Source organism: Staurois parvus, unplaced genomic scaffold (assembly GCF_062004578.1).
Source record: "Staurois parvus isolate SC_StPar_1 unplaced genomic scaffold, SC_StPar_1.0 ptg000068l, whole genome shotgun sequence".
In the NCBI taxonomy this organism is placed as follows: Eukaryota; Metazoa; Chordata; class Amphibia; order Anura; family Ranidae; genus Staurois; species Staurois parvus.
In genome coordinates, this window is record NW_028317864.1 from 354,101 (window position 1) to 426,189 (window position 72,089).

The 72,089-nt window shown below is 42.0% G+C and overlaps 1 protein-coding gene across 6 annotated transcripts; it reads left to right on the forward strand.

Moving 5' to 3' along the window:
* Positions 1 to 14,675: 14,675 nt before the first annotated feature.
* On the forward strand, positions 14,676 to 50,254 carry URM1 (ubiquitin related modifier 1). 6 transcript variants are annotated; one of them, XM_089668990.1, is made up of 5 exons: positions 14,676 to 14,819; positions 26,652 to 26,722; positions 44,697 to 44,778; positions 45,132 to 45,177; positions 46,691 to 49,115. In XM_089668990.1, the coding sequence occupies exons 1-5, from the start codon at positions 14,785 to 14,787 to the stop codon at positions 46,745 to 46,747; spliced, it is 291 nt and encodes a 96-aa protein (XP_089525116.1). In that variant the 5' UTR covers positions 14,676 to 14,784; the 3' UTR covers positions 46,748 to 49,115. The 6 variants fall into 6 exon arrangements, with proteins under 6 accessions (XP_089525116.1, XP_089525115.1, XP_089525118.1 ...); XM_089668989.1 differs by having other exon boundaries at positions 14,678 to 14,819; positions 45,129 to 45,177; XM_089668992.1 differs by lacking the exon at positions 46,691 to 49,115 and adding an exon at positions 49,123 to 49,197 and having other exon boundaries at positions 14,679 to 14,819; positions 45,129 to 45,177.
* Positions 50,255 to 72,089: the final 21,835 nt, after the last annotated feature.

The window sequence follows — 72,089 nt, forward strand, 5'->3', positions numbered from 1 at the left end:
AGTTAATGGTGAAATGACTGTAATGCTGTATCTTTAAAAACCACCCTATAGCAGAAGTACTGGGGCAGGGCTGCGCAAAATCACATATATATATATATATATATATATATATATATATATACATGATTTGCGTTTCCGGGTAGGGGGTGCGCACGCCGCCTTACCCGCGCTGTTATTGGCTGATCCGGATGTCAATCACCAGGTCCCGGCTGGCGATTCCTGGCCTGGTCTCCGTGATCATCGGCAGGGCCAAGGGGGAAAGATCTGTGTGTAAACATAGATCTCTCTCCTGTCAGCATCGACATGCTGCTTTGTATCTCTCTGCACAGCAAAGAGATACAAAGCAGCAGAAGGAAACAAATCAAATAAATGATTGCGCTAATATCAAAACTAAGAACACAATAATTCAAAGAGTGGGGATACAGAAAAAATAACCCCAAAACAGAGGTGATAAGTATAAAGGCCTGAATCCAGAACTATTTAGGTGCAATATAAACTGTGACAAGATATCGTATGTATTCTCCAGCGCCTCAGGAAATGCACAGCCAAAGGGAAGCCAAGGGAACCAGGACAGCGACAACCAAAGGATATACTTCAGGGGTGCAGCCCTCCTCAGATGGGGAGATCAGCCACTAGATAAAGAATAAACAGGTGGCACACACACTTAGTGTATTATCCAAGGTTTATTCAAAGGTGTAAAGGATAAAAACATACTCACAGATGAAGCATGTATCTAAAAATCATGTGCATTATGGAGATGGCCACAACAAGCAAGGTGTTCCAACTGTCATATACATATATATATATATATATATATATATTTATATGAATTACCAAATATTGCACTTTAAATAACCCCCTATAACTCCTCGCCCTTTAACAAGTAGAGGAGATGGAGGCATTCAGTCATGGTTATTTACCGCTTGATCTTCATACAGGCCGGTCAGGAGCTCTGAGGAAAGGGACTCGTCCCCGAAACGCGTCAGTACACACTGACAGTTGGAACATCTTGCTTGCCGTTGTAGCCATCTTCATAATGCAAATGCTTGTTAGATACGTGCTTCGTCTGTGAGTTTTTATCCTTTATACCTTTGAATAAACCTTGGATAATGCACTAGGTGTGTGTGCCACCTGTTTATTCTTTATGAACTGTGACAAAGACAACATGAGTAATAATCAGCAAGTGAACATAAATAATACATAAAAATGTAAAGGCCTGAACCCAGACCAAACTAAGTAAAATACAGATTGTGATGAAATACGTCAACAATAGTCACCAAGTGAACATAAATAATGTATTCAACATAATAGGACTAACACGTCCTAAATAAAAGTGCACAAAAAACAACTTGCAAAGAAAACTGCCAAAATCAAATGGCAAAAAATATGTGCAAAACTAATCATACAAGGTGCATGAATCTATAAATGCATGAAACTATAAATGCATCATAATAATACATAAAAATGTAAAGGCGTGAAACAAAGCAGCATGTCTCCCTAGTAAAACACAACACGGCACACAATGTGAAAAAGCAGGAAATAAAATCTAGCACATTACCTGGTGAAAACAACACACCCAGTACACAAATCACATAGATAGACACACAGTTAACCCTATGATCACCCCAGATGTTAACCCCTTCCTGCCCAGTGTCATTAGTACAGTGTCAGGGCTTTTTATTAGCACTGATCACTGTATTAGTGTCACTGGGGATGTCAGTGGCCGTTAGTTTCCACTCAGTTTCAGAATGCCCACCGCAGTCCTGCTATAGGTCGCTGATTATCGCCATTACTAATAAATTCCAGTATCTATACCGCCATTTGTAGACGCTATAACTTTCATGTAAACCAATTAATTTACATGTATTGGGATTTTTTTTAGCAAAGATCTGTAGCAGAATACATTTTGGCCTAAATTTTATGAAGAAATTTGTTTTTTAAAATTTTTTTATTGGATATGTTTTATAGCAAAAAGTCAAAAATATTGTTTATTTTCAAAATTGTCAGTCTTTTTTTGTTTATAGCGCAAAAAAATAAAAATTCAGAGGTGATCAAATACCACCGTAAGAAAGCTCTATTTGTGGGGAAACAAATTTCATTTATGTCCAGTGTTGCATGACCATGGAATTGTCCGTTAAGGTCACACAGCGCCGTATCGCAAAAAGTGGCCTGGTCAAGAAGGGGGGTAAATCCTCTGGAGGGCAAGTGGTTAATTTTCTGAGTGCATTGTCATGCGGGTGGGGCTTAAAGGTTAAGTCCACCGTCATCAGATTTTTCAATTTCATAGTCTGCTAAATCACAGAATAGCTTTTGTTATCCCTTTTGAAGGTACCCTGTTAAATTGATAGACAGTTTAAAACCCCCTATTGTACCCAAAAGCAATGACCATTACAAAGTCAAAGGATGGTGTCATACTTCCCCGATAAATAGCCATAATGTAAAATTACGGGATAATCCAGCATAGTGACACCTTCATTATTCCTCTGTTCATTTAAAAGTTTATAGTGCAGGCAGATATGTACAGCACTCACCTAAATATACCTCTGTGTTGGTGTACTGGCACATGCAGTACTTTGTAGATTTCCTCTGGAGCCCTGAAGACTGTCACTTTCTAGTATGTAAATATGCAAATAGCAACTTCAGTGTGACTTCAGTTCCATTGTAAACCCTTACCTATACCCAGTAAAGTGAGCGGCTTCAGGTGATACACGGAGATGAAACAAATCCTCCTACATAAGTTGTACCTATCAGGGGCGGACTGACACCTCATGGGGCCCCCGGGCAATAGGGGATCATGGAGCCCCTGTGTCCTTGCCCAAACTCAAAAAAGCCTATGAAAAAGGTACCAGGGGCATCTCATGGGGCCCCCTACTGACCCCAGGTCCTCAGGCAGTGCCCGAGTTTCCAAATGGTCAGTCCACCCCTGGTACCTATCTATCTGCACTCTTCTCTGCGTCCGTTCAAGGTGCTGAATTCATAAAGCTTGTCTGAGAGTTCAGAAACAAATGGGACAGAGAGCTGAAATTACACACTGCAGAGCTCAGTGAGAAGAGCTCTGAGAGCCTAAGAGGTTAATCCTCCAAATTGTGTAAAAAGGATGTCTGATCCTGTCTTCTCTGATCTTCCACTTCTTCTACTGTCCCCAATCCACTTGCTGATAGAACAGAGCCTTGGGTACAAGCTGCACATGCTCAGTTTGGTGTGTATGGCTAGAGAGTTTTGTTTTCTTGGGAGGGTGCATGGTGCATGTGATCAGCACAGGACCAATCAGCGCTGTCCAAACAGAGGGTCAGGGGTCCTGCAGCCTTATAGGACAATTGGGAGAATAAAAACTCCTCCTACAAGCTTTAACCAGTGCTCAGCTGGACACTGCTAGACAAGACTGCTATAAACTGTTGATGAGAAAATGTATTTTGCAGTTTATATTTACTAGAATAATTGCATTTCTATGTTCTGTGTACTGTGGGAGACCAGATCTAGTGAATGCAGGGTCCTGGGTTTAGTAACACTTTAAATAGATATGGGAACCTTACGTTTAAGGGACTCTATCATTGGACAAATGTGGGAGCAGTCATTGCTCCTTCTGAAAATGCTGTTTGCCTGGAAGCCATGCTGACCAATGGCTTTAACACTATCTTGAGTAAGTATGCCACTCAGAAAAGTCAGAAATCCTGATCCTCATACTTGTTTTGGGTAAGTGACTCAGAAATGATTGAAGGTGTTGGATCAGAATTGTAGCCAAGCAGCCAACATTTAAAGCACAACTCTCCACTTTCTATTTCTGCCCCTAGTTCCCTCCCCTCTTCTCCGCATAAATGTATTTTTTTAACTTCTGTTCTATATTATAGTAAAATGTATTTTGTAATTTAGGATAGAGCGGGGAATGGTTAGACCCTCTGCCAACATTGCTGTCTCTGTCCTCACGGGGAAGATCCATCCCTCTACTTGTCCTGGTGACCATTGTTACTAAAGCAGAAAGTAGGGGAAAAAAACCTACATTTTAGAGCTGTCATGTAAACAAGAGATAAGGGGAATCTTAAAGAGAAGCGACAGTCTCCCCTCCGAAAAAATTAAAAGTCAGCCGCTATAAATACTGTAGCGGCTGACATTTCATATAAGAACACCAATCTGTCCAGGGATCTAGCGTGGTCCTCACCTGAGCCAATTCTTCAGTCGGCTTCGGGTGCCGGCATCTAAGGTAAGGGAAACCGGCAGGGAAGCCTTCCGACTTTTCCACTGCACGTGCGTGAGCAGGGCTGCGCTTTGTCAATGGTCCCACGGTCTTCTGGGACCTGTGATGTGTCCCAGAATGCTGTGGGGGTGGAACGTGACCGGAAGTGGAAACGGGTACATGTCAAAACCAGGTATCCACTCCCCCCAAAAAAGTGCCATAGGTGGCAGTGGAGGGGGGGGTTACACTTTAAGTTCAGATTAAATTAGCTGGTTCTAAAGGCTCAACCTTCTCTGTGCAGCATCCCAGCGCCCCTAATACTTACCTAAGCCCCCTCTCGATCTAGCAATGTGCACTGGAGTCTCGGCTATCTAGGGACGCCCTCTTCTGATTGGCTGAGACAGAAGCGGGAGCCATTGGCTCCCCCGCTTTCAATCACAGCCAGTAAGCCAATGAGAAGAGAGAGGGGGTGGGGCTGAGCCATGGCTCCATGGGTGCATGTACACACAAAGCAGCAGGTGTCCCCATAGCATGCTGCTTGCTGTGGGGGTACCTGACAGGAGGGAAGGGCCAGGAGAACCTGTGTGGCCTCCGAGAACAGGAGGATCCAGGCTCCTCTATTCAAAACCACTGCACATAGCAGGTAAGTATAGACATGTTTGTTATTTTTTCTAAAAAAAAAAAAAAGCATTTAGGATCACTTTATGGACAACTGTCTAAAATGGAAATCCTCCTTCTGTAGAGATTTCCTCTCGCTCCCTGTTGTGTCTTCATAAATAAGCTGGGTTTTAACCCTTTTTTATTCTATCCAAAACTAAAAAGAAAGTTTTGGCTATGCATAAACTTTTTCAGAAGTCTTGAAACCAGTCACATGATGCCCACATGGTCCCCTACCTTTCTCCACTACTCAGTAGTCCTTAAAGTGTATGTAAACCCAACAATACATTTTCCAATCCTATTTGCTTCCTTTTGGTCTGTTAATTACAGTATATTGTTGAAAGCATTTTATGATATCTTTTCGACAAGTGTACAAAAAAATATCATCTGTTCATCCATCCAGAAATATTGTGAGATGATCACTTCCTATGCTCCATGCTTCTCAATTGTTATCAGTTAGAATTGTGCCCTGGAAGGTTTTTTTTCTTGCTGGAGCAAATTGGACAATGCTTTGTTTTATTTTTTTGCTTTCCTTTGGATAAACTTTGGGTATAGGATTGTGTATATAGAGGTTTCCTATCTATTTTTTTTTCTATTGCTTGAACTCTGGTTCGACCGCATCTTGAGTATGCTAGCCAGTTCCGGTCACCAGTCCTCAGGAAGGATGTGCTGGAAGTGGAGAGAGTGCAGAGAAGGGCAAAGCTAATAAGGGGGCTGAGCAACTACAAGCATTAAATGGATTCTCCCTGGACAAGAGACACTTGAAAGGAGATATGACAGCGATATAAAAGTATCTTTATGGTGTTCCCAGCATAGGAAAACTATTTGGCTTCAGGGAGCTTAAGAAGACATGTGACCACTCATAGAAATTGAAGGAGAAGAGGTTTAACCTCAGACTGTGTAAGAAGTTCTTTACTGTTAGAATGGTAAGGATGTGGAACTCCCATCCACAATCAATGGTGTCTGCGGGAAGTATAAATAGTTTAAAAAAAACTCTTAGATGGGCATCTTAGTGAGTCCAATATACAGGGATATGGGAAATTATATTGACTTAGACACACACCCACACAGGTTGACCTGAATGGACTGGTGTCTTTATTCAACCTTACCAAGTACACTATACTGCCAAAAGTATTGGGATGCCTGCCTTTACACACACATGAACTTTAATGGCATCCCAGTCTTGGTCCATAAGGTTCAATATTGAGTTGGCCCACCTTTTGCAGCTATAACAGCTTCATCTTGTCTGGGAAGGCTGTTCCCAGTTGCTTCCACTTTGTTATAATACCACTAACAGTTGGAATATTTAGTAGCCAGGTAATATCATGGATGGACGTATTGCACAGCTGGCAACCTATCACGGTACCACGCTTGATTTCACTGAGCTCCAGACAGTGAACCATTCTTTCACAATGTTTGTAGAGGCAGTCTGCATGCCTAGGTGATGATTTTATACACCTGTGGCCATGGAGGTGATTGGAACACCTGAATCCAATAATTTGGAGGGCTGTCCCAATACTTTTGGCAATTTAGTGTGTGTACCTATGTAATTGGATGGACCTGTGTCTTTTTTTCAACCTAGTTAACTATGTAACCATACACTAGACTATGGAACAATGGAAGAAGGTGGCCTAATCTGATGAATTTTAGAATTGTTTTGAGGAACACAACAATGAATTTGAGGTATTAACTTGGCCTCCAGTTTCTCCAGATATCATGCCAATCAAGCATCTGTGGGATGTGTTGGAAAAAAAAGTCTGATCCATGGTGACCCCTCCTCACAACTTACAGGACTTAAAGGTTCTTCTACGAACGGCTTGCTGCCAGATACCACAGCATACCTTTATAGGTCTAGTGGAGTCCATGCCTTGAAGGGTTATGGTGGGGGGTCATATTGTTATGGCTGATCAGTGTATGCAACTATCAATTTTTGTTCTTTGGTTAAGATACGCTTTAATGATGCAGAAACTGTGCTGACATGAAATTGTATACCGGAGCTGGACTCTAAGGACAGCAAGATGGCAGCCTCTATGGGGCTTATTTACTAAAACTACAGAGTGCAAAATCTGGTGCAACTGTACATAGAAGCTTCCAGTTTTTATTGCCAAAGCTTAAAGCGGAGCTCCACCCAAAAGGGGAAGTTTTGCTTTAAGGCCTCGTCCCCTGCTCCCTGTTAAGGATTGGCACCTTTGGGGGGCAGGGGGGAAGTCGGTACCTGATTTTGACAGGCACTCACTCCCACTTCAGCTGCGATCAGAAGCGGAGGTTCTTCTTCAGTATGGGTGCCCACACTTAAGATGCCGGGGACACAGGACGGCTGGTGAACCCGGCTGCTGGGACAGTTGAGTGTCTGGTTTTTAAAAGTCAGCCGCTACAGTTTTTGTAGCGGCTGACTTTTATTTTTTTTCACCAGAAACTGGAGCTCTGCTTTTAGGCTTCATCCACACAGGGCATCTTATGCAGCCACTTTTAGGGGTGTAAGTGGGTTTTTTTTACTGCTTTTCAATGACCCTCCATATTATCCCGTGTGTCCATGCACACATAGACTTTTAGGAGCTTCTACTGGCAGGAGTATTTACAGGCAGGAAAAAGAAAATCCAAGTCCAGTGTGTCCAGGAGCAGCAGCGTTTGAGCAGAAAAAATGCTTGACGCGTGTAAACATGTCTAAATGCAACTAAACGTGTTTTAACGATAAATAATTATTCTGGCCATTGAAATGAATTAACGGTCAAGCGAAGTGCTTGATGGCTGTAAACGCGCCTAAATGCTTGTAAAAGGGTAAGTCATTTTTACAAGTTTCAGGCGTTTTTTCTGAAAAAATTCTGCTGCCAGGAAGAAGACTTCTAGCAGAGTTTTTTTAACGTCCTGTGTGCATGACACCTAATTGAACAAACTGAAGTTAGAAGCTGATTGGCTAACATGCACAGCTGCACCAGATTCTGAATGCGCCAACCTTAAATTGGCCATGCATGGGTCGAATTCTGAAAGAATTTTCTTTCAAAAATCTTTTCTAAGAATTTTTGTTCACATTTTGCACCGTTAATGGGCCACAGCAATGGCCGATTTTCAAGCAGCCATCGAATTTGAGTGATCGGGCATGTTTGAAATTTTTTTAAAAATGAACAAATTTCTAATCAATGATGGGAGAATCGTACAGGAAATGTAATTGAAAAAGAAATGAGCATAATCTGTGACTGGGAAAGAAAAGAAAGTTCTTGGCCAAAAAAATTATTTTCTGTAGCAACATGAGGTGAAATCAAAGGCTTGGTTGGTCAAATTTCAAAATCAATGGTGGCACCATTGGATTACAAAATGCAATAAATTTTCAATTTTCTAAAGAAAATTTGTTCAGAATTTGACCCATTTATGGTCTGCATTAATAAATCCCCTCCATACGTCTGTTGTGACTTTAAAAGTACTGCATGTATGACGAGATCACCCCATTGAGTGTTACTGGGTCATCATAGTGACCCTAATGAACAAATATTGATAACCACTCAAATTATTTCATAAAATGCAATGTTGTACAAATAATTTAGACGCATTTTTAATTCAGTTTCAAAGCTTGAAAATGTAAAACGAAGAGTAGCAGAAAGCATGAAAGTTTCTCTTTAACTCAACAACAGGTGCCAGTGGTCCCAGCTGAAAGATGGGGGTCATTCATCCACACTGCGTGACATCTATTTGTGCGCTAATAATGCCATTGTTTCAAAGTGGGGATCACAAAGTCTATTCTAAGGGAAAACACAAGTCATTTCAAGGCATTCTTCACATTCTTGGCTATAATCACCCCATTGCCAATTATTTCTTGCTTTGTGCTAGTGTTAAATGAGAAAGCATTATCTTTTTATCTTCTCTTTGACTCGGCCTGCTTTTGTCAGAACTTTCCTCTGCATCAGCACCATCCTATTCTCTGTGCAGAAACAATATATGTAAATGATTTGGGGAATATCAGGAATCTTATTGTTCAAATGAATCCCTTTCCTTTCTCATCTCCTTTTAAGATTGTTACGTCTGCAATAAGACCAATATAATTACTTTTATTTTTATCAAGATTCACCACTGACCAGGGCCAAAGTACAGATCGCTGTTATGAGAAATGATGGATTCTGAGAACTTTATGGGGTTAATACCTGTAATGGTAGTATTCAGTATGTGAACTTCTTTTTGTTTCAGATGCTTCTAATTCTTTTTTTTTTTTAATTATTACTAAACCCAGGACCCTGCATTCACTATATCCGGTCTAACACAGTACACGGAACATGGAAATGTAATTATTTTAGTAAATATAAACTGCTAAATACCTTTTCCCATCAGCAGTATATACAGTGAATATAAAAAGTCTACACACCCCTATTAAAATGTCAGGTTTCTGTACCTGTTACAACAGTACTCATAATAAATATACTGTACAGAGTATGCCTGAAAGAAAAAGAGGTCTCTTGGAATTAACCAATCAGATTCTTCCATTCATCTAACCAGTGCAGTATGGGAAAAGAATTGGGATTTATATGCTTGGTTCATATACAGTGGATATAAAAAAGTCTACACATCCCTGTTAAAAAGTCAGGTTTCTGTGGTGTAAAAAAAATGAGAGAAAGATAAATAATTTCAGAACTTTTTCCACCTTTAATGTGACCTATAAACTGTACAACGCAATTCAAAAACAAACTGAAATCTTTTAGGGGGGGAAGTAAACATAAAAAACTAAAATAATGTGGTTGCATAAGTGTGCACACCCTCTTACAACTGGGGATGTAGCTGTGTTCAGAATTCGTGTTACTAAACCCAGGATCATGCAATCACTTTATCGGATGTACTCCTAGATCTAATTACTCTAACATCCCTATCACTATATGCACTTCGATTGGTTGGATGAATCTTTATTACTTACCCGACCACTGTTTACATTAATTTATGTACGTTAAACCTGGTGCATGTCATACCTCTAATGTATTTCCTTCTAATTCTGTTGTACATATGTTAATTCCCCTTACTATACACTCAAGCGCTGCATTTTTTGCTGTATTTTATTTTCCATGAAGAGGTTATACGAGGTTTACCTTTATGCTAGCGGCTTGAATCTGTCAGATCCAGCGCTCGTTTTTATCCTATTTACCACAATCACTTTATCTGGTCTCCCACAGTGCACAGAATATGGAAGTGCAATTATTTTAGTAAATACAAACTGCTAAATACCTTTTCTCATCAGCAGTATATAGTAGTCTTGTGACTTCAGCTGAGCGCTGGTTAAAGCAGGTAAGAGGAGTATTCTTTCTGCTCTAGGAGGATGCAGAACCCCTGACCTCTGTCTGGACACATGCACTCTCCCAAAAAAAAAAACCTCTCTAACAATACACACCAAACTGAGCATGTGCAGAAGGGCGACAGATTCAGTCTGTCTTATCAGCGTGGACATTTGAACAACAGGAGAAGCAGAGAAGACAGGATCAAACAGCCTTTTTACACAATGCAGAGGATTAACTCAGTAGGTTCCACAGTGAATATAACAAGCATGCTTTACTGCATATACAGACTGATTTTACTGTTGTGGGTTTAGTAACACTTTAAGCAATCGCATTCAAAATCATGTTAAATAGGAGTCCGTACACACCTGCCATCATTAAAAGTGCCTCTGATTAAACCCAAATAAAGTTCAGCTGTTCATATAGGTCTTTCCTGACATTTACTTAGTCGCATCCTACAGCAAAAGCCATGGTCCGCAGAGAGCTTCCACTGCATCAGAGGGATCGCATTGTTAAAAGGTATCAGTCAGGAGAAGAGTACAAAAGAATTTCCAAGGCATTAGATATACCATGGAACACAGTGAAGACAGTTATCATCAAGCGGAGAAAATATGGCGCAACAATGACATTACCAAGAACTGGACATCCTTCCAAAATTGATGAAAAGACGAGAAGAAAACTGGTCTGGGAGGATGCAAAGAGGCCTACAACAACATTAACCACTTGCCCCCTGGAGGATTTACCCCCTTCCTGGCCATTTTTTGTGTTATGGTGCTGCGTTACTTTAACTGATAATTGTGCGGTCATGCAACGCTGCACCCAAATGAAATTTACGTCCTTTTTTTCCCCACGAATAGAGCGTTCTTTCGGTGGTATTTAATTGCCTGTGCTGGTTTTATTTTTTGCGCTATAAAAAAAGACCGTCAATTTTGAGAAAAAAAAACAATATTTTTTACTTTTTGCTATTAAACATGTCCAGTAAAAAAATTAAAAATCAAATTTTGTCATAAATTTAGGCCAAAATGTATTCTGCTACATGTCTTTGCTAAAAAAAAAATCCCAATTTTTTTCTAAATTTTTACTAGCAATGGTGGTGATCAGTGACTTATATTGGGACTGCGGTGGGCATTCTGACACTGGGGGGAACTGACTTGGTGTCACTGACATCTCCAGTGACACCAATACAGTGATCAGTGCTAATAAAAAGCACTGACACTATACTAATGGCACTGGGCAGGAAGGGGTTAACATCTGGGGAGCTCAAAGGGTTAACTGTGTGCTGTGTCTCATTTTACATTATGTTCTGTGTGTGCTTCACTGTAAGCACACAGCTTTGTATGCCTGTGCTGCCAGGGAGGAGAACTGTTTTGTTAACTAACAGTTCTCTCCCCCCCCCCCCCATCCCCCCGTTGAAGAACCTTGGCAATCATATATATATATATATAATATACAGTTGTGTTCAAAATAATAGCAGTGTGTTGAAAAAAGTGAATAAAGCTCCAAATCCTTCTAATAGCTTTTCTTTCTATACACACAAATGCATTGGGAACACTACACATTCTATTCCAAATCAAAACATGAAGAAAAATAGATCAAATTTGTGTTCCTCTAAAAAAAATTGAAGAAAAGTGAATATTAGACTGTTCAAAAAAATAGCAGTGTTTGTATTCTTCTTTACAAACTCAAACATTCACTATATAAACTGAAAAATGTTTGAAGATTTTGCTTTCCTTTGAATCACTTAATGAATATTTAGTTGTATAAGCACTGTTTCTGAGAACTGCTGTACATCTGTGTTGCATGGAGTCATCCAACTTCTGGCACCTGTGATCAGGTATTCCAGCCCAGGATGATTGGACTACATTCCACAGTTCTTCTCTATTTCTTGGTTTTGCCTCAGAAACGGCATTTTTGATGTCACCCCACAAGTTTTCTATTGGATTAAGATCCGGGGATTGGGCTGGCCACTCCATAACGTCAATCTTGTTGGTCTGGAACCAAGATGTTGCACGTTTACTGGTGTGTTTGGGGTTGTTGTCTTGTTGGAACACCCATTTCAAGGGCATTTCCTCTTCAACATAATGCAGCATGACCTCTTCAAGTATTCTGATGTATTCAAACTGATCCCTGATATGTGATAAATAGACCCAACACCGTAGTATGAGAAACATCCCCATATCATGATGCTTGCACCACCATGCTTCACTGTCTTCACAGTGTACTGTGGCTTGAATTCAGTGTTTGGGGGGTCGTCTGACAAACTGTCTCCGGCCACTAGACCCAAAAAGAACAATCTTACTTTCATCAGTCCACAATATGTTGCGCCATTTCTCTTTAGGCCAGTCAATGTGCTCTTTGGCAAATTGTAACCTCTTCAGCACATGTCTTTTTTTCAACAGTGGGACTTTGCGGGGGCTTCTTGCAGATAGCTTGGCTTCACATAGGCGTCTTCTAATTGTAACAGTACTCACAGGGAACTTTACACCTTCTTTGATCTTCCTGGCTGATTGTTGGCTGAGTCCTTGCCATTTTGGCTATTCTTCTATCCATTCGAATGGTAGTTTTTCGCTTTCTTCCACATCTTTCAGGTTTTGGTTGCCATTTTAAAGCATTTGCGATCATTTTAGCTGAGCAGCCTATCATTTTCTGCACTTCTTTATATGTTTTCCCCTCTCCAATCAACTTTTTAATCAAGGTACGCTGTTCTTCTGAACAATGTCTGGAACGACCCATTTTCCTCAGAATTTCAGAGAGAAATGCACTGTAACCAGCATGTACAACATTTGCTGCCTTCCTTCCTTAAATAAGGGCAATAATTGCCACCTGTTTTTCAAAGAATGAATGACCTCACTAATAGAACTCCACACTGCTATTATTTTGAACATGCCCCTTTCAATTAGTGATTCAATTACACAGAATCAGCAGCATGCATGTCATGACTGTTGGGTCTGTTGGATTTCTATTACTCTACTACACCTGATAGTAAATTATTTGCCATGTAGAAATATCATTTCTACCAAAAACAGTGATTGATCAGGTTAGTGATCTCTGACTGCTATTATTTTGAACACAACTGTGTGTGTGTATGTATGTATATATATATATATATATATATATATATACACACATGATTTTGCGCACAGCTGCCACCCTGTAGCAGTATTTCTACTATGGGGTGGAGATAAAGCGGTTAAAGGAGCTGCAGGAATATCTGACAAGTACTGGCTGTGTGGTACATGTGACAACAATCTCCCATATTCTTCATGTGTCTGGGCTGTGGGGTACCGTGGCAAGATGGAAGCCTTTTCTTACAAAGTAAAACATCCAAGCCTGGCTAAATTTTGCAAAAACACATCTGAAGTCTCCCAAAATCATGTGGGAAAACATGTTATGGTCTGATGAAACCAAGGTTGAACTTTGTGGCCATAATTTCCAAAAATATGTTTGGCACAAAAACAACACTGCACATCACCAAAAGAACACCATACCCACAGTGAAGCATGGTGGTGGCAGCATCATGCTTTGGGCTGTTTTTCTTCAGCTGGTACTGGGGCCTTTGTCAAGGTAGAGGGAATTATGAACAGTTCCAAATACCACTCAATATTGGCACAAAACCTTCAGGCTTCTGCTAGAAATCTGAACATGAAGAGGAACTTCATCTCTCAGCATGACAACGACCCAAAGCATACATCCAAATCAACAAAGGAATGGCTTCACCAGAAGATGAAAGTTTTGGAATGGCCCAGCCAGAGCCCAGACCTGAATCTGATGGAATATCTGTGGGGTGATCTGAAGAGGGCTGTGCACAGGAGGTACCGTTGCAATCTGACAGATTTGGAGTGGTTTTGCAAGGAAGAGTGGGCAAATATTACTAAGTCAAGATGTGCCATGCTGATAGACTCATATCCAAAAATACTGAGTGCTGGAATCAAATCAAAAGGTGCTTCAACAAAGGATTAGTTTAAGGGTGTGCACACTTATGCAACCATATTATTTTAGTTTTTCTTCCCTCCACCTAAAAGATTTCAGTTTGTTGTTCAACTGAGTTGTACAGTTTATAGGCCACATTAAAGGTGGAAAAAGTTCTGAAATTATTTATCTTTGTCTAATTTTTTTACATCACAGAAACCTGACATTTTAACAGGGGTGTGTAGACTTTTTATATCCAGTGTAGGTGCTGCACAGACATGGCTGCTCCTCCCAATGAGACATCCATGCAGGTGCACATAGCTCTCTGTGGGCATACAGATAGATAGATATATCTATCTATATATATATGAAGTTCCTCTTCATGTTCAGCATTCTAGCAGAAGCCTGAAGATTTTTTGTCAATATTAACTGGTATTTGGAACTGTTATATATATACATAATTTGCCTGGAGTCCGGCTTTATTGTGCACTCCCTGGATTCACTTCTCCCTGCCTGAGAGACCCTGCATTAGATTGGCAGAGCATGTAGTCACACACTCCTATCAATGATCTTTATTTATAAATCCTAGAACTGAACAAACCACATGACTCCCCCAGAGTGCAGACTACTATCTGCGGCTGTACTCTCACTATATCGCCTCTCTGCTGACATTCTGAGCTCTTATGTGACATCAGCACATTTATTCTGTACAGACTTTCTCCTGTGTTTCGTCACCATAACAACCGCTGACAGCCCGCACTTCCGCCTCGGCTTCAGGGAGCTTCCGGTGAGAGTAGCAAGATGGCGGCGCCCATATGTCTGCAGCTGGAGTTTGGGTGAGCAGGGAGTTTAGGTGGTCGGGGTGCTGTGGGGGGATATTAGAGATGTATAGAGTGAGCTTTGTGCGAGGGGGAGGCTGGAGACTGTCATTCATTACTATGGACATCAGACAGGATGCGTGCAGGCTGGTGTACCGCACTCCTCTGCAGGAAACACACATATCCAGTATATATACTCTAGAGGAGGTCTGGAGAGGACAGGAGGCCCTGGTATTATTACAGCACCTGTGTCCCAGAAGAGCCTTCCATGGGATGGGATCAATGAGGGGACAGACAATGGACATTCAGTATTCTACATGTTCTTATAGATTATGAGTAAAATCAAATATCAATCAGTTCCTCATGTTTTGGTTCTTTAACCACTTACTGTCTAGGTCTCTCACAAATTCTGCGTTTTTGTTTTGCTAAAAAGTGACTTCTAACCCCCCAAACATGATACGTAGAGGCCCTGGAAAATGAAACGGTGGTTGTAGCAATTTTATATGTTGCATGATCATTGTGCAACCATTTTTCAAATGCAGTTTTTCCGGAAAAAAATACAAACAATGAATTTTAATGCTCACCAACACAATATAATACCCATTTTTTGTAAAATATAAAGACATGATGTGTCAAGTAAATAGATACCAAGCATGTCAAGATTTAAAATTGCGCATGCCTGTGAAATGGCGACAAACTACGGTACCTAAAATTGTCCATAGGCGACTCTTTAAATTTCTGTTCGCCCTATAGCAGATATACTGCTACAGGGTGGACGTTCTGTGCAAAATCACATATAAACATGATTTTGCACTTCTGCCATAGGGGGGCATGTGTGCTTGCCGCCGGAGTGCTGCTTCTGCTGTGATTGGACACAGCAGAAGCCGATCAACAGGTGCCGACCAATGGATGAGCTCCGGCAGCCTTTGATCGTCCAGGAGAGTGACAGGATACATCTCTGCCTATGTAAACAAGGTCAGCGGCGATCTGCTAGATTTTCTTTCCTTGCAAAGCAGGAAATAAAATCTAGCACATTACCTGGTGAAAACAGCATGCCCAGTACACAAATCACATAGCTAGGCATACAGTTAATCCATTGATCGCCCCAGATTTTTAACCCCTTCCAAGCCAGCATCATTAATGCAGTGACCGTGTATATTTTTAGCACTTATCACTGTATTAGTGTCACTGGTTCCCACACAGTGTCAGTTAGCGTCAGACTGTCTGCCGCCATATCGCAGTCACTAATTGCCGCCATTGCTAGTATAAAAAAAAAATCCAGTATATATATCAAAGTTTGTAGACGCTATAACTATTGCGCAAACCAATCTATATACACTTATTGGGATTTTTTACCAAAAATATGTAGAAGAATACATGTTGGCCTAAATTTATGAAGAAATTTGATTTTTGATTGGATATGTTTTATAGCAGAAAGTAAAAAATATTGTTTTTTTGTTTTTTTTATTTTGGTCTTCTTTTGTTTATTAACAAAATACCAAAACTAAACAAACCCAGTGATGATCAAACACCACCAAAAGAAAGCTCTGTTTGTGGGAAAAAATGATATACATTTCATTTATGTACAGTGATGCATAACCGCGCAATTGTCAGTTATGCACATAGTAATGCAGCGTCATAAAGAAAAAATGACCTGGTCAGGAAGGGGGGTAAATCTTCCGGAGGTCAAGTGGTTAAAGGCCTTTACAGGTCATCAGTTTAGAGTGAATCATGAACTATTGCTTTCACTATTGCCCTAGAATTATTGCTCTCACTCTGACACTCACATGTGTGGCGCAAACTCTGTTTACATATGCGCCGGATCTGTTTGTATTTGCACATACAGTCATGGCCGAAATTGTTGGCACCCTTGATATTTTTCCTGAAAATCAAGTATTTCACACAAAAAAGGTATTGCATTAACACATGTTTTGCTATACACATGTTTATTCCCTTTGTATGTATTGGAACAAATATAAAACAGAGGCAGAAAAGCAAATATGACATAATGTCACACAAAACCCCAAAAATGGGCTGGACAAAAGTATTGGCACCCTTAACTTAATATTTGGTTGCACACCCTTTGGAAAACATAACTGAAATCAGTCGCTTCCTATAACCATCAATAAGCTTCTGACACCTCTCACCCGGAATTTTGGACCACTCTTCCTTTGCAAACAGCTCCAGGTCTCTCTTATTGGAAGGACACCTTTTCCCAACAGCAATTTTAAGATCTCTCCACAGGTGTTCAATGGGATTTAGATCTGGGCTCATTGCTGGCCACTTCAGAACTCTCCAGCGCTTCTTTGCCATCCATTTCTGAGTGCTTTTTGACGTATGTTTGGGGTCATTGTCCTGCTGGAAGACCCAGGATCTTGGACGCAAACCCAGCTTTCTGACACTGGGCCCTACAGTGCGACCCAAAATCCTTTGGTAATCCTCAGATTTCATGATGCCTTGCACACAGTCAAGGCACCCAGTGCCAGAGGCAGCAAAACAACCCCAAAACATCATTGAACCTCCACCATATTTTACCGTAGGTACTGTGTTTTGTTCTTTGTAGGCCTCATTCCGTTTTCGGTAAACAGTAGAATGATGTGCTTTACCGAAAAGCTCTATCTTGGTCTCATCTGTCCACAAGACGTTTTCCCAGAAGGCTTTTGGCTTACTCAAGTACATTTTGGCAAACTGTAGTCTTGCTTTTTTATGTCTCTGTGTCAGCAGTGGGGTCCTCCTGGGTCTCCTGCCATAGCGTTTCATTTCATTTAAATGTCGACGGATAGTTCGCGCTGACACTGATGCTCCCTGAGCCTGCAGGACAGCTTGAATGTCTTTGGAACATGTTTGGGGCTGCTTATCCACCATCCGGACTATTCTGCGTTGCAATCTTTCATCAATTTTCCTCATCCGTCCACGACCAGGGAGATTAGCTACAGTGCCATGGGTTGCAAACTTCTTGATAATGTTGCGCACTGTGGACAAAGGCAAATCTAGTTCTCTGGAGATGGACTTGTAACCTTGAGATTGTTGATATTTTGCCACAATTTTGGTTCTCAGGTCCTCAGACAGTTCTCGTCTCCTCTTTCTGTTGTCCATGCTTAGTGTGGCACAGACAGACACACAATGCAAAGGTTAAGTGAACGTCTCTCCTTTTTATCTGCTTTCAGGTGTGATTTCTATATTGCCCACACCTGTTACTTGCCCCAGGTGAGTTTACAGGAGCATCACATGCTTGTAACATTCTTATTTATCCGCAGTTGTGAAAGGGTGCCAATACTTTTGTCCAGCCCATTTTTGGAGGTTTGTGTGACATTATGTCGAATTTGCTTTCTTTCCTCCCTTTTTTTGTTTTGTCCCAATACACACAAAGGGAATAAACATGTGTATAGCAAAACATGTGTTAATGCAATACGTTTCGTGAGAAATACATGATTTCCTGGAGAAATATCAAGGGTGCCAACAATTTCGGCCATGACTGTAAGAAACGGGTTGGAGGTACCTTTCTTTTTTTTTTGTATTTTTTTTTTTTATTTCTTTTACACTTTTGTTTATTTTTATTTCATTTAAAGCCCACCTCTGGGAAAAAAAAGTTTTCCTATGCAGTGGGTCCAGTGGCAATCAGCTCTCCCCCATGATCCAGCAGTGGACTGTTCCTGACGGTCTCACATTCAGAGCAGGTCTTTGGGCTTGATGACGTCAGGAACAGTCCACTGCACAAGACCCCGGGGGGAAAAGGAGCTGAAGGGACCAGTCTTGTGCAGGGAGGATCGGAAGATTAGGTAAGTATATTGCCTTTCTTCAATCCCCTGGACGAAAACAAGCAGGTAACCCTTGCAGTGTGGGCACAGCCCAGTTGCACGGGAAAACTTTTTTTTTTTTTTTTGCTTGGAGTCGGGCTTTAAATGTATTGCATTCACAACAAGTGAACAAAAGCCTTTGTGATATCTTTAGGCAGTGACAGGTCCTCTTTATGAAGACATTAGGGGTCTGTTAGACCCCTGATCGCTCCTCTGCCCCCCCAAGGCAGCTGATAAAACAAAGATAGTGTTTGATCACCTGCTTTCTGTGGCTGTAACGGCATGACAGGGAATGACAGCATTGAAACCGAAAGTGACGAAACCCTCATCACTTCATTCATCACAGAGGAGATTGGGGAATGGACGTTGTTCCTCCAATCCTTCTCTGGGGAGTCTGCCTAACTGCTTGCCACCGTCCTGGGCTCCATGGTGGAATGGCAGAGCCTAGGAATGGCGGCAGTAGCAGGTGTGGGGATGGGGGAGCTCCTCAGTCCCGTAAAAGTGATTCAGTAGCTGTAAAGCCAATTGGATCTCTATTACAAGAAAGCCAATTGGCAGCTCTAAAAAAAATGGTATCAGGATCATAGCTTCAGATGGCTTGCGTTCTGGGCATTCATTCCTGAGTGCATACTCTTCCAAACATAAGTACCATTAGGTTCATTGTCCAGACACCGAAGCTGCCAGGCTGCCATTAGTGGGGCTGGGCAGTGATCCTGTGCCCGCCACATGCACTTAAACCAGCGGTTCTCAACCTGGGGGTCGAATGACCATTTCCCAGGGGTCGCCTAAGACCATCGGAAAACATATTTCCGATGGTCTTAGGAACCGAGACACCGCTGCTCTGTCTCGCGATCTGTGGGCGGGATGATATGCTGCCCCTGTAACCTGGCCACACGTCCGGGATCACTCAACAGCTCCGCCTCCTCGCCGCTGATTGGCCACCGGAACTGTAGCTCAGGAGAGGCACACAGGCGGCCAATCACCGGCGAGGAGGTGGAGCTTGGACAGGAGGAGCCGAGCGGCAGAGCGCGCAGATCGAAGAAGATCGAGGGAGCTGCAGGACCGAGTGAAGAGGAGAGAGGCCAGAGAAGGAAGACAGCTGACAGGTAAGTGCAAATTTTGCTTCTGCAGGCTGTAGATGGGAGAGGGAGAGAGCGAGCCCAGGCTGGAGCAGGGGTCAGCAAGGTAAGTATCATTGGTGTCAGTGGGAGGAATAGTGCCCCATCATTTGTGTCACTAATACCAACGATGGGGCACTATTCCTCCCCCCACTGACACCAACGATGGGGCACTATTCCTCCCCCCACTGACACCAATGATAGGCACTATTCCTCCCCCCACTGACACCAACGATGGGGCACTATTCCTCCCACTGACACCAACGATGGGGCACTATTCCTCCCCCCACTGACACCAACGATGGGGCACTATTCCTCCCCCCACTGACACCAACGATGGGGCACTATTCCTCCCCCCACTGACACCAACGATGGGGCACTATTCCTCCCCCCACTGACACCAACGATGGGGCGCTATTCCTCCCCCCACTGACACCAACGATGGGGCGCTATTCCTCCCCCCACTGACACCAACGATGGGGCGCTATTCCTCCCCCCACTGACACCAACGATGGGGCGCTATTCCTCCCCCCACTGACACCAACGATGGGGCGCTATTCCTCCCCCCACTGACACCAACGATGGGGCGCTATTCCTCCCCCCACTGACACCAACGATGGGGCGCTATTCCTCCCCCCACTGACACCAACGATGGGGCGCTATTCCTCCCCCCACTGACACCAACGATGGGGCGCTATTCCTCCCCCCACTGACACCAACGATGGGGCGCTATTCCTCCCCCCACTGACACCAACGATGGGGCGCTATTCCTCCCCCCACTGACACCAACGATGGGGCGCTATTCCTCCCCCCACTGACACCAACGATGGGGCGCTATTCCTCCCCCCACTGACACCAACGATGGGGCGCTATTCCTCCCCCCACTGACACCAACGATGGGGCGCTATTCCTCCCCCCACTGACACCAACGATGGGGCGCTATTCCTCCCCCCACTGACACCAACGATGGGGCGCTATTCCTCCCCCCACTGACACCAACGATGGGGCGCTATTCCTCCCCCCACTGACACCAACGATGGGGCGCTATTCCTCCCCCCACTGACACCAACGATGGGGCGCTATTCCTCCCCCCACTGACACCAACGATGGGGCGCTATTCCTCCCCCCACTGACACCAACGATGGGGCGCTATTCCTCCCCCCACTGACACCAACGATGGGGCGCTATTCCTCCCCCCACTGACACCAACGATGGGGCGCTATTCCTCCCCCCACTGACACCAACGATGGGGCGCTATTCCTCCCCCCACTGACACCAACGATGGGGCGCTATTCCTCCCCCCACTGACACCAACGATGGGGCGCTATTCCTCCCCCCACTGACACCAACGATGGGGCGCTATTCCTCCCCCCACTGACACCAACGATGGGGCGCTATTCCTCCCCCCACTGACACCAACGATGGGGCGCTATTCCTCCCCCCACTGACACCAACGATGGGGCGCTATTCCTCCCCCCACTGACACCAACGATGGGGCGCTATTCCTCCCCCCACTGACACCAACGATGGGGCGCTATTCCTCCCCCCACTGACACCAACGATGGGGCGCTATTCCTCCCCCCACTGACACCAACGATGGGGCGCTATTCCTCCCCCCACTGACACCAACGATGGGGCGCTATTCCTCCCCCCACTGACACCAACGATGGGGCGCTATTCCTCCCCCCACTGACACCAACGATGGGGCGCTATTCCTCCCCCCACTGACACCAACGATGGGGCGCTATTCCTCCCCCCACTGACACCAACGATGGGGCGCTATTCCTCCCCCCACTGACACCAACGATGGGGCGCTATTCCTCCCCCCACTGACACCAACGATGGGGCGCTATTCCTCCCCCCACTGACACCAACGATGGGACGCTATTCCTCCCCCTGATACCAACGATGGGGCGCTAGTCCTCCCACTGATACCAATGATGGGGCACTATTCCTCCCACTGCAAAATTACAGTTCTGAAGTAGCAACGAAAATAATTTTATGGTTGGGGGTCACCACAACATGAGGAACTGTATTAAGGGGTCGCGGCGTTAGAAAGGTTGAGAACCACTGACTTAAACGCTGAAGCTGCATGCATCGGGGCTAAATGCCCAGTGTGCATAGAGACTAAAATGCTTCTGGCCATGGTTGCACACCTGCCTCCTCCAAGCGTTGCCAAAATCTGACCATTCAGATACAGACTTGTTCCAGAGTAAGATGAAAGCACTGAACACAAAAACAAAGCATTTCAAAAACTAGGGAATACCCCTTCCTTTGGGCTTCCTCAGGCTGCCTGAACCAGTTGCAAACAGACTCTGCTCTTCAACAACGTAGTTTAAAACAAAATTGTATAGTTTGTTCTCAGTCCAATATCCAATACCTTTCACTTCAAATCCTGATAAAGGGGGCATTACTTGACACTCGAAAAGCATTGGTATTGTACTAAAATCTTTTAGGTTACCTTGGAATACATACATAGCTGAACAATCAGATTTTGGTGTGGTGCTTCAATCTCAGGTTTTCTCACAAACCAAGGAGACAGTGTAAGTCCTTTGGCACAGAAATGCTGCCAGACCCACCAATCAAAGCATTTCAGTTGAACCTCTATACCCCTTATAACAGTAGGATTACCATAAGATTGCAGCACTACCCTTCCAGGTTTCTAGAAAACCTCCTTGTACAGTGCAGAGTTAATATGTCAAAAGTACATGATGATATTATGGGACTACCCACAGGCTGGAATCAGGGTAAGGTAAACTATGCAGTGTTCTCATTTCCTCCTAGATGTAACCAGCATTTAACGCTTTTCTTGGGTGTGAGGTCCTGGCCCACCGCAAAGTTGGGCTTTAAAGTATAACTAGAGGCAACAATTTTTCTCTAATTTTGGATAGATTGGAGAGGAATTCGAACCTCTGTCAGGTTTTCATTGCTGTCTATGCCCACATAAGAGAGATTTATCCTCTCTATTTGTCTTGTTTCCTTTGTTTTGCTAGAGCAGGAATAAGAGGGATATCTGCAAATTAGTGGTGCACCGAAATGAAAATTTTGGTAACGAAAATTCAAAATGCACTTGGCCGAAAACTGAAATGCGTAGTTTTTAAAATTGAATATATATTTTTGGGAAAAAATACACTTTGATTAAAAAAAACAATATGTACTCCAATTTTTTTGTAAAATATGAAAGACGATGTTATGGCGAGTAAATATATGTCATGCTTTAAAATTGTGCACTCTCGTGGAATGGCGTGAAACTGACATACTTAATCTCCATGGGCGATGCTTTAAAAATGTCTACAGGTTAGCAGTGTTAAGTTACAGAGGAGGTCTAGTGTGAGAATTATTGCTCTTGCTCTGACATTCTTGACGACACCTCACATGTGTGGTTTGAACATCATTTACATATGTGGGCCTGGCTACGTATACGTTCACCACTATGTGCGAGCATGGGGGGACGGGGGCACTTTAAACTTTAAAAAAAAAAAATTATTTAATTTTTTTTTTGTTTGTTTGTTTTTTTGCACTGTTCCTTTAAAAAAAGTTTAATCACTTTTATTCTTATCACAAGAAATGCATACATCCCTTGTGATAGAAATAATTAGTGACAGGTCCTCTTTATGGAGCGATATGGGGTCAATAAGACCCCACATCTCCCCTCTGCAATGTAAAGCATTGGATCAAAAATAAGCATTGATCTAGTGCTTTAAAAAAAAAAATGGCCTGAACGGTGAGTGACATCGCTCCAGTCCTCCAAGGGCATAGAGATGTGTGGCAGCCATCTTTCCTTCACTCTTCTCTATGCCCAGCACCTGGATTGATGGTTTCTCAGGTAAGGCTAAACTACTGAGCGGCGGCCGGTGGTGGCAGCGGGTGAGGGGCGGGGTTTTTTCGGCACCTGTATCGGTGCTTTTTTTTATTTCGGTCGATGGCAGAAATGGGTGTTTTCGGCTGTAACGTTTTGGCCACCGTAATTTTGGTACATCCCTACTTCAAATAGGGACGACTGGGGATTTCCTCACTTCGGAATGATTTCCACTCACTTCCTGGTTTGGCTATGGGACAGGAAGTGAAGGGAAATCTCCCCAATGGGACACAGATGGCAAAAAAACTGGCAAGGATTAAAACTGTCTACAAATATATGTTGCGCTCCTAAATACTTCTCAATAAATAATAATTAAATTATTACCATTAAATTAATTCAAATTATGATACAAATAACTAATAAAAGTGTATAAATACCAAAAAATATTTAAATAGATAGTTTCAACTAATCAATCTCCTCCAAATAAATATCAAAATAATTCCACATGAAATACTCCTCTAAAAAAAAAAAAATATTTTACCAAGTGCTCATAAATCATCTATTAGTGACATGATGTACTTACTAATACCCTCAATTTCATTTATATTCATAATACCCTCATTTAATATAATAAAAATAGTAAACCAACTAATAACCCTCAACTAAAACGCATTTAAATGATCCCCCATAAATAAAAATAACCAAATGCTCATAAATAATTAGTAGTGATTAGTATGAATCCAAATATCATCAAAATAATAGTCCCATTGAATAAACAATTGTTTATATATAGTGACTTGGTGCTTGTTGTTCTTCAATTTGTGACTTTTGTGAATCCTTCAAATAGTGAAGATGTGCGCTCACCTCCTTTGATGCCTGCAATTAGGCTATACACACTTGCTATCAACCCCCTGATGAAGCCACGTGATTGGAGGCGTCACGCGTAGGGGAGGGGCTACGTCATCACTCGGAGAGGAGCTGCACAACACGATAGACGGCAGGTGTATGACTCAGAGGCCAGCAGAGGATTTCCAATGGGATATTGCGTTATTTAAACCTGTCTAAAGTGAGTTTAATACTTGGATGGTGGGAATAAAAAGTTTTAAAAGGTAAAGCACTATGTCCTCTATTTCTTCCTGCATGCGGAGTAACACAAGGAGAGGATAATTAGGAGGTCTGGGATAACAAAAGGAGTGGGTAATCCCTGAGGGGATAATCAGCCACCAGAGGATACATCCATTACTCCTAAAGGAAGGATCTCCCTATTTTACCAGCAAAAGTATATGTCTAGCAGGTTCCAGGGAAAGTGAACCGAAAGTGTGTATAGCCTAATTGCAGGCATCAAAGGAGGTGAGCGCACATCTTCACTATTTGAAGGATTTATGAGCATTTGGTTATTTTTATTTATGGGGGATCATTTAAATGCGTTTTAGTTGAGGGTTATTAGTTGGTTTACTATTTTTATTATATTAAATGAGGGTATTATGAATATAAATGAAATTGAGGGTATTAGTAAGTACATCATGTCACTAATAGATGATTTATGAGCACTTGGTAAAATATTTTTTAGAGGAGTATTTCATATGGAATTATTTTGATATTTATTTGGAGGAGATTGATTAGTTCAAATTATCTATTTACATTTTTTTTGGTATTTATACACTTTTATTAGTTATTTGTATCATAATTTGAATTAATTTAATGGTAATAATTTAATTATTATTTATTGAGAGGTATTTAGGAGCGCAACATATATATGTAGATATTTCCGTACGACCATCTGTCCGCCAACTGAAGCTCAGCAGAGGATGGGTGATGCAGCAGGACAATGACCCAAAGCATACAAGTAATTCAACAAAACAATGGCTGCAACAGCACAGAATACGCCTTCTGGAGTGGCCCAGTCAGACCCGATTGAAATGCTGTGGCATGACCTTAAGAGAGCGATTCACACCAGACATCCCAAGAATATTGCTACACTGAAACAGTTTTGTGAAGAGGAGTGGTCCAAAATTACTCCAGATCGTTGTGCAGGTCTGATCTGCAACTACAGGAAACATTTGGTTGAGGTTATTGCTGCCAAAGGAGGGTCAACCAGTTATTAAGTCCAAAGGTTCACATACTTTTTCCACCCTGCACTGTGAATGTTTACATGTTATGTGCAATTAAACCATGGCAACATCTAATGTTTGTGTAGTATTATGTTCAGCAGACTGTGTTCTTCTATTGTTGTGACTTAGATGACGTTCAGAGCACATTTTATGCCCAATTCATGCAAAACTCCACGTAATCCCAAGGGGTTCACATACTTTTTCTTGCAACTGTATTAGATACACACGAAGAGCATTTGTTGAGTCAGCTGACTCTTGTGCTGCCCATTTCTGATTGGCTAATTTCTGCTGAATTGGCTGCAATTCAAGCTATATGTATAGCCCTCTTGGCACCACCCTGAGCTTGGTGGAAAATTGCTGGGCAAACAGTGACTCCAACCAATCAGATGCAGTCACTGTTTGGGCATTCTGACAGTTGCAGGAGCCAGCTGTCAGCTTACAGTAGCTGGCAGGGGAGAGCCCTTCATCCACATTGTTGATAGTGAAATCTGAAATAGAGAGATCTTAACGTGTATGGCTATCCTTAGACTTGTATTGTGAAAGGAGCAGTAAAGCAGGAAGCAAAATCTGACTACATGACTACATTATATTTTAAAAAAACAGACATATTGATCATTTTATTTATATCAGGTTGTTCTCACAGACCTATATCCAGACTGTACACTCCCTTTAATAAAGCGGGCTGATCATGTGCCCCCATCAGTTCTATGTCTTTTGACCCCCTGTATTTGGGTTTAATAATTCATCTGTAGGAAATGCTCTGTTCATCCTCTATCTATGGGAGTAAATAAAACCTTCCTGTCGTTTTCTGTCATCTTTGTGGACTGAGCTTGTCCAGGGCTTGGTTGGTACCCAAGAGAGCCTGACATAGAGATGCTAATGAGTAGCCCGTGTCCTGCAGGAGCCTGCGGGGAAACCTTTGTCTGCTGCTGGCTCTGTTGTGGCACTTTGCTGTGTGTGTGTTAAACCCCCTCCTCTGTGGCGGGGATGTCAGCATATCTCATGTATTTATTATCTCTTTTCAGAGGTGGCGCAGAGCTGCTGTTTGACGGGATCAAGAAACACCAGGTGACCTTGCCTAGCCGGTCAGATCCATGTGAGTATCCTTCATAGCGATGCTTTAGGGTTACCCCTTTCCAATGAGATTGGAGGCAAATGCAGGTCATTCATATGTCTGCTCGGCACGTTTTTTATGCGTTAGCTGGCGATGGTCAAACCAGAATATGTGAAACCTCTACAGACCTTTTTCAGGGGTGATCGGCTCCTCTTTTATTCATTACAAGCAAAGTACACATCTTTTAAGGGACACTCCACCTTTAAAGCTAAACTCCAGGAAAACAACTAAATAGACAATGAAATACACATGAGAACTGTGTGACTTACCAAAGGATTTTTTTTTTTGTCCTTTCAGTTGTGAGATTTACACAGCTCTGCCACACTGTGAAATGGTGGCTAGCAGGGGAGGGGATCTGATTTTGCTCTCCTGCAGTTTAATTTTCACTTGCAGGTCTCCTCTCCACCTCTTCCATGTGACTGGACAATAAATGATGAAGCAGTACAATTATAAGCTCATCTTTATCAACCTGCTGGCTCTCCCTATCCCCATGCTCCTTGCACTGTATTGCACCTGATTCGCTCCTAGTGCTGCTTCTCCCTCTCCCACTCTGAGTTCTGCTGTACAGGGTGTACAGTAGATTGCAGGAGGGTGATATCAAGTCAAACTCAAGTACCTACCCTGCTCTCATTTACAAAATTAATTTACTGATGTATGAATAATTACAGTGGTACATTTTATATCTTCTGCCTCTTTACCAGTATTTAAGTTATAGGTAGGCTGGGTCACCCAATGCTTTCTTACTTCTCTCGCCGCCCCCCTCCCCCCCAATACCTTTTTTCCATAGGCCTTCGGTCTGACCATTACATTGTGTGGGTGTAGGGAAATGCATATAACATTATCAGTCTCTTAGGCCATGTTCACTTGGGTGTACTTTTGCCCGAACGGGACACACAGGTGTTGTACGCATTCATGTCAATTGGAATGCTGCAGCTGCATGGACATAGCAGCAGTCCCCCCCCCCCCCCCCAAACAAACACAGACAGTGAGTTTGGAAGCACGCACACAGATCTCAAAATGGGAGCAGCAGTTGTATCTCAGTTGACATGACTGGGACTGCCTGCACATGGATGCACGGAACATCTGTGCATCCAGTTTCGGGCAACAAAAGCCTGTGCATGGGTGTACACTTAAAGCAATATTAAAGGTTTGTTTGTTTTTTGTTAAAATAGTAAACATACCATACTTACCTGTTCTGTGCAAGTGTTTTGCACAGAGCAGCCCCGATCCTTCTTTTCTTGGGTCTCTTGCCGGCGCTCTTGGCTCTCCCCCCCAGGTGCCCCCAGAGCACGCTGTTTGCTCTGCGGGGCACTCATGTATGCTCGCTCCTGTGCTCTGTATGTCCATAAGCTTAGCTAAGTTTATACCTTTACAACCACTTTAGGTATGTGAACGAGTACTAAATGTATTTCGAAGATCACACCACACAGTGGAATACGACTTGAGGCACCTGACTGGTTTTGTGTGACGTGTCTGCCTCTAACCCAACCACAGTCCTCTTGTCTAATATATGAGGAGACTTCAGATGCACTAAGGGCATTGTGAATAAGGATTTTTTTTTTTGTTAACTTCAGGTGAAGTAAATATGGCAGCTACACAGTAAAATTAAAGGGACGGCATATTTGAAGAAAAACAATGACACCAGGAATTCTCTTTTTTTTTTTGTCAGGATAAAAGTTTATTGAAACAAAAATTGAGCATACAGAAAAAAAAAGGAACCAACATTCCAGGTTCCACAGTACAGTGTCTATATACGACTCAGGACAAATACACATTACACCAAGACAGTCCAGCGATTGTCCATCCAGCTACCCATAAAAAAAAGTACAAGAGAGCAGTTCTGTAGTTTTGACTGAAAACAAGCTATACAGAATATCAAACAAATGACCTATCCATAATCAGATCCACCAGTGCAAAGCCTGGAACTTCCAACCAGCCCCCCCCATACTTTATTAAACTTGGTGAAGCATTCCGGGTGTTGAAAAATAACTCTCATAACTGAGAGTAATGCACATATGGTCCACCCACTCTTTAAGAGTGAGAGGGGAAGTACTCTTCCAATGTAACAATATTACTTTACGGGCCTGAAACAAGGCTTTAGCAACAGCCTCCCCCGTAAACTGATCCGTTACCACTTAATCAATAATATCAAGATACAGCGTTTAGGGTCCAGAGGAAGAGTAGTAAGAAAAACTCAGTTAATGGTATGAAGTACTGCCTCCCAATACCCATGCAGTTTGGCGCAACGCCACAGCATATGGATCAGTGTACCATGAACCCTGCTACATTTAGAACAAATCGGATTGGCGAGAAAGCTGACTTTGGACATTCACATCGGAGTGTAGTGCACCCACAGTCAGTAGGATATACAACTTAGATAATCTCTGGGATGTGTTCAAGGCGCTAGAATGGACCACCTCCAACGCCATCTCCCACTGCTCACTAGGTAGTTCCCCTATATCTGTTTCCCACTTCTCCGCTACTGTACAAGGATAAGCTGCTCCATGGATGTTCAGCAGCATTGCATACCGGTGAGAAATAAAGCCTTTCTGACTGGGTTCCTGTTGCATCTCAATAAATATAGGGGTAGGGGAGAGAGAGAATCCTGGCGGGAACGCGCTGCGCCTGGACGGCATACTGCAGCTGCAAATAATAAAAGAGCATGGATTGTGGTAACCAATAATGCGATTGTAGAGTGGAGAATGGTAGCACAATACAGCCTCTCAAAATATGTTTGAGGTGCGACGCTCCGTGAGATAACCATTTCCTTGCATATGGCAACCTAGCCAGCTCAGAGTATGTAGGGGTATCCCAAATAGGACTACAGTTTATAAAATCCTCTACTGCCTGTAACTGTTTGGCCTTACCACACCAGCAATTCTAGTATGTAGTGTTGATAAAAGTAGTCTGGCAGGATGAAAACTGGGGATCAACCATTGCTGACTTGTAGGCACTTGCTTCATGGCTATTGTTCAGATACTTTCCCCAATACTTGATGAATCAATGGCCAGGATCAAGCATGTGGTTATTATGTTTTGGGACACCCTATATTCTTATGCCTGTTCCAAATCGCTCACTCACTAAACAGTTAAAAAATGGAGAAGGGTGACAGCCCAGGAATATGCACATTCAAAAGCAAGTCAGCTGTGATAGATTCCAGTGATTATTGTCTCGATGAGTTCCCTTAAGGATGAAGTGGAATTTTATTTACTCTGCTGGGGCTCACATAGGCTCAGCAGTAAAACAGCTACAAAACATTGTCAAAAGGAAGGTTGTCAGAGTGTAGTGTTTATGAAGTCTAAACTTTTATTGCCATGATGGAAAGCCTCTCATCGCCTGGTCATCTCCAGCTGTGCTCAAATCTGTCATGTCCCTTGCTAATATCAGCCTGTATATGGTCAACTTAACTGTTCAATCATCTCAGTAAGGAGGACCTGTACTGTGACAGCTGTGCCCAAAAAAGGCAAGTCAAGGGCAAGGATTACTCACCGGTATTGCCTGTGGTCCCGCTGCAGCTGATCTTTCCACATTACTAAACATGGCCATAAATGAACAGATTGCTCCATCCACAAAAAGCAGGTGAGTGGAGTAATCCCCCCACCAGTGGATTGTATTCCGACCGTGGGAACCAGAGATGTCAGAAATCACAGATCAGCAGCTATATTTGTTGATCAACTAAAGTTTTCCAACGTGTCTCCTCAAAAGAAGTTGATCTAACAATTGTCGACATTTGACCAGTCCCTGCTTAACCAGATGAATTTCAATCTGTCGATGGCCAGCTGAACTTGCCATGCCTTGTTCTGAACTGGAGCACTCAGAATCTGGTGCAGCTGTGCATGGCAGCCAATCAGATTCTAACTTCAGATTGTTTAATTAAGCTTTGGCATTAAAACTTGGAAGCTGATTGGTTTCTATGCAGAGCTGCACCAGAATTTGCACTCTCCAGTTTTAGTAAATAATTTGCTGTCTCTTTCTGGAGGCAGCAATCTTGGTAGGGGAGCAGAGCTTTGCTACCCCATGTCAGAGCTTCACCTTGATAACTGATACTCAAGAAGGGGTAGGGGAAGCACAGATCAGCAGAATGAATAAAGCAAATGGAGATCCCTGTGTTGCAGGTCTTCAGGCTCAGCTAACTCACCAACAAGGAGAACAGCCAACAGTACAGTAGTGACATCATCAAATCTCACTCCAAATCTCCTGAGACTAGTGTTCAGAGGCAGCAGTGCATAGGATGATCTCACGCCACAGATATACAACTGTTGAGGGTAAAGTTGCCCATAAATGGATTGAAGAGTGGCCTGTTCAACAGGGACCAGCCAAAGTTCAATCTATGTGTGGCCACTGCGGTTGAGCAGAAGTTGATATACCGATTGACTTCTGTTCAACTGTCCTGTTGGTATTTCCTCACTTGATCCGTGCCGCTGGCAATAGACTGCAGCGCTGATCTGTACATTCTGACAACAGGGTGAGTCTCCCCTCTGTCAGAAGACAATGACACAGTGAGGAGGATTCCTAAACTTTGTGGATGGGGGAATCCAAACAGTTTTTTTTTCGTTCAACCCACTGGTTGAGTGAAAAAAAACTAACCCATTTATGGCCAGCTAAAGAACTGGAGTGGGCAGACAGCGTCATGTGTCAGGAAGGGCACTACTATTTTTTAGTGCAAATTCAAGACAATAGGTAAATCTCTTTCAGATTACTGCTGAGGCACAATTCAAATTTTTAGATGTTGCTATAAGGTCCTCATTTTCAGGTCCAGTTTAAAGAGCACAAGGAGAACATGCAGACTCCATGCAGGTAGTGTCATGGTTGGGATCTATCCTGATGACCCTAATGCTGCAATGCAGAAGTGCTAACCACTTTAGCCACTGCTATTTCAATTATCTGAATTTTTTGTGTCGCGCAGTTAGTATTTCTTTAGCTTAAAGTACATTTAAGTTTATTCATTAGTCAAGTTAGGCGGCAGTGATTATGGCCTCTCTCTACAGTTACATTTCTTTGGGACGAGTGATTAAGAGTGTTACATGGGAGACTGTCTAGGAGCAGCTTCTGTCTCTGTGGAATTTATTGTCAGGATCCTGCATAAGGTGGGGGGTGGGCTATGCTGGGAACTCTTTAAACTGATTAGGATGCAGCTCACATAGAAGATGATGCCAGCTGTTCCAATGCCCTCCTCCCACTCCCTCTGCCCCCCTCCTGCTAACTGACCGCCACTGTTTGCTCAGCGCTGAGCCCCCTGCGCGAAATTGCTTTTCAAAAGGACCACTTTCTGCTTAATTAAACAGAGAGTCAACACATCTGTGAAGTTTTCCTGCTCCCCTATTATCTTGATATTGATCCCTCTCAATCCCACCCAGAGTCCCCGACTCAAATGCACTGGCTACCTGTGGCCAGGCCTACTACAGGGCTAAGGCGTGTAAATTTTGTACTTTATGTTGAAAGTTAAAATAATAAGTATGCTTACAACGAACACAAGGAAGCTCAAATCCCATCAATCGTACCAAATAATAAGGCTCACCATACCATTGGATTGTGGTAATCCCCCACGGACCATTCCTACCTTCATTGTGGGGTTAGTCCTGGATATCACCATGCTCTTCCTTTTTTGAAAACGGAAGCTTTTCTGAGTCAGAATGGTTCAGGGCTTTAAACATGTCTTGGTCACACTGCCAACCAGGGGCTTCAAACCAAAGTGGTTACCGGCCATTATAGCAGAGGCTGTTTTATTTATTTTGTTTAGTGATAGAGTTTCTATACACCTTTGAATCGGAGGTGAAAGTGTCCCTGTCATCTCATAATTAAGTTAAAAGAGCTCCCTGTAAAAGAAGAGGACTAATAACCTGTGCCCCAACCTTTGCTTTCTTGATGAGCTAAGCCACACAAAGAATCTGCAACATCTGACACAATTCAAGGTGTTTGAGATGCCTGGTGCCTTTCAGGACTGGGAACATCATACATGTTCCACCCTAAACCAGGTGGAACATGTAACATGTTCCCAAAGGTGAACTTATCCTTTAAAGTAACCACTGTTCCATAAGAACTAGTTTAAAATTCAAACACTACATTCACACTTTTATGAGAAATGCTCCACAAATGGACAAATGGATCACAACTGCCCATTTACACTAATCTGATTACATAATACACAAAATAGCAGGAGCGCAGCCTCAATGTATGTTATATTACTTGAAAAACATGCTTTAACTAGAAAAGCTACAATTTCTGGGGAAATTGTGTGAAGTGTTCTTGCCTCCACCAGTAGTCTACAACTGGAGTGGGCGGAGTAACTGGGTGGAGTGGGCATAGTAACTGGGTGGAGTGGCTTGAGTAACTGTTGTATGGTTGGAGTGGCTGGAGTAACTGTGAAAAGGTCATTGGCGTGAGTTGCAAACAAATGGTCATATTGTGAAAACTATCAGGACTATGGCTTAGCCGTGGACATTTTTAGTGGCAGCAGGGATATAAGATTTGTGTAGGTGGGCTTGAAAATGAGGGAGTGATGGCAGTTTAGAAATCATGTCCTTATTTTTTAGCTCACACTCTAGCTTTTGTCACTCTGCTGCCTGCTCACACACCTGGGTTCCTATGGCAACTCACTCTACAGCAAGGGCAGAGAAGAGCGATTAAAAACAAACTGCTCCAACTTGCTCACTTCACTGGCAGTTGCCATCTTCAAACGGTATGTCTCTGAAATATTAAAAATGAAGGCACAGTTGCAGTTTAGAAATTGCCCTTCAAATTTGAGGTGGCTAGAGTGGAGTTTCAATGAATGTCAATGGACGGCGTGAGTTGCAAACAAATGGTCATAATGTGAAAACTATCAGGACTATGGCTTAGCCGTTGACATTTTTAGTGGCAGCAGGGATAGCTGAACATTTTGATATAAGATTTGTGTAGGTGGGCTTGAAAATGAGAGAGTGATGGCAGTTTAGAAATCATGTCCTGATTTTTCAGCTCACACTCTAGCTTTTGTCAGCTCCCACTCTAGTTTTGAACATTCCGCCATTCATTCCTATGGGACCAATTTCACCACAAAAATGCCGATATTTCGTGAACCATTCGGCTAAACGTTCCACAAAGTAATAGCACACCAACCGGGAACCATCCGCACGTTTCGGTATATTACTTGTCTATGTAGTGTATAAACTGTGGGAGGAGTTAGGGTGGTAAATTTGGCTATAATAATAAGAATATATATGTGAGATAACAGCAAGTAGTCTTGCCATGCAAGAACACCTAATGAACACAACAAAAAATTGTGAAATAAAGTCCTAAATGGGAAATCAACAAGTGAACAAAAATGCCTTTCATTTTTAATTCACACAGCTCAGACGTGGTGATACTATCTTAGGAGCTGTGTGGATCACTAGCGACCTACTATTGTACACTTGGAGATTCATGCCTATTGTATCTGGAAACATGTGAGTGCAATACTAGTGTGTCTGCTTTTACTAATAAATGGGATTACACTATTTTGGATTCCTCTCTCCATTCCTTACATGTATATACCTATCAGCTTTACATTTGAATCACTAGGAATGACAAGCAACATTTAATCAGGAGGACTACAAAGCTCCAGCATATCTATCGGCTCTACATTTGAATCACTAGGAATGACAAGAAACATTTAATCAGAAGGACTACAAAGCTCCAGCATATCTATCGGCTCTACATTTGAATCACTAGGAATGACAAGCAACATTTAATCAGGAGGACTAGAAAAGCGTGAAAGACTCTTATTTCACCATAAGAGTCCATTAAAGTTGGTGAGTGGGGGGGGGCACACAGGCGGGGAGCACAGAGCACTTATCACCTTCTGGATGTGAAAGGCATTTTTGTTCACTTGTTGATTTCCCATTTAGGACTTTATTTCACAATTTTTTGTTATGTGTCCATTATTATAGCATGTTTTTCATGTAATATAACATACATTGAGGCAGCGCTCCTGCTATTGTATGTTGATAAGGTTGTACCTTTTATAGGAGCAGCAGTCCAGTTTTTTGTTTAGTATTGAGTGTGCACTATTGATTGGTGTGTCCTAAGTGCAGGTGATCATTAACTATCACTAATCTGATTACAACTCATTGCAAATGTATAATGTATTGGAGGTAATGGTGGTAGTCACACCACTGCATTGCCCTACAGATCTTAAATTAGGTTGCCACAAACAGCAGTCTATTCTGAAAGTCTGATGGAGGAAACCAGCCAATCTAGATATTACCATTCCAGCTCATGAAAACAATGAAATGAAAGTCTCCTAAAGTATGGGAAAACCTCACCCTTTACAGTTTTCACTGCAGGGGAATTTCTCTTCTCGCCCTGTTCCATTGACCACTGTGAAAGGTCAGAGTTCCTTTCCATCTCAGGGATAATGGTCAGCCGGACAAGTAGTGAGAGTTGATCTCTTCCAACAGGGGCAGAGCAGTACAAATCCTGCAGAGGATCTAATACTTCCCAACTGTTATCCAGAACAAGAATAAAATATAGTGAACTGGTGTACTCCTTCCCTTTGTTGGTAATCTGGGAGCCCTTTTTGCTTATCTGTGTATAATGCAGTATAGGAATTCCAGATAGGCCCATTGTAGGCTTGTCGCCATCTCTCCCCAACTGAAATTCTGACTTCTGTGAACATCAGGTCCATCCAGATTGAACTGGTGTCTTTTTTAACCTTGTCCACAATGTAACTCCATTGTAACCACTAATCATATTTCCAATTGACCTTGGCTTTCTGAATCTAGTTAGTTATACATGAAGCAGAATGAAAGTAGGTTATACAGCGTAGGTTTCCGGTAGCAGATTCACCCACTGAGCATGTGAGGAGCTCTGCTAACACAATGCAAAGGTAGGTAAAGCCTAACTCCTTGTTTACTGCGCCTTTAAGTAGTTTGTTTGGGCTGCAAACTATTTCCTTCACCAACGGATGCAGCGGCTGTGTGCTGTATAAACTGTATGTAGCCTCATCTATGTACAGTGTACAGTGCTGTGTTCCAGCAGTGGGGCGAAGGCATCCCAATCCCTTTCCTGGGACTAAATCGAATCGGGCTGAGCGCTGTTCAGTCATGCATCTTTGAATGACTACAAAGATTCCTCTGATTAGCTGAGACAGAGTGGAGGGCGGATAACATCACAGTCTCTGCCACAGCCAACCAACTTACTGTTAATGGTTGAGCAGTGCTCAATGTCAGTCCGACTCAATTTTGTTCTGGGAGTGGGACAGTAAGTCCCTGTATCACTGCCAGCTGGTGCTGCATACAGTTTGTACAGGACTCTCAGCAAGTAAACTTGTTAGTGAAGAAAATAGTTTGCTTGGGTCCAGCTTGGCCTGAACAAACTAAAGAAGTACAGCCAATACTCCTCCTGTGGATCACAGGAGTGCAGTTCATTCTGCAATTCTGAAACATATTCAGCTTACAGTGGGCTAAAGCCCACTGTTGGCTGATGTCACCGAGCTGGTCCAGGCCAGGGAAAGATCGCGACCATATGGTCTGGCCCTACCTAAGAGCCTGGACTGGCACCTTGCTCAGCCTCTCAGCTGTGCTGCTAGGAGACTGAGCCAGCCACTCTCTCCCCTCCATAGCCCGGTGGGAGCTGGAGGGGCAGAGGAAACAGTAATGACTGACTCACCACTGTCTGCTCAGAGCATCAGGGAGAACTGAGCGATCAGTGGTGCTTAATCGCTCAGTTCTCAGCCTTAGAGCTGGTGGGGGAGAGATGCAGCGTTTGATCAATGCTGCATCCACCTAGATCAGTAAGATTTAAAAAAAAATAAATCCCAAACTTCTCTTTGAAAGGCACAGTAAACATGAAGTTATGCTTTAACCTTCTGTCTTTAGCATACTTGCAGGGTTATCTGGATAAATCGGCATATTGTTGGTTAATTTTTATTTATTGCCTGCATCTGTTCTTCAATAGAACTTATTCATAAATGCAAATAACTCTATAAAAAGACTTAAGACTGGACGTTCCCTTCAGATAAAAAAAGATGTAATTTTAGAGAGTGGTGAAATTACATTGGCAAATCCAGCACCTAGTACAACAGCGATCTTTACATTTGGTTCACACGCCAGAGATGGCTCTAGATGCTGCTGTGCCCCGACAATATGGAGAACGGGGGATGACGCCCACTGCGTAGGAAGGGCAGAGAGCCATGGCTGCTACGAGTAATGGAGAGCGGTGCTGGTCATTGCAGGGTCAGGTGCAGGGATGCGAAGGCTCGTTTATCAGCCTGACTCAGGAAGGTCAGATAGTTGCGCCTGCTTCCCACCCGCCCACATTCTCTGTCCAGGGAAGCTATTGTATAGGGGAGTTACCATGGAGAGCCCAGCATCAGCTCGCTATCCCCATTGTTCCCAGTCTGGGAAGGGGCCTTTCCTTCTGCCTAATGAGTAACCAGAGGGCTATTAAAGCCTGGTATAAGTGTACAGGCCTATGCAGTCCTTTCCTAACAAAGAAATGGTAGGATTCTCCACGGCAGAGCCATGATATCTGATTTACAGTAACAGCTTTCCTCATTCTGCCAGCTCATTGTACAGTACTGAATAGTCTCTGTTCCTTTTTATTGCCACCTATAGCTGGTTTTCAGAAACAACATCCCATGGTATAAGACACTGCATGCTTTGATCTCTGGAGAAACCGCCATATATACAGGTGTACCTCGGTTTACGAATTTAATGCGTTGTCCAGGACGTTTTGTATTGCGAAAAATTCGTAACCCGTAACGTGGTTTCCCATAAAAATGCATTGAAAACCAATTAATCCATACAAGAGGTCAGACAAAAGTTTAAAAAAAGTCGCTGTCACTATAGGTCAGTGCCAGTTTTTAAATGTAATTTTTCCTTCACTATAGCTCAGAAAATCAGCTGTCATTTTCCTCCCAGCTAAAAGAAAGAAGGTTTCCTTTTAGTTTATTTCCCCTTAAAAGAAACAATGTTTCCTTTTAGTTTGTTTCCCCAGATAAAAGAAACAAAGTATCCTTTAGCTCCAGGGAAAGTGACAGCTAATTCTGTGAGCTATAGTGAAGAAAAAAAAAAGCCGGCAATTGCAATTAAAAATCGACACAGACATACACTTCGTGTTGCGAAAATAAATTAGTTAACCGAGGCATTATTTTCAATGGATTTTCATTCGTAAACCGAAAATTACGTTAACCGAGGCATTCGTAAACCGAGGTACACCTGTACTTCTGATAGCCCTTGACAGGAAACCTGTCAACCTGAATATGGAGACCAATGAGCTCCTTCTGAAATTGTTAGTTACTTTGCCGTCACAGGAACAAGCATGCACCAATTGAAGTCCGAGCTCCTGATTTGCATGCTTGTTCCAGGACAGTGACTCCAGTTATTGATGTCATTGGAGTAGTTTGAGAGCTAGCTATCATTTTCAGGTTGGCAGTGGAAACTTCCACAATTCTTTAGTCAGACATTGGTAATGTTCTCATTCTCATACCTGCTGGCGCCTCTCACGTATCTGTTTTAGACAAGGGTGCATGCAAGCCCCAGACTCGTCTTCGCTACAAATCAATACCCGTGCTGCAGATGGAGGTGGTACACCGTTCTCTTCACAGTTCAATAACTGCTCTCATCCCACCAGACTTCTCCCTATGGCGCTTTTCACTCCAAACCAGGGGCGGGCTGACAACTCATGGGGCCCCCGGGCAATAGGGGATCATGGGGCCCCTGTGTCCTTGCCCAAACGCAAAAAAGCCTATGAAAAAGGTACCAGGGGCATCTCATGGGGCCCCCTACTGACCCTGGGCCCTCAGGCAGTGCCCGAGTTTCCAAATGGTCAGTCCGCCCCTGCTCCAAACAGAACTTAGTCACTAAGTACTCTCTAGTAGGCTATAGTATGAGTGCAAAACTCATCAGTAGAGGAGTCCGGATGGGTGTGAGTGGCTGTTTAAGAAAATTATCAACCACGACTATTGTCAAATATTTGAAATTCAGCAAAAAAAAAATATGATTTAAAGCCCTAGTGCCCTACCTGTGTCCCTTTTGGTATATGATGTGTGGCCCTTGGACCTCAACAATTCATAGTGGGGGCATTGATTAGGGTAATAGCATTGATCTGTGCTAGCTTCATGTAATGTTCTCAGTTACGTATTGTCTTCTGCAGCATATGCCCAACCAAAACTGTAGCATGTCCACACTCTCTGACCATCATTTCTTCTATTAGGTCTGCACTTTCTGACAGTCCTCTTGAGCATATAATGAACATTATGTGCGGCCCATGGGTGATGTCAGGGGCCACACTTCAGGCCTCCTTTAATACAAAAGTTGACAACCACTGATTTAAAGTATATCAAAACCAACATTTTATTTTCCTTTTGGATAGAGTAGGGAAGAATTAAAATGGTCTTTTTTTGCCATCTGTATCTCATTAGAGAGATTTCCTTTCACTTCCTGTCTTGTAGACACAGCAGGAAGTGAGAGAATATCTTTCCAAGTTGAGGAAAATCAATTATTAGCCACTTGTCACTGGAAAAAGTGTCCCCTTTGAAAGATTTCCCTTCTGTTCTAGTGACAACGCAAAATTTTGGATTTACCCTCATTTTCATTCTCATGACATTGGTGATCAACACAACTAAAAAAGGTGAATCTCCCTGATGGGAATGCACACAGCAATAAAAAATACATACAAAACATCACCACTTTATCCAGATCTAAAAATAAAGATTTGGCTTTAGTTGTGCTTTGGGTCAACAGTAATCTTCATTTTTACAAACAAAAAGAAACAGACAAAGCGCCTCTAAGTGTAGGCTGTATGACCAATTTAAAAGATTCACAAGTTGGGCAACTCACGTGGTGCTAAAAACAAGAAGGCTCATAAGTAATAAAGCTCCAGGGACCATCGCCACTCTCTGTGTGCAGGATTGCTGGAGGGTTCAGGTGGGAGCCGCGTTCATGGACATGGAAGCCGGCTGGGACCATCCACCTTCTGGATTAAGGTCAGGAAAGTCTTGTGAACCACATTGTCAGCGTGATGACGTCCTTATGACAGCGGCTCCAATCTAAACCCTCCATGGTTCCTGCATTCAGAGAGTGGCGGTCGTCCCTGGAGCTTTATTTCTGATGAGCCTTCTTGTTTTTGGCACCATGTGAGTTGCCCAACTTGTGACTCCATTAAACTTGTCATACAGTCTACACTTAGAGGTGCTTCTGTTTATTTTTGTTTCCACACTGCTCAGTTTAATGGGCTGAAAGTGCACCAGATCACACAAAAAGTAATGTACGTACTACTTTTGAAAAACGCAATGTACCACATCACATGGTACTGCGGTAACATACAATCTGGTTCCCACAAACGCACTGCATTTTCGATTTGTGTTTGGGGTGTTGTTAACAATGTATTGGCACCACTGCAGATCCCATAGGCAGTGTGTTTTGAGCATGGTACAGGAAACGCACACAGAACGCACCTTTCCCACACCGTGTTCTGGTGTGAACCCAGCCCTAAGAACAGACACCATAAAGTTTCCACTAATACCTTTTATATGTCAAAAGTTATTTTGATGGCCCTTCCTGGTTTAGTTTCTCTTTGTTTCTGCGCCCCATTTTCTGTGACTTAAAGTATTTTTAGTTTTGGATAGAATGGAGAGGGATTAGAACGCTTTTCAGTTTTCATTGCTGTCTGTGCCCCCTATGGGACAGGAAGGTAAATCTCCGCTATGGGACACAGATTGCAAAAATAAAGCTGACAGGTGTTACATCCATCCCTTGCTCTATCCAAAAAAAAAAAAAAAGTTTTGCCTATAGTTCTACTTTAAAGTGATTGTAAACCTTCAGATTTTATTTTTTTAAAATAACAAACATGTCATACTTACCTGCTCTGTGTATTTGTTTGACACAGAGCATCCCCAATCAGCGGTATATTTTGGTTTTGTGCTGCCCTAGGAAAGACTAAAATCGGGCACCCCCACCGCATCTAAATTTGTCCCACCCTTTCATCTGCAAACTCCACCCCTTCCTCTTTAGGCTCCACCTCTTCCTATTAGAGCTCCATCCACTGACACCGATGATGAGGTAGGATTCCTCCCACTGACACCAATGATGGGGCACTATTCCTCCCACTGACACCAATGATGGGGCAGTATTCCTTCCACTGACACCTGTGATGGGGCACTATTCCTCCCACTGACACCAATGATGGGGCACTATTCCTCCCCCTGACACCAATGATGGGGCACTATTCCTCCCCCTGACACCAATGATGGGGCACTATTCCTCCCCCTGACACCAATGATGGGGCACTATTCCTCCCCCTGACACCAATGATGGGGCACTATTCCTCCCCCTGACACCAATGATGGGGCACTATTCATCCCCCTGACACCAATGATGGGGCACTATTCATCCCACTGACACCAATGATGGGGCACTATTCCTCACACTGACACCAATGATGGGGCACTATTCCTCCCACTGATACCAATGATGGGGCACTATTCCTCCCACTGACACCAATGATGGGGCACTATTCCTCCCACTGACACCAATGATGGGACACTATTCCTCCCCCTGACACCAATGATGGGGCACTATTCCTCCCACTGACACCAATGATGGGGCACTATTCCTCCCACTGATACCAATGATGGGGCACTATTCCTCCCACTGATACCAATGATGGGGTACTATTCCTCCCACTGACACCAATGATGGGGCACTATTCCTCCCACTGATACCAATGATGGGGCACTATTCCTCCCCCTGACACCAATGATGGGGCACTATTCATCCCCCTGACACCAATGATGGGGCACTATTCCTCCCACTGATACCAATGATGGGGCACTATTCCTCCCACTGACACCAATGATGGGGCACTATTCCTCCCACTGATACCAATGATGGGGCACTATTCCTCCCACTGATACCAATGATGGGGCACTATTCCTCCCACTGACATCAGTGATGGTGCCCCATCATAAGTGTCAGTGTGTGATTAATAGTGACAGTGGCACAGTGCTGGATCAAGATCAGGCTCAGGTAAGTAAAAGGGGGAGCAGCATACTGAAGGTTTTTTATCTACATGCAGAGAATGCATTAAGGTACAAAATAACCTTTGAGCTGCTATCTCTCTGTCCAATGAGCGTGACTGGAGGCAGTCTTATTGGGCAGTGGTATGGCAGTTGGCAGGGCTTTGCCATTAAGTCAGGATACGGTCAGGCCACAGTATTCAAATTCAATCAGCAATGAATGAAAAAAAATGGGTTCAAGATATTGCTTACAGAAGATCAATACGTTTATTGAACAAGAATGATCAGAAGGCACTTTAAGGTGTTCCTTGAGACCTTTTTTTGTGGTTCAATAAATCTATGGATTTTCTGCAAGCAACTTTGGAGATCCATTTTATGATTCAGCTACATATTTAGTTTGAACAGGCAAGACCCAGAGCCACAGTGCAGGGTGGATGTTGCAGCTGGTCTCGCTAATGGCAGCAGGAATATAAAGCAGAATTAAACCCAAAACAAAAAATGTAATATACTGTATTGCAGCTTACCATTCATTAGATGTGGTGGCTGCATTAGTTTTCTTTTTTCCTCTCTCTGTTTTCACCTATTGATTTGACCAGTAACACCTCCTGTAAAGAGTGCCCCACTCTGGATAAAGGAGTACAAGGGTACAGCAGACAGTAACATTGTCATTCTGGGGGGATGAGAGTGTTAGATGTACTAGGAGATATAGATACACCAACAAATTGAAGCCAAACTCCAGCTAATATGTTTTAACCAGTTACAGCAAAGTTTTTTTTTTTTCCTGTAGGATAAAGGTTTTACATAAATAAAACTGATCATTGTAAGCACCGCTGATAGTGTTAAAGGGTTTGTCTCATCCCTGTAAACTGATACATGTAGAAGAGAGCTTGTTCTTTCAAAACATAACAGACTTTCTGGCCAGATGACCAGGTGAAAATAGAAGAAAAAAAAATAAAACTAATGCAGCCATCACATCAAAGCATTGGTAATAAATGTTTGCTTTTGGGTTTAATACTGTTTTATTCATATGAAACTAAATGAGAATGGGCCACATAGGCAGCTTTCCTGGCTAATAAATGTAACGGACTGCCATTTTGTCATCTGATGTTGGTTAAAATGTTATTTTTAAAGTGCAAAACTGCCCAAGGATCAATTAAATGGGGCTATAGATAAGAAAGAATGATACATTGTCATTTGACCAGGTGGTGTCATAAATGTTATATCATAATAATTTGACTATTTAAAGATTTTAAGGGATAAGAGTGATGGTAGATTGCTTTTCAGAGGGTGTTTCACAGGTAGCTGGGATTTCATATGTAACTCCCTCACCATCATTTCTGACCCTGAAAAGCCTCCTTGCAACTGCATGTATTGCACGCAGGTGCAGGGCGGTTGTGGCGCGACCCTATTTACTTGAGTTCACCCAGCAGGGGTATCATTTTTGCTGTGACATGTGTAGAGCCCCCTGCAGCTGACCAGTTAGGTTAAGAGGAGTGTTTTGGGGTCTGTAAAAGCGTGGCTCAACCCATTTTTATTTCTCCCTGGCTACATGTATGAACGAGACCTAAATAGGAGATGATAATAAAGTTCATGAAGGAAGCTGATGCCCGGTTGATGCTTGTTCTTAAAACGTTTAAAAGGGAAGTCAGTATAAAGTCTTGGCTCCTAATTTGCATGCTTGTTCCACGTCAGAGCCTCAAAAAAAAAAAAACTGAAGCCATTGGACCAGTATGACAGCCAGGAAACAGAAGGCCAACATTGGCAGTCTCCATTCTCCACACTGCTTTAACATTCTTTTGTGTGATTCATTGAGTGCTTGATGACGGCATCAAAAAGTGACCACCACCTCTCTTTATATGATCAATGATAGACAGAAAAAGGAAATAACTGATTATGATTTTCAACTGCACATTTAACCCCAGAATGAATAGAAAAAAAAATCCTAGATTCTTCCTCTATAGTAACTATGTAGCACAAGCTATAACTTCCAGCCAGTCTTAGTTTGTTATTCTTTAGAAAGCAGCCACAGTCTGAGTATACAAGCCTGTCCTGCGCCAGCATGCTATAGAGAAGGGCCCTTGCTCTTTGTGGATCTATCTGCATTTGTCTGACATGTCCCCTGCTAGTTCAGACATAAAACTCAACACTCCCTGCTGATTAGAAATCCCTGGCTGTGACTTTGCATAGGGCCATGACTTGACCTCTGCAGAGAATCCACTGCTTCCACACAGGTACCAGGAGTCCTTCTCTACAGAATGCTGGCAAGGGACAGCCCTTTCTACTTAGACTGTGGCTGTTTTCTAAAGAAAAACAAATGAAGTGTTGGAACATCTTTTCTTAATGTACCTCAAATGTATTTAGTTGGTTAAAACCAAAAGCTTAATTAAATTAGCTAATGTTGTGGCCATTAAATGCTAGGTGACCATCCTAGACCTTGTGGTTTCGCTAGATAATTATGCATTCTAAAGCTGAACCCTGGGCACAAAGCCTTGAGAGCCACACAGAGCCCCAACAATCTGCTTTGTGTACACCAAACCTAGATATTGCCTTATAAAAGTAGTGGTGACATCATCACTGTGCTGTACCTTTACTGTGCAAAGTGTAGAGTTGTGGGAGGGATCCAGCAGGCTCCACCCACTACAGGAGGGGTGGAGACAAGACCTGCCACCCTGCACAAGGAGAGACAGCAGCAGTGACCAGTCTGTATTATAGGAAGCTCCTGCACAGGGGTAAGTGTCACAATGGATTAATGCACAGATCTAGGAGAAATACAAAACACACACCAAGATTCAAGTAAGAACACACGTGACTTTTGTATTTAGAATGTATTTGCTTATTCCCGAGTTCAGCTTCCATATACTAGGGGCTGTAAAGAACCCATCTGATCCACTCAGCAGATTATCCCTTTCCCCATAGTACCCCTTACATGGTCTTCATGAACTTAAATGACTGCCACATAACTGTATTTTTTGCTTTTGTCAGGGGACATCAAGCATTTGTTGGTCTGGATCAAAGATAACTTGCTGAAGGAACGTCCTGAGCTGTTTATTCAAGGAGATACAGTGTAAGTATTGTGTCTTCTTATACAGTGAGCTTTCTGGGTGTGAGGACGCCTTTCAATGAGTGTAAGGCCGTACCAACACTAGTGCCCTGGTATCTGATACGAGGCAAAGCCGTCACTGCATTAACAAAATGTTCTGTTTATTAGCCGAGTTTTACTATCAGCAACATAAGACTCTAATTCTTTCTGAACAGAACACAGAACACAGGAAGTGCTGGCATTACAAATGTCAATAGGAGCTTGTATAGGATCATGATAATCTGATGTTTAGTATCTCCAGTGATGAGAGTCCAGACCAAGAAATGTCATCTCTTCAGTTTGGAAATGTTATAGTTGTGTTTCTGTTCTTGCAGGAGGCCGGGGATTCTGGTCCTGGTTAATGATGCAGACTGGGAACTGATGGTAAGCACATAATTAATACACAAGTCTCCTATTCTCATGCACAGCTAACTTCTTGATGAACAAAAATTACAGTAAGCCTGTTCAATAAGAAAGTTCAAAGAACAAATGCAGCACCTATAGTGACCAAAACTACATCTTGTTCTGTTTACTTTTCTAAAGTAAAACTGGCCTAACACTAGAATGTTCAACTAGTCTTTCAAAAGTTCTGCAAAAGTTTCTGTCACTGCAGTCAAAAAAGAATGTCAGCTTGACCCCACTATCAGTTCCAGAATTGAGTAAAAGTTCCTGAAAATACATTTTTTAACTACATTTTTGTAATGTACGTTCAGCTTATAGCTAGCTTTGGATATCTAGATTTCTCTCAATTACCCAGCAGATTGAATGAGAGAAAACCAATAGATTCCTCTATCCATGCTAAACTGTGGATGGAAGAATCTGTATCACCAGCTATTGTATTCAAGCATCCCCAACACCTCCAGCTGATTGAATACCTGAACAGTCACTACATCTGACAGAATACAGTCACTGTTCAGCGGACAATTTTCTTTGTCAATCTCACTTTCAGGCTGTCTCTCGGTCTCTCTTCTTCAGGTTCTCCTTTTCCATCTCTCTCTCTTTCAATCTCTCACTCTTTCTTTTCGTCTCTCAATCTCTCTTTCATTTTTGAATTCTCTCTCTTTCCATCTCTCTCTGTCTTTTTATATCTCTCTCTCTTTCAATCCCTCTCTGTCTTTTGATATCACTCTCTTTTTCAATCCCTCTGTCTTTTGATATCTCTCTCTCTTTCATTCTCTGTCTTTTGATATCTCTATCTCTTTTTCAATCCTTCTTTTCCCTCTCTAGGTCTCTTTCAAAGTCTTCCTCCCTTTCGCTCCCTCTCTCTCACTTTCGCTCCCTCTCTCTCGCTTTTGCTCCTTCTCTCTCGCTTTCGCTCCCTCTCTCTCACTTTCGCTCCCTCTCTCTCACTTTCGCTCCCTCTCTCTCACTTTCGCTCCTTCTCTCTCACTTTCGCTCCTTCTCTCTCACTTTCGCTCCTTCTCTCTCACTTTCGATCCCTCTCTCTCACTTTCGATCCCTCTCTCTCACTTTCGATCCCTCTCTCTCACTTTCGATCCCTCTCTCTCACTTTCGATCCCTCTCTCTCACTTTCGATCCCTCTCTCTCACTTTCGATCCCTCTCTCTCACTTTCGATCCCTCTCTCTCACTTTCGATCCCTCTCTCTCACTTTCGATTTCTCCCTTTCACTTTCGATCTATCCCTTTCAGTTTCTCTCCATTCATCTTTCTCTCTCGATCTCACTTGGAAAAATATAGTTCAGCCATACACTCTTTACTGTTAGGCCCCACACGGGGCGGACTCTGTCCTGATCAGCAGAGGATCCTCTGCTGCCTGGAGCGCAGCGGGCAGATAACACATCCGTGTCCACTCAGTTTATGCAGAGGGGGCACAGTCAGAGCTGCTCTGCTTATGGCGGCTGGGTGTAAACTGACTCCACTGCCTATTTCCACGCAGCTACCCTCCAATCCGTTCTGCGTAAAAGAAGAGGGTGGATCCCCTTCCATTTTTTGAGCACAATGGATTGAACCCAGAGGTAAGTGTAAACGAACCTAAGTCCATTTATACTGGCCAGTCCATAGGCAAGATTAGACCATATGATCAGGTCCCTCTCCAAAAAGTTAAGGTGAACCTGATTGGACCCGCCGCGTGAAAGGGGCCTTAAAAGTGACCAACTGTTGTATTGATGGAAGACTTTCAAGGTGAATGCATTAGCCCTGAGATAATATGGTCACTATCACCTGACACTGGTCACCTTATGGAAAAACATTTGTTTAAATACTAAAAAAAAGCTTTAAAAACTGTAAAAAAATATGGATGACATCCTCTTTAATATGCAAAATTGGAGAGAAGCACATGGCCCCATAGAAGCACATTATCCCTGGGTACTTTTAGCCTAATGCAGGTAAAAAGAGACATTTGTTATATAGAACCTATATTTACTTAAAAATAATTTCAGCAAAAAAAACCTATTTTCCCTTCTCCGTATTTGAGAACTAGGAGGCTTTTCCATATTCCTATGCAGCCTTGCAGGAGGCGGGCCAGTACAAGCTTCAGCACACGCTCCTTCCTATGGTTTACAGTGTATGTCAAGGGCAGAAAGGCCTCCCATTGACTTTACATTGTGAGCCACATAGGAAGACAACACAATGAGGCTTTCACTCCCCCTGCTCGTGAAAACAACCCACATTAACAAAATCATTGTTGTATAGGCCTGTAAAGCCTCTTTCATGCATTTTCTTCATTTGTGATGTTTTGCATAGTTTCTGCAAGACAAAAGGAATCTGTCCACATAGGACTATTGGAGCTGCTTGCTTTATTGGTGCAGGTTCTGGGGCTTGTTCTCCGTATCTCTGATCCGGGACAAGGATGTGTCAAGACACTCAGTATATGCACATGCATGTTCCAGTAAGTAAAGCTAGGGTATAGAGAAACGGGCCGGAGCATACATCTTCAAAAACAAATGGCAGCAACTATCATTTGAATTTGATCTTAAAGTAATACCTTTCTCTTCATAATGAAACAAACGTTATATTGTAGGAGCCTGCATGTATATTAAATTCTGAAATCCTAGGTATTCTGATATATGGATCTTGACTTTTGCAAAGTCTTGGATTGGCCCCCTCCTGCATATCATGGAATCAGAGAGAATTAGAAGGGGAAAGGCCAGTCTTTGACTTTCTCAGCAAAAGTTAAGATTTGCTTGTTGCAGAGCTGCTAGGTTTTGGGGGGACCTGGACTATGGTAAAGATAATAAAAGGTATGTGGTGGCATATGGGGATGCTTGTATTATTTTCAGGATGTCAGCTGCATTATAGGGAGAAAATGATGAATCTGAAGTTCAAGACTATATCGTGCTCTACCCTTCACCCTTTGTTGTTTCTGAAGGGCTAAGGCCTCGTGTACACTGCTGATCCTAAACTCATGTTCTTGGAGCTTTTCGTGTTTTTTGCCAAAGCCCCTGAACACAACTCAGCAAAAGCCTATGTGTCCATGCGTACATAGACTTTTGCTAGAGTTTAGGAGCAGCAGCATATAGTGGCAGTAAAATGCTCCTCTCTTAGACGTAGAAGAATTGCGTTCAGGAGAGGTGTGTTTTGGCAGAAAAAAAAGATTGCCGTGGCAAAAACGCACATTAACACTATGTGTGTTTAGTGAGTGTTAATTCATTTCAGTGGTTAGCATCAACTATTATTCAGGCCAGTGAAATTCTTTTGTCTCCCAAGCGCTTGACGTTTTGAGTGTCCAGTGTGCATGAACCGTTAAAGGTATGTTCCAATTTACAGTAAATGAAAAGTTTATTCCCTCTTTAGACAGTTTTTGTAGAAGCAGATGTTTGCTAGTTCTCATATACAAAGTTAAATGAGAGCCAAGCAGTCTGAGAGTCCAAAAACCTTTAATAACAGTATTGGTTTGCAAACAACAACACAGACCACCCAACGCATTTTGGGGGCTTAGAGACCTCCTTCTGCAGAAATGTAACATAAATGGTAATCAGAAGGACTTGCCGGTTTTGCTGATTGTTTGATTCTGGTTAAACCCCATGCAGCAACCAATTTACATGCGGTGATTTGTACCATTTTGAATTCTTTTGATTACTGATATTTAAGTCATTTAAAAGAGTGAGGTCTCTGAGCCCCTGAAATGCGTTGGATGTTCTGTGTTGTCATTTGTGAACTATATTATTGTTTTTGGACTCTTTGACTGTTTGTTTGGTGCGCTCATTGGACTGTAAATGTGAATCTTTGAAGCTGGGCCCCCTGTTTGAGGGACACCCCATTTTGATGGGAGCTTCCTCACCAGAGCCATTGTGCCATATTATATTCTAACCAATCTGATGGTTCAAATCCAGCGCCTTATCGATACTTGTTACATTCACTTATTCACAGACTGCTCTTTAGAGCAACACTGGAGAGAATCTGGAGCAGCATTTTCTCCAGGAAAGGTATTTCAGCTCTTCTGTTACTTTTTATTTATGACCCCAGCAAGACTTTTATGACAACATTAAGGTTTAGGTCCACTTTGATGTCCAAATTGAAATAGCTGCATAATAAGCAGTCAACCAATAGCTATTTGAAGTTCTGTTTGAACGCTTGTGATGTCTTTGCTGTTTTTCTTCATATACCACCCTCATATATAGGTCATTCTGTCTGCAGGGTGAGCTGGATTACAAACTGCAAGACCAAGACAACATTGTATTCATCTCCACATTACACGGAGGATAGTGAAGACCTTGTGATTTGGTTTAATCCAATCATGATGTTCCAAGTTGGGAGGGGATTTTCACGGTGTCTTCATCAGCTCCAGTGGCGGTTCCTTGTAAAGTGACTTCAATTCTGAAAAGGACATGTCTACATACCACACCGCCAGGGCAGCTTCTGTGTGAATAGGTCAGAGCCATCTGTTTGGTGATATCTGGGACATCTCATTTACTGGCGGCTCTATGTGATATGTCATTTATTACATCTAGCAATTCCTAATTACAATAATTTATCAGTTATAATTGGTGGGGTGTATGTGCAAAAAAGAAAAAATGCCATTGTGAACAGTTGTCATATCCTCATGTCACATTTTGAACCTGCCTTGGACCAATTGCCTTTTTTTGTACTTCCTTTAAAATATTGCATTACTATGGCAAGTTTTCTCCCAAAATCAGATTGATAAATAATACTCCACCCTTTACCTACACATGTGGGGGCAGCCATTGTGGTCCTATATGAAGTGTCTGTGTTTCCTTCCCAGCAACCAATCTGCTTTTCCCTTTTCTACTGCTAGGACAATAAGAGACCATCTTCCTCCTTTTTACGGGATTGAAAGTGACACAAAGTACAGTCAGTTGTGTCAGTCTTGAGGTCAAAATACAATAATGAGCAAGTGTTCATGAGGTCTCCCAGGGCTCATAAAAAGAGGAGCAGTCACCTATTTTAAGTAGGTATCAAACCTAACTGGATGCTGTTAGGTTTGCTAAAGCACTGTGTATCATAAACAATTGCCATGTAAAAAATAAAGTTTTCAAATTTTTTCATCTGTGGTTGCATCTTTTTTCTGCTGATATCTTGCATCCTCTTTGCAGCCACTTCCTTCAACAGGCTGCATGACAGACTTCCTGATGATGATAATGATAACGGAACATGCCTTCGCAATATGCATTGGCACAGGCACTTAAAGTCTCTACTGGAATCACTTGCAACAAAGGGACCATGTACAAGCATAATTTAGTCAGTGGGCAAATGATGAATCCTAACCCATCCTGCAAGGTTTTATTTGTTTCTTACCCAGTAAAGATAGTTATACTCACCTGCGTCCCCCGTTCATGTCCCTTGCCAGCATCTGTTCAGCATGCAGGTGACCACTATTCAGTGCCATAAATGCTCCCTTGACAGTCCCCCTGCACTGACATCGCTCCTCTTTTGGATCCTGGGAAGACCCTGCTGTGGGATAGCCAACAGGATACATCCACCCAATGAAAGACCCCACTGGGGGTAAACAGAAGAGGAAAGAAGGCTTGAGACTGCAGCGTCACATGACTGTGGCTTAAAGCGGTATTAAACCAAAAATGTAACCTATTGCAGTTTAGCAATCATTAGATGTGGTGGCTGTGTTAGTTTTCTTTTTTAGGCATTTCCCCTCTGTTTTCACCTGGAGATCTGACCAGTAACACACATCCTGTATTAGAGTTCCTCCACTCTGGATGTGCAACAGAGACACCTTTTGAACAGCAGCATTGTCATTCTGGGGGAAGGAGGAACGGGAGTGTTAAATGGACTAGAAGATTTAGATACATAAAAATTGAAGCCAAACACCATCTCACACTGCAGTTACACAAGCAGTTACAGCAAACCATTTTTTTTTCCGTTTGAGCACCCCTGCCAGTAATATATGGATTGTCTCAACGCTCTTAACTGATACATTTGCAGGAGAGCTTGAAAAACAACAACTAATGCAGCCATCACATCTAAGGCTTATTAAGCTGCAGTATAATAAAAGTTTGCTTTTGGGTTTGTTACTGTTTTTAAGTAAGAAAATAAGGCTTTTTTTCAACTGGTGGTCAGTTGGGGGGGGGGGGGGTGCAATTATCCTGGAGATTGGCTTTAACATTTTACAGCTTAGCCATCGTTCACATGGGGCGAATCAGTGCACACCAAATGAGGGCCTTGTTTACCTACAAGGGATCCACCCCGTGCAGGCAGTCCCATTGTACAGACACAGCTACTACCCAATATGACATCTATGTGGGTGTGTGTCTCCAAACTATCCCTGTCTGCGTCCCAGGCCATGCACCCACACCGTGAAGCCACTGCATCCCAACTGACATCAGTGGGACCTCCGGCAACATGGCCCTTGTGTGAAATACACATTGCATGTAAATGAGGCCAAATATAAGATTCTAGCGATCAGGTTTACACTTTAACCTCCCTGGCAGTATTCCCGAGTGTAGCTCGGGGTAAAATTTCAGTACCACAAGCAGTATCCCCGAGCTACACTCGGGCTTACCATGCGGCGTTGCTCAGGGATTCCCTGCAGTGCTTACCTTGTCCTTCGCTCCCGCGATGCATCCCCTGCAGCATCCCCGGCCATCTCCTCCAGCCGATGCCGGCATCCAGCTTCCGTGTTCCTGTCCCTGTGACGTCGGGACCTACGGGCGCTGGAACCGGTGGCAAATTGGAAAGTTTTAAAAAATTTAATTTTTTTTAAAACGATTATTACATAGCAAAACATTACTGTTTCAAAGCATTTCACATACATTTTGTCCCCACTGCTTTGTCCTGTGCCCTGCCTGCATTTTGACTGTTCTTTCTGCCTGGAAACTGGGAAAAGTCCATGGCGTCCAAAAAGCGTCCCTTTTTGTCAAAAGCGGTTTTAGAACAGCGATAGTAAATCAGAACTACTTGCAGAATTGAGTGATAATGATTTCTGAGGAAATTCGTCAACAGACACTGAAAACGATTTTGCGACTTTGCTCAGTGATGTGTGAACTTGGCGTTATATTTCAAATTTCAATGTTTTTGGGTTGATTATATTATTGAATTAAATTTATTATTATATTATTATTTTTTATGATTATTTATTAAATTAGAATTTATGATTTCGTGTTTCAAGTTTTATCCTACCCGGAATGTTTACTAGACTCTTGTTCGGACAGATTTCAGTGAGTTATTCCTAAAAATGACAGGCCTACAATAAAAAAAATACATATTTCCATGCAAAATAATGGTACCGCTTTCAGCACCAAAAATCTGAAATAATCATACCGCCAGGGAGGTTAAAACAAGGAGACTGCCTGCTGTGGGCATCCTCACCATTTTTGCTCCAGTTTTTGTTCATTATACTCATTAGACCTTTGTGCACAAGTGAACAAAATGCTGGATTTGTAGGTGTGTAGCTTTTTTATTATTTTTGGAATTTGATCACATGTATTGTGTCATGTACACAGCTGTGTAAAGATCCATAATGCAGCAATGCATTCAGAGCCGTAAAAAATACAGATTTCACGAGTGCAATATTTTATAACTTTACATGTGTATACACAAGTATTGTGTGTGAATACATGTACATTGAAGAAGAATGCTTGCATGAGTATGTGTATGCACCTGTATGCCTGTATATGCAAAGGCTTCACAAAACACAACTTGCATTCTTCTTTTTTTTTTTTTTTTTTTTTTCACTGAGGATCTTTCTGCCAGCCCAATCCTGTGTATACACATCAGTAAATGATTACATCTGGGAGGCCCTAAAGAGTATATCCATATGATGAGTAATGTCTTGGAAGACACTGCAACAAGCATGAATAAATCAGATTCTTCCGGCCATGTTTACAGTGCAGAATGGGAAATTGAGGGGATACGATCAGCTGTCGTACGCAGCACGGTCCTCCTTCAGTCACTTTTTTTATGGTTCTCGATATGACTGTCACTCCTTATCAGTATTTTGTTATGGTTGAACTCAATGAACTTTTTTTTCGCCCCAGCTATGGAAGCATCAAATGTTTAAATATCACACCATTGTTTTAGCTCAGCGAAAATAAAGTAGTATTTGAAGCCATTACATTGGTGACATGTTTTTTTTTTTTTTTCCTACATGCAAAAGGAGGTGGCTATAGACTGAAGAAATATGACTTGCCATCAGCGTTTTGTGACAGCACAACAATGCTCTGGTGAAACACCCACAATGCGTTTCGTGGGGTAAAAATTGAATTCTCTCTGACCTCCGGAGTAGCAGAAGAATTGAGCGTGATGCAGCGTCTTGATTTAATGGAAAAAAAGGGTAAAGAAACGTCAGGTTGAGTCTTGATTTATATCTTCGTAGTCATCATGTGGTACACTGGCCACCCCTGCCAGGATCTTGCTCATTTTCATGGGGGAGAGGGGGGGAATTTGCTGCATGTTCTGGGATAGTCTCCTCCCTCTATTCTATATGGCTGCCCACTCGCCTTCATCTCTTTCCCTCCCCTCATCATCCTGCCTCCTCAATGCTGCAGTCTTTGCTGTAAGAGGGTCGTCAAAGGCTCCTGTCCATTCATTGGGATGTGAAAGGTCCCCATTGCTTGACATTTTTCCGGCAGTGACTGTGCAAGAGAGAAACGATTCATTATCGGCCAAGTGGGTCAAGGAGCAGTTCTTCAGCTTTGAAAGGGGTTAAAGCATAGTGTAATTGATACATTAGGTTGTTTCATCATTAATGTATCCATTTGTTAACCTAGAGCTGTGCATAATACTGTCACCTAATGGGGCTATGTATAAATAATTAGTAGTGTCACTGCGTGGTCAGGATTGTTTATCTGGGCTTATCTAATGAGGGTGATAGTGATGTGCTTTTTGTAGAACCAATACCATTGTATAGGTTTATACCTTTCAGGAGTAGTTGGAACACTGACAGATGTTTGATGGCAGATTGCTGCATCTTGCACATAGTTCTTGAGCTCACACACGTTACAATCCAATTGTTCAATGCTCCTTCACACCAGCAACAATGTACGGCCACTGGTGTGCGCTGGGAGGCCCAGCAGGTGCTGGGATTTTTTTTCTTTATTTATTAGAACCTAATTGAAATTAAGTGATAATTCATTTGGTTCTTCTACTCGCATCAGTTGCTTTCCAATGTGGTGGTTTTCTTGCAGCATGCTGTGCTGAAAAAAAGTACTGCTATTACTGCTTTTTTCTGTGCACACCAACGTAACATAGTGGTATGAGGTGACTTAATGTCTTTGCGTTGGGGCCAGGGGCCGATTTACCACAAGCCAAACAAGGCACTTTCCTAGGGCGGCATTTTTTAGGGGGGCAGCACCTCCCCCCACAAGATTGGGATGAAAGAAGGGACACGTGCACCATGGGAACCAGGTGGGATCAGAGAGAGGCTGCGGGCTGCTTGATGGTGTAAGTAGAGCCTGACTCTCATTCACGGGGGTGTGTGGAGCTGTGAAGATGAGTGTCTATCGCCCGGGGGGGGGGGGTAGTGGAAGGCTCTCCCGACGAGTGTGGGGCAGGGGTGTTGTTGGTCAATGGCAGGTTCTCTCTGTGGGAAGGGGAAGGGGGGTTGTGTTGGTCGGTGTTCGTGGGGGCAGACAATTTTTGTGTTGCCTAGGGCAGTGCAAAACCTAAATACACCACTGGTTGGGACTGCATTGGGCAAGGTTGCCCAGCAAGGCCGAATGCATATAATGTGAATGAGCCCTCAATATTTTAACTGGAATAGGAGCACATGGGTGAGGTCTTATTTAGACTATGCACTTTACAATATGATTATAAGATCCAATTTAGGTCTGTCCACAGCTTTGTAGCGGAGAGCTGACCATACAGTCTGACGTTAGTCTTCTTTAGATTTACCAAACCCATGTAAAAAAAAAGTCCATTGAATTTTTATCCAGTCAGGCAGACCCTTGCATTAAATAATTGTGGGTAAATTGTACAATCAGATTGTAATGTACATCCTAAAGTGGAGGTAAAGTGGCTTTTATAAAAATGGGTAGTCTTTTTTTTTTTATGGCAGAAGAGACCGTCTATGTCTCTTCTGTCATTGATATTTCACCTTTTTTTAATGGGAATGTACACTGAGCTGGGCATGTGCAGCTCAGTGTACAGCTTTGGCACGGTTCTGTGCCAGGACACAGTAATAACCAGGTGCCTGTATGGAGGTTACTTAATCCGGGCCTAGCCAATCATGCAGCTGAAGACACTGTTTCTGGAAGTTGTGGTGGAAGGTATATAGCTTTGGGTTGGTAAGTCTGCCATAATATACTAACATGCTGTGCATACAGCTCTTGGGGGCTCCCAATTCTTTTTGTTTTCAGTCTGCGGTTTATTTCCACTTTATTGGCCTGTCTGAGTGGATAAAAATTCATTGGATTATTTTGGTAGACTCTCAAATGATATAGTTTGGTAAATCTTAAGGAGATTTACAATCAAATTGTAACATATATTTCCAACTCAAATGTATGGGGTATTGAACGTTTTTCAGTCATCTTATTTATCACTTCCAGCCATTAAGTTCATGAAGTTGTAACCAAATATATGTATGTTTTTACCAGCACTGAATGATTTTGTCACTTGATTTTTCAATCAAATTGAATTAACTGAAACAGACAGGGACCAAAACGTACGTATGGTCAATTAAAAAGAGAAAATCCAGATCCGATCAAATGTTTTTTATTGTACAGAAAAAATGTGAATGCATATATGGTTAGCTCATAATTTAGTGGATTATTCAAAGGCAGTGATCCGAAAATAAAGTAGAACTGGGCAAAGTTTTTTTTTTAATACTTATTTTGAGTCAGGGAGGGTTATTACCACTGTCAGTTTTTTGCCATTTGTGTCCCATTGGGGTTATTTTCCTTCACTTCCTGTCCCATAGTTAAAGCAGGAAATGAGGAAATCCCTCCAAAGTGTGGGAATCCAAGGGTGTTACCAGAATTAGTTTTTCCATTGGAAGATTTCCTCTCTATGACTGTTCTAGTGTCAAACTAAAGTTTAATTTTCTTGAATTTTCACTTTTGATGATAATGGTAAACAGGACAAATAGAGAGGATGAATCAACCTGAGGGGGGCACAGACAACAATAAAACCTGACAGGTGTTCTAATCCCTCTCCACTCTAGACAACATTTTAAAAAACAGCTTTTCCGTTAGTTGTGGCTTTACAATTTAATTTTCAGTATTCAAGATATGCAGATTTTTGGGTTGCTACAAGTAACTGCACACAACATTTTTACCATGTTTTATTCAGAAAAATATAAAGATCTCTAACACTTGACTCTGTCTTAAAATAAAAAAAAAAACATACTAGACTATGGAGTCCAGGATTGTTTTGCTTGAAGCAAAAGTTCTCCATTCGCCACTCTTTAATGGTGATTCAGTACACACACTGTGAGTCTCTGTCAGGTCATGCCATGGCATGTGTGTGCATGCAAGACATTTTACAAATGGCTGGGAAGGCTATATCTCACATCCCAGGAAGCATTTGTGAGATGTTGCGCATGCACACACACTGTGGGGTCACTGCCAGAGAACTGGTATATACAGTGGGTATAGAAAAGACTCGCCCCCTTTAAAATCACATTTTGTTGCATTGCAGCCTAAAATAAAGACAGAGAACAGGTTTTGTTTTACCCAGCTGTATTTACTCAGTGCAACTTATAACATCCAAGTGAAAGAGATAACACCAACATGTTAGAAAAAAATGAAAATACATTCAAAAACAGAGTTGTAAAAAGGACCACCCCCTTGTGTCAGTATTTTTTTAACCACTTTTTGCTTTAATTCCTGCCTTTAGTCTGTTGGGATATGTCTCTACTACCTTTGCACATCTAGACTTTACAATATTTGCCCACCTTTCTTTGCATAACTGCTCAATTTCAGTAAATTTGATGGTGACTGTTTGTGGACTGCGGTCTTCAAGTCATTCCACAAATTTTCAATTAGGTTTATGTCTGGGCTCTGACTAGACCATGCAAGGACATTCACTTTTTTTTCTCCTTCAACCACTGTGTATTCATTTTTGCTGTGTGCTTTGGGTCATTGCCATGTTGGAAGGTAAACCTTCCTCCCATTGACAACTTTCTGGCAGAGAATTCCTCAAGAATTTGATGGTATTTAGCCCTCGTCATTTTTCCGTCTATCCTGACTAGTCCCTGCTGCAGAGAACTCCCTCCTCCATAACAGGATATTACCACCTCCATGCATTACTGTAGGAATGGTGGTATTTGGATGGTGAGCTGGATTGGATTTCCACCAGACATATTGTTTAGTGTTGAGGCTAAATAATTAAATTTTAGTCTCATCTGACCTTAACACCTTTTTCCACGTGGCCTCAGAATCTTCAAGGTGTGTTTTGGCAAAGCTCAGTGGTGACTGCATGTGGCCTTTCTTGAGGAGCCACATTTGTGGAGAGTTTGATATTGTTATCACATGCTCACAATAATTACTCTTTGTCATAAATTCCTGCAATTGCTTCAGAGTTGCTGTAAGCCTCTTGGTAGCCTCTCTGACCAGTTTTCTTCTGGCTCTTTCATCCAGTTTGGAGCGACGTCCTTATCCACGGAGGATCAGTGTTGTACAAAATACCTTCCACTTGAAATTTTTTTGTATCCATCTCCTGACTTGTGCCTGTCCACAACTTTATCCCGGAGATCTTTTGACAGTGCCTTGCCAGCCATAGTTGATTGTTTGCTTCAGTTGCACTACCAAGGACTGAAATCCTCCAGAAAAGCTCTTTCATGCTGAGCTAATCAAAATGACCACAGCTGATCACAGTTGAAAGTCAAATGGCTTTGTGTGCCGTTGAGAAGGTGATTAGCTACACCTGATTCAGTTCGCATTTTTAGGAGGGGGGGTGATCCTTTTTACAACTCATTGATTCTGTTTTTTAATTTAAAAAAAAAATAATTCTGATATGTTGGTGTTGTATCTGTCATACGTTTCACTAAATAAATACAGCTATATAAAAAAAACTGATCTTATTTCAGGTTGCAAAGCAACAAAATGTGATTATTTTAAAGGGGGTGATTCTTTTCTATGCCCACTGTATCCATGGCAAGTCTGCGAAGGGCGTGATGTCTTCTTATCCTTGCCTAGACCAGGATTTATTAAGTTAAAAAATTGAAAGGTTTTTCTTTTTAAATATTTTTTTTACTTTAGTGTCTGATAGATAATAGACAGTTGAATGGTAGATTTTCACCAAAAATTAAAAGGTAAACTAGCTATCCTTAGCTTGACAGAGGCCTTGATGCCCCATGCTGCTGGTGTCGAAGTCCGAACACCACAATACACCAATAAAGTGAGTATCCATCACAATGCTCGCAATAGCAAGCAGTCATTGGTCAGTGTGACTGCACAGATTAATAAGAAGCACATCTTTCCTCTTGGACACCTTACCAGAAGAAGAAGCCTCAGTTGTACTTCTTGTTGGTCAGCACCGTCAAATGCACTTGCCATTGTGAACAGTATGATGAATACTTATTCTGGTATTGTGTATTGCAGTGTATGGCGTACAGACTGATACAGTGGCAACCGATATGTCCAGAGGGGTGGCCAGGATAGTTGGATTGAGTTCACATTTTAATTTTTTGTGAAAAGAACTCACCCTTTAACCCACCTTAAACCACAGATTCTCCAGTCTTTCAGGACCCTATCAGTGAGATTTCTGCATTGTGTTCCTGCTGTGCACATTATGAGGAATCCCTCTCTCTCTGTAGAATGTTATGGTTTGATGTTATAGAACAGGGTTTCTCAACTAGAGTTCCATGGAACCCTAACCCTAATCCTTTAGAGGTTGCTAGGGGTTCCTTGAGCAATGAGCAGTTTCTGCCTCTCAGAGAAGTTCTCACTGCTACCATTGTTCTTTTTTAGCTATCTGTAGGGGGGGTAATTCTTCCCCACGACCCCAAGTGTAAGGAGCCTTCTTCCCACTGACCATCACAATGTATCATGAGTTGTAGATATAGTAATTTTTAGAAAGGATCCCTGGGACTGAAAAGTTATTTCAAGGGTTTCTCATTGTTGAAAAGGTTGAGAAAGGCTGCTATAGAGAATGGAACAGGAGGTATGGGAACACCCAAAACTCCCAGATAGACAGGAACAAAATGAGGAGTTATGGCTGGGAGGTCTTACTGTTAAAGCATCCAAGATATAAACTAAGCCAGGGGCTAACTCAGACTACCAGACTCCACATATAACTGGATTTTTGGTTAAATGTAGAAGTAATGCACCTGTTTCTTTTGTCACATAGGCCCCAGTTTAAATTGAAAATTGATGTAATTTTATTTTATTTAAGGCCCATTCAAACACACATTTTCATGTGTTGAGGTTTGTTGTGTTATGGCAGCCCATTCATTTTTTTTTAAGATTAATCAATGGGTTTTTGACTGCACAGCGCACCACAATGAACAGAACATTTACATCAGTACATTGTGGTACTAAAGTACAGATGTGTTAATTTTTTACTGTATATTAGCGTGTTGGGAGTGAATCACACCACAATGCAAGTACACCAGTATGAGGTGAAATAGCACAATGCGATAGTATGACACCTTAACCATCTACAAGCTAGAATTACATAGGGAGAGAAATTGTCATAGGGCCCATTCACTTTGGCAATCAGTGGAGAAACTATCCTCATGTACTCGTTTTGTGCTAACAGCCATGGCCAGATTTGTGCCTTGTTCAAATCACTGCCTGGCGCTGCTTTGGTTCACGTTACTGCTCATCTGAGTGGGTACATGCAATTAGGGACTCTGGTCAGCCTTGGATGCAGACAGTTTGCACCTAGGGATGATGTTTCTAGCCAAATATAAACTGCCCGCAGCTAATCGTCCAGTTTTTGCGTGGCTATAGCGTCCACAGGTGGCATTTAGCCTCATCTGAATACAGCAGCCTATCTGTCTTCATTCACTCATCTGAGTGAGGCCTTACATTTTAAAGACCACATATTGGTTCACTTGTAATATTTTTTTTTTTTTTTTTTTTAGTAATTTAAATGAGTTAAATTCTGATTAAACCAGTAGTTAACTTGCAAACCTGTATGTTTAGATTTGTGAACAGTGAGTGTCACATTGCCAGTTCTCTCTAAGCAATATACCAGGTCTTCCATAAAAGCTTCCATTCAATTACCTTTTAAATGGCCCTTCCATGTAATGGTCTTGTACACAGGGACCCTTCCATAGCTCTCTTCCTAGAAAGCCGGCACATACCAATCGTCTCTGATAAATTCAGCTTGATCTCGCCAAGCTTTTTATTCCCCCTCTGCCTACAATCCGCCCTTTTCTTGCTGCACACATAGAAAAAAAAAGGAAAAAACCCTCTGTGCCTTTTCGCCGTTAAATTACTGCTTACAGAGGCGTTTTTAAACCTGAAGGTCATTTATCAATGTCTAGCCGGTTTGAAACGTGGTGATCTTGATAAATTCCTTTCATTCGTATTACATTCTCCTGAAAGCGCTTGCAGCAGGGGAGACCGGCGCCATGCTAGCAGCACGAGAGACACGGATCTTAATGTGTGGGATTTGAGGACCAGACTTACCGTATATTGATCTTTACTACAGGTGAAACGGTTCACGGGGTCATTACAGAGTCCGACATTTCAGGTGGCGCTCCGTGTTGTATTTTTTCAAATTAAACCAACGCATAAAACTCTTTTTTTCTTTGTTTTATTTTATTATTTATGTGCTTCAGCACCGTGTTGATGGTATTTTCTGTATCTGAAGCATTTGGTATGAAAAGACCTGAATGTAAAGCGAACAGTATTTTTTATACTATCAGAGGAAATACAAGAATGTCTATCAGTATATATAGGAATAAATATCACTTGACTGCACCCAACAAGCCATATCTTATCCATTTGAAATACAAACAGTACTGGTACATTTTCTATCTATGCTCAAAATAACATATATACTGTATATATATTTATTTATAAAACAAAAAGTTAATTGTGTTCCACCATCTGTACGTAAAACAAAGTCCATAATCCTCATTAGACTCTAGAATATAATGAACTTTTGTGTATGTGTGTGTATATATATATATATATATATATATATATATATATATAAATACACTTTTTTTTCCTGAACGATCTTGTGCACTTAGAGGGTTTTATATCTATGAATTTTGTGATATATAGAGCTGTTTATATGTATTGTCATTATTTATTAACCGTCCTAGCCGCTGAAGGCATAATAGGGACATTTATAAAAATCACATTGGCCTTGAAGAAAACAATATGCAATTATGCTAATGATTTTGCTGAATAGAAAAATTATTCAATTGTCATATATAATTTTTTGTAGCTTTAACAATGGCTGAGGCAACCATATATAAATATATGATATATTTTAATTGGTAAAAAATCTGAAATATCATAATATATACCAAAGAACTAAATATGTGTCTAGTGTATGATTTTTTTGTAGCTCTAGCAATGGTAAAGGCAATTATTTATAATGCTTTTGCATACTATATAATTATTTAACATTTCTGATTTTCTATAAATATATATACACACACACAATATTTTTATATGGTTGGTTTATCCATTGTTAGAGCGGCAGAAAAAAAGATTTGATTGAGATTATATATCAGCAGCAGCTTTTTTTTATAATACTACCTATTATAAAATCAAAAAGTGACCTTAGGTGGCACATAGTTACATAGTTAGGTTGAAAAAGGCACTAGGCCATCTAGGGAAAAAAAAATAACAATCCTATGCCCACAGTTGAGCCAGAGGAAGGCAAAATAAAAAACCCCCAAATAAAACATGATCCAATTCGTTCCAGTAGAGGACAAAAATTCCTTCCTGATGCCCTAGGAGGCAATTGGATATTCCTGGGATCAACTACTCCTGGTGTTATTACCTCTAACTGATAGTATTTAGTTATATGTTATGCATTTAGGAATACATCCAGCTCTTAAAACAATTTAGTGAGCTGGCCAGAACCATCTCTTCAGGGAGTCTATTCCACATTTTCATAACTTTTACTGTGAAGAAACCTTTCTGTATGTGAAGGTTAATCTCTTTTCCTCCAGAAGTAAAGAGTGCCCCCTTGTCCTCTGTAATGGCCTGAAAGGGAATACCGCTACACCAAATTCACTATATGGAATTCTTATGTATTTCTACATGTTTATCATATCTCCCTTTAATCGCTCCCTCTCAAGATACATTCAATTCAGCTAATATTTTCTCATAGCTGAGCTCCTCCATGCCTCTTATCAGTTTGGTTGCCCTTCTCTGTACTTTCTCCAGTTCCCCAATGTTCTTTTTGTGAATTGGTGCCCAAAACTGAACTTCATATCCCAGATGAGGTCTTACTAATGATTTGTACCGGGGTAATATGATATCTCTCTCTCTGGAGTCTATACCTCTTTTAATACAAGAGAGGACTTTGTTTGCTTTAGAAGCCACAGCTTGGCATTGCATGCCATTATTAAGCTTGTGATCTACCAGAACTCCCAGATCCTTCTCCACCATTGATTCCCCCAGTTGTACCCCCCTAGTATGTATGATGCATGTAGATTCTTAGCCCCCAAGTGCAGAACTTTACATTTATCAACATTAAACCTCATTTGCCACATAGTTATCCAATTACACAGAGCATTGAGGTCGGCTTGTAAGTTGAAGACATCCTGTAAGGACATTATTCCACTGCACAGCTTGGTGTCATCTGCAAAGACTGAAATTGGATTTTTAATCCCAGACCCTATATTGTTTATAAATCTATATTAAAAAGTAAGGGTCCCAACACTGAACCTTGGGGTACACCACTGACAACCCTAGACCATTCAGAGTGTGAATCATTAACCACTACTCTCTGAATATGATCTTTTAACCAGTTTTCGATCCATTTACAAATTGATTTTGTCCAAACCTGAACTCTTTACATTGCACATTAGCCGTGTGTGGGGAACTGCGTCAAGCGCTTTTGCAAAATTCAAGTAAACTATTTCCACAGCCAATACTAAGTTTTTGCTTACCTTCTCAGAAAACGAAATCAGATTTTCAGTTTTTCGTAAATCCATGATGACTATTGCTTAAAATATTATTTTCTATCAAAAACTTTCCTTTGCGGTCTTTTAGTAAACTCTCATGTATTTTCCCAACTGTAGAAGTTAAAACATAGGTAAAGGCAAAACCCTTTTTTTTAGTTTTGGACAGAGTGGAGAGGAGTTAGAACATCTGTAAGGTTTTATTTTTGTCTGTGTCCACATTAGGGAGCTTCACCCTCTCCATTTTCCTGTTTACCATTATTATTGAAAGTGAAAGTAAAAGAAAGTCTTGAATTTTGGGTTGTCCCCAGAATAGTAATAGAGGGGAAATCTTCCAATGGGGACACTAGTTCTGGTGTCCTGGGGGGTCTCCAGGGAATTCCCTTAATTTGCAGGGATTTCCCCTCACTTCCTGTTTGACTATGGGACAGGACGTTAAGGGAAATATCCACAATGGGACACAGACAGCAAAAAAAAATCTGACAGGGGTTATAGCCCTTCCTTAGTCTATCCAAAATGAAAAAAAACATTTTGCCTATAGTTCTACTTTAAGCTAACAGGTCTATAATTACTTGGTAAATACTTTGATTTGATGTTTAAATATAGGCACCACATTGGCCTTACTCCAGTCCAGTGGTACCATGCCAACCATTAAAGAGTCCCTACAAATTAGAAACCATGTTATTAAAGACTTGAGCTCATAGTTACATAGTTATTCTGGCTGAAAAAAGACAAAAGTCCATCCAGTTCAACCACCAAAAAACAAAAAAAAAGTTATAATCCTATACCCACAGTTGATCTAGAGGAAGGCAAAAAACCCAGCAAAGCATGATCCAATTTTCTCCTGCAGGGAAAAAAATCCTTCCTGATCCCCCGAGAGGCAATCGGATATTCCCTGGATCAACTTTACCTATAAATGTTAGTATCCAGTTATATTCCGTGTAACTAAGAAAGAATCCAGGACTTTTTGGAAGCAATCCACTGAGCTGGCCAGAACCAACTCTTGAGGGAGTCTATTCCACATTTTCACAGCTCTCACTGTGAAGAAACCTTTCCGTGTTTGTAGATTACATTTGTATATACAGAGCTGAAGAAGATGTTTAATATATTTGCCTTCTCTTTGTCCTAAGTCACCAACTCAAAATTATGTTGTAAAGGGTCTGCATGCTCAGACCTGACTTTTTTATTATTAATATATTTGAAGGATTTGGAGGGGGTTTGCCCTACTCCCTTTTGCAATTCATTTTCAGTTTTTACAGCCAAGATTTCCCTTTGAAATATTATGTTATATTATTTGTAACCTTTAAATGATGATAGTGTTCCTTCATATTTATTTTTTTAAATGCTATTTTTTAATTAATTATAGCTATTTTACCTTTGGACATGAGTCACAGAGGGTTTTATTTCTAGTCTTTAAAACGTATTGCCCATGGGAATATATTTAGCAGTGTGTTTGTATGCGGTCAATTTGAAGCATGTTCATTTCTTTTCAGTGTTTTTCTAGTGGCGGGCTGTGCATTTGGCACCTAGGCCTTCAGTGGTGTCCTGCCTGAATTAATCCAGCAATTTTTGTCTGTAACCCTAAAAATTCAGCACAGAAAAAAACAGGGACACAGAAAAAGTGAGGCCTGAATTAGCCAGAATAGACTGTATAAAAAAAAGTGTGAATAAAATAAATTATACTCACCAAAACTACTGATTAGCTGTACACAGCATCCATCCTCCTTTCTTTCCTCAAGAAGAGCTCAGTTACACTGTTGTACAGGTAATCTGTGTGTTTCAGTTCTTGCAGTAAGTTCTTTTCTATCACCATGGCGGCTAATGCTGAAAGTCGAGTCTGTATATTTATTTATTCCCAATAGTTTATTCTGTTCATTTCATAGCTTTTCTCTTGGTTGCACTGCTTCCAGTAGTGTACTTTTTATGTTAGAGCTTTTATCAATCATATTTCAGCCACGATAGCCATTGTGTTGCCAGGGTCAAATAAATCTGTCTTGAGGCCCTCTGGCATAAGGTATTGGACGCTTGCGAGATGCCCCAGTGTCGCCAACTCAAAATCTGATTGGTTACAGCAACAGTTTAATTGCCATTTACTGTAAGCTACAGGAGCCGACACTTTTGATTCTGAAGCCCTTAAAGCAGATTTCTTTGACCCTGGCAACACATGATATTTGGTATGGTCACTACTACCCAGATGTTCTTTCATATGAACATTAGTAATAAGTTCTTCATGGTTTGAGATTAGCAGGTCCAGCAGAGCATCATTTCTAGTTGGGGCTTCTATGAATTGTACCATACAATTGTCATGTAATAGGTTTATACATTTCCACTCTTTTACTGTTCCAGCAGTGCCATTACCCAAATCACTTCAGCGTTGTTAAAATCCCTCATTATTATCACTGTTGAAGCCTATTATTATGGCTATTGGCACATACATCAATCAGGTATAACATTATGACTGCTAACAGCCAATGTGTTATTAACATTGATTATCTCATTACGATGGCATCTGAAAGTGGGTGGGATATATTAAGCAGCAAGTGAACATGTTGTCCCTGAAGTTGATGTGTTGAACGCAGAAAAAATGGGCAAGCATAAGGACTTGAGCAACTTTGACAGGGGCCAAACTGTAATGGCTAGATGACTGGGTCAGAGCATCTCTAACACTGCCGCTCTTGTGGGATCCTCCCTGTATGCAGTGGTCAAGATCTACCAGAAATGGTCCAAGGAAAACCAGCAAAACTGATAACAGGGTTATGAGTGGCCAAGGTTCATTGATGCAAGTGGGGAGCAAAGGCTGCCCTGTGTAGTCTGATCCAATAGAAGAGCTACTGAAAAAGTTAATGCTGGTTCTGATAGAAAGGTATCAGAAAATACAGTGCATTTCAGTTTGTTTGTGTATGGGGCTGCGTACCCGCCCATGCTGACCTGTGTCCATAGCCAAAAGTGCCTGCAATGAGTGGTTCAAGAAGAAACCATTCAAGAATGGTTTTAGGAACACAAGTGTGAAGAGTTGACTTGGCCATGAAATTCTCCAGATCTCAATCCAATTAAGCATCTGTGGGATGTGCTGGAAAAACAAGTCCGATGCACCTGCACCACCTTGCAACTTACAAGACTTAAAGGATCTTCTACTGATGGATTGGTGCCAGATACCACAGCTTATCTTCAGTGGTCTAGTGGAGTCCATGCCTCGACAGATTATGGTTGGTGGTTATAATGTATGGTTGATTGGTGTATAATGGTCAGTTAGGAAAGATGTCCCTCCTATTCTAAATGCTCTCTCAGCTTGACTACCAATTCTTTGATGTTACACACAGTTGTGTATGCTGATAATGTCCCAGTAAATTCAACAAAATGAAATCAGCCTGAGAGTCTGGATGGAGTTTTCATGTTTTGCATTTGTTGGCAAGGGTTTTGCTCAGGTGCTCCAGTTTTCTCCCAAAATACACAGTTAGGGTATCTAACATTTGATCAAATTGGCCCTACTTCCAAGTGCTCTTTTGAGATGATAGTAGATGTGCAGCTTGTGATGGACGCCTACTATACTCTGTAAAGTGCTGTGTATATGTCAGTGTTATATGAAAACAGTCATTACATTCCAATCACACATGTTCCTGGAGAAAGCCAGGAGTGTGTGTGTGTGGGGGGGTGCCATGAGCAAACATTTCAAGATAACATCCACCAATCAAAAAACTGCAGAAAAGGGCCACCTCTCACATCATAACAATGTCATTAACCCACCAAAATTATGTAAACAATATTACGTAATTTACATTATTGTATGTCATTTTGGCAGGCTTCTGATTGTTGGATATTCTTTTTAAATATTTGTTCATTGCACCTGCGCTTTTTGTGATATAATTACTTAAACTATTGATTATGAATCCATGGCCAGGTGACATATATTCGTATCTATATAAAAACAGGACACATAAATAAATTAGATTAAATCATTTTGGACATTTTATGTATGGATTTGGGGATTAAAGTAGATGTAAACCCAATGATTGAAATGCCATATGAGTGTTAAAATGTTCAAGTAATTATATCGGTTCTGTCCCATTTCACTCGGCGGGAGCATTGATCCTTGGACTGCTGTGACACATTACAAGACCCCTTATAATCACTTGTAACACATATGGTGATGGTTGATGTTCTAGATGCCTTACTACCGGAAAGCTCTAGCTCTAGATAACAGTATGTCACATCTTCTCTGTATAATCGGGTCTTATTATATGTGACTATTTCTTCCTGGGGCACTGCCTCAAGATTGGAATCTGTAATGTGATTGTATTTTGAACTTCTCTTCGTTTTCTCTATTATTATGAGAGTTTTTTTATTTTTATATAAGTCTATTGTTTGGCTGTCTGTTTTGTATTTTTTGTTTTCAAATAGCAGTATAGCATCAAGTCAATGAAACTCCTGGGATATTGATCTGGTCAGGTAAGTAGCAGAGGGGGTTGCTAATCAGTTTCAGCTGCTTTGGTGTTAATGAAATTAACAACAGGTGCACTAGAAGGGCAACAATGAGATGACCCCCAAAACGGGAATGGTTTTACAGCTGGAGGCCACTGACATTTTTTTCCCTGCTCATCTTTTCTGACTGTTTTTCACTAGTTTTGCATTTGGCTAGGGTCAGTGTCACTACTTGTGGCATGCGGCGATATCTGGACCCTACAGAGGTTGCCCAGGCAGTCCAACTCATCCAGAATGGCAGATCAATATGTGTCATTGCCAGAAGGCTTGCTGTGTCTCCCAGCACAGTCTCAAGAGCATGGAGGAGATTCCAGGAGACAGGGAGTTACTCTAAGAGAGCTGGACAGGGCTGTAGAAGGTCCTTAACCCATCAGCAGGACTGGTATCTGCTCCTTTGTTCGAGGAGGAACAGGAATAGCACTGCCAGAGCCCTACAAAATGACCTCCAGCAGGCCACTGGTGTGAATGTCTCTGACCAAACAATCAGTAACAGACTTCATGAGGGTGGCCTGAGGGCCCGACAACCTCTAGTGGGCCCTGTGCTCACTGCCTGGCACCATAGAGCTCGATTGGCATTTGCCATTGAACACCAGAATTGGCAGGTCCACATGTGACAGACGTGAAATAATCTGGAGAAGCTGTGGAGAACGTTATGCTGCCTGTAACATCATTCGACATTTCTGTTTTGGTGGTGGGTCAGTGATGGTCTGGGGAGGCATATCCATGGAGGGACACACAGAGCTCTACAGGCTAGACAATGGCACCCTGACTGCCATTAGGTATCGTGATGAAATCTTTGGACCCATTGTCGTATCCTACATTGGTGCAGTGGGTCCTGGGTTCTTCCTGGTGCACGGCAATGCCCGGCCTTTATGTGGCAAGAGTATGCAGGCAGTTCCTGGAGGATGAAGGAAACTATACCATTGAATGACCCCCACGCTCACCTGACCTAAATCCAATAGAACACCTCTGGGATATCATGCTTCGGTCCATCCGACGTTGCCAGGTTGCAGACTGTCCAGGAGCTCAGTGACGCCCTGGTCCAGATTTGGGAAGAAATCGCCCAGGACACCATCTGTCGTCTCATTAGGAGAATGCCCCGATGTTGTCAGGCATGTATACAAGCACGTGGGGGCCATAGAAACTACTGAGTACCATTTTGAGTTGCTGCAATGCAATTTCAGCAAAATAGACTTGCCTGCTGCATCATTTGTTCACTTTGATTTTCGGGCTGTCTTTGAATGCATTTTCATTTGCATCAACCTTACGTTCCTAACACATTACTCAGTCCATATCAGTCAGTATAGATATCCAGCATGATATTTTTCCCCATTGAGATCTGATGTGTTTTCAAAGTGTTAATTTAATTTATTTTTTTTAATTTAAGAAGTGTAAGTATTAGAATTTAATTGGATGAAGAGAGGGGCAAACAGCCATTCAGTTGTGCTGAATTGCAAAGAGCATGCTGTTAAGAGGAGAGAGCAGAGTGACCGAGCATGTCACTAGCCTGCTATTGTATATATTAATACATCCTTAAATGCAGTGCAAAGTGCATGCTGATAAAGTGGAGAGAACATAGAGACAGGGCAGTGTCACTTCAGCCTGCTCCACTTAATAATAATAATTTAATCCATAAAGTGGAACTTCACCCTCTCAATCAACAGAAACTATTTTTAATACTTATGCTGCTACAATTAGTAAATAGATAGGAAGCTATATTGTGTTTACTTGTTTTAAACTTTGTTACATTTCTTTGGTTACTTCCTGGTTTCCAGGCCTAGGCAATTGATGTCATACATCCCAGGAGTCTTCAGGAGGGGTGTTCTGACCTAAGCAAACCCTCCAGCGTGCATGCCTAAGCTAAGGGCAGATGGATTCCTGGAAATAAATACTATGGGGGCCCCATGATACATCATACTTGTGAACTGTCCCGGATTTGTCAGGACAGTCACGCTTTTTACTAAGCTGTCCCAGGATGACCATGTCCTGAACCCTGTAGTTTGCCCTCTTAATCCCAGTATTATGCCCTCCTGGTCCCCCCATACTATGCCTCTTTGCCATGAGAGTAGGTGTATAAATTGGGGGTGGCTGGTAGGGGCCCCAGTGCATTACTTTTCCCAGGGGCCCATGATGCTGATAAATGGCCCTGTGGGGTTGTTTTCAAGTGAATTCTCTGCAAAATAAAGCATGGAGACATGGATGCATGAAGAAATTTGCTTTGAATATTAAAAAAGAATAAATAGCATTTTTGGTTTGTGGTGCTCAGATGCTGTGCAGTTCCACTTTAACCTCTTGCCGTCCGCCTGCTGTTTATAAACGGCAGGGCGGTGGCAGTCCAAGGTCGGGTTGCCGTTCCTAAACGGCACCCGCCTTTTCTAGCTGTGCGCGCTCCCTAGGAGCGCGCACCAGCGCGATCCGGTGTCCGCTGTGTCCTCCGGACACAGTGAAACACCGATCGTCGGACGGGACCTCTGTACGAGGTCCCGGTCATGTGATCACTGATTGGCGAATCAGTGATCACATGCAAAGTAGTGAGCAAGATGTCACTTGTGACATCATTGCTTACTACGTGTGAAATCTGTGAATGATCACAGAGGTCACATGGTACAAGGCTATTCACAACAGCCTTGTACCATGTGACAAGCTGTGACCAATCACAGCTCACTCAGTATTTCTCAATGACTGCAAGAATGCAGACAGAGAGAAAGAGAAATGATTGCTTTTACATCCTATATGGGTGTAAAAGCAATCAGTGTAAAAAAAAAAAAAAAAATCTTCATCACCCCCCACAAGTAGTACAGTGTCACCATGGTGACACTGTACTGCTAGGGTGACAGTATGTAAAAATAAAAAATAAAAATAAAAAATAATATAAAAAAAATAAAATAAAAATGTAAAAAAAAATGTTTAAAAATTATAATGTTTTATTATAAACTAATTTGGATTTTTTTTTTTTACTAAAAAAATAACGGAATAAATTTTGGCCAAGATTTAGGATGAAATATTATTTATTTGCAAAATTTTATAAAAAAACACACTTTTTTTCAAAATTTTTGGACTTTTTCATTTACATAGTAAAAAAAATAAAAATCCCAGCGGTGAATAAATACCACCAAAATAAAGCTTTATCTGTCTCAACAAAATGGTAAAAAATTCATATGGGTACAGTATTGCATGACCGCGCAATTGTCATTCAAAGTGTGATAGCGCTGAAAGCTGAAAATTGCCCTGGACAGGAAGGGGGTAAAAGTGTCCGGACAGGAAGTGGTTAAGCCCTGGTTCACATGTATGCAGGGGTGGACTGACCATTTGGAAACTAGGGCAGTGCCCGAGGGCCCGGGGTCAGTAGGGGGGCCCCATGAGATGCCCCTGGTACCTTTTTCATAGGCTTTTTTGATTTTGGGCAAGGACACAGGGGCCCCATGATCCCCTATTGACCGGGGGCCCCATGAGTTGTCAGTCCGCCCCTGCATGTATGCAGTTCTTTGTGCCATCAGTGTGGGAGCACAGTAGCCTATACATTTGAATGGGCTGCTGTATCTGCTTTTCCTGGAGGGAAAAGGTCCCTGCAGCTTTTTTTTAACATGACGCCGCATGAAAAACACATGGTGCTTTTCAACCATGTGATTTTTGTTTGCGGGAAACCACTGCAATTTCACTGCATGGGGGTGCCATTAAGAGTTAATGGCACCCCTTTTCATTTTCTGTGCGGATGCAAGGATGTGAGCAGTTTACACCCACATATATGTGAACGTTCCTTAAAAGCTTTTTTAACTGCAAACAGTGTACTAATTACAAGCATTTGACCTGGTATCAGCCTTTTGCATTCCCTGTACAGCAGAGCTCAGACTAGAGAGGCAGCACAAAGGGGCTGTAGGTTGCAAGGAACATACTGATGAGAAGGGGGGGCTGAATGATAGAGAGATGAGCTCATTAGTCTTCTGCTTCTCCTTCACTGTCCAATCACAGGCTGGGGGAGGGACAAGACCTGTAAGTGTAACTGAACAGCAGCAGAGACAAATCAGGTCTTCTGCTCTGACCGAATTGTACTGTGTAAATCTCAGGACTGGATGGACAAAAATATAAAGGTAAAACAGCTCCATATACGTATTTCATCTGAGTATGTAACTGTTTGCCTTAAGTTTCCTTCTAAAGCCATGTTTGAGGCTGGGTTCGTACCTTTCCATTTATGTGTTTTTTGCATGTTTTTATGCAATTTTTTTAATGCATGTCAATACACAGTTTTATTGCATATAATGTGTTTTTATGCATTCTTCATTTCTTGTTGGCCAAAAACTTGTATTTCCGCACTAAAAACACACAACTGAACTATTTTGGCCAACACACAGTAACACAGTGCACAAGAGTGAGCAGGCCCCATGAAAACAATGGCAAAGTGCAGGAAATG

Excerpts from the sequence above, each read along its gene's own strand:
- URM1 (XM_089668986.1), top strand. The coding sequence starts at position 26,614 with ATGTCAGCATATCTCATGTATTTATTATCTCTTTTCAGAGGTGGCGCA. Across the intron at positions 26,723-44,696 it reads GCCTAGCCGGTCAGATCCAT|GGGACATCAAGCATTTGTTG; the intron begins GTGAGTATCCTT and ends TGCTTTTGTCAG. Across the intron at positions 44,779-45,128 it reads TTTATTCAAGGAGATACAGT|GAGGCCGGGGATTCTGGTCC; the intron begins GTAAGTATTGTG and ends CTGTTCTTGCAG.